The sequence below is a fragment of the Salvelinus fontinalis genome, chromosome 30 (genome assembly GCF_029448725.1).
Source record: "Salvelinus fontinalis isolate EN_2023a chromosome 30, ASM2944872v1, whole genome shotgun sequence".
NCBI lineage: Eukaryota > Metazoa > Chordata > Actinopteri > Salmoniformes > Salmonidae > Salvelinus > Salvelinus fontinalis.
Window position 1 is genome coordinate 7,356,062 of NC_074694.1, and position 72,089 is coordinate 7,428,150.

At 48.9% G+C, this 72,089-nt stretch overlaps 1 protein-coding gene and 1 long non-coding RNA gene across 2 annotated transcripts; one reads left to right on the plus strand and one right to left on the minus strand.

Annotated features, from left to right (window-relative positions):
• The first annotated feature begins 14,318 nt into the window (after nucleotides 1-14,318).
• LOC129828472 (uncharacterized) lies at nucleotides 14,319-16,022 on the plus strand. Its single transcript, XR_008755245.1, has 3 exons — nucleotides 14,319-15,088; nucleotides 15,250-15,328; nucleotides 15,431-16,022. It is a non-coding gene; the product is annotated as an uncharacterized LOC129828472 (long non-coding RNA).
• Nucleotides 16,023-41,688: 25,666 nt separating this feature from the next.
• Nucleotides 41,689-47,592, minus strand: LOC129828584 (interferon regulatory factor 2-binding protein 2-A-like). Its single transcript, XM_055889635.1, has 2 exons — nucleotides 46,378-47,592; nucleotides 41,689-43,048 (listed from the first exon to the last, which is right to left on the minus strand). The coding sequence occupies exons 1-2, from the start codon at nucleotides 47,222-47,224 to the stop codon at nucleotides 42,285-42,287; spliced, it is 1,611 nt and encodes a 536-aa protein (XP_055745610.1). The 5' UTR covers nucleotides 47,225-47,592; the 3' UTR covers nucleotides 41,689-42,284.
• Between the last annotated feature and the right edge of the window lie 24,497 nt (nucleotides 47,593-72,089).

Here is a 72,089-nt window from a genome sequence, read left to right on the forward strand (position 1 = left end):
TGTCGTGGTCTGGTTGAGGACAGTCTCCAGGGGGCAGCCGTGATGCCTGGGGAGGACCTGTCGTGGTGTGGTTGAGGACAGTTTCCAGGGGGGAGCCGTGATGCCTGGGGAGGACCTGTCGTGGTCTGGTTAAGGACATTCTCCAGGGGGAGCCGTGATGCCTGGGGAGGACCTGTCGTGGTCTGGTTAAGGACAGTCTCCAGGGGGGAGCCGTGATGCCTGGGGAGGACCTGTCGTGGTCTGGTAGAGGACAGTCTCCAGGGGGGAGCCGTGATGCCTGGGGAGGACCTGTCGTGGTCTGGTAGAGGACAGTCTCCAGGGGGCAGCCGTGATGCCTGGGGAGGACCTGTCGTGGTCTGGTTGAGGACAGTCTCCAGGGGGGAGCCGTGATGCCTGGGGAGGACCTGTCGTGGTCTGGTAGAGGACAGTCTCCAGGGGGCAGCCGTGATGCCTGGGGAGGACCTGTCGTGGTCTGGTAGAGGACAGTCTCCAGGGGGAGCCGTGATGCCTGGGGAGGACCTGTCGTGGTCTGGTAGAGGACAGTCTCCAGGGGGGAGCCGTGATGCCTGGGGAGGACCTGTCATGGTCTGGTTAAGGACAGTCTCCAGGGGGCAGCCGTGATGCCTGGGGAGGACCTGTCGTGGTCTGGTAGAGGACAGTCTCCAGGGGGCAGCCGTGATGCCTGGGGAGGACCTGTCGTGGTCTGGTTGAGGACAGTCTCCAGGGGGGAGCCGTGATGCCTGGGGAGGACCTGTCGTGGTCTGGTAGAGGACAGTCTCCAGGGGGGAGCCGTGATGCCTGGGGAGGACCTGTCGTGGTCTGGTAGAGGACAGTCTCCAGGGGGCAGCCGTGATGCCTGGGGAGGACCTGTCGTGGTCTGGTTGAGGACAGTCTCCAGGGGTAAGTCGTGATGCCTGGGGAGGACCTGTCGTGGTCTGGTTAAGGACAGTCTCCAGGGGGCAGCCGTGATGCCTGGGGAGGACCTGTCGTGGTCTGGTTGAGGACAGTCTCCAGGGGGCAGCCGTGATGCCTGGGGAGGACCTGTCGTGGTCTGGTAGAGGACAGTCTCCAGGGGGCAGCCGTGATGCCTGGGGAGGACCTGTCGTGGTCTGGTTAAGGACAGTCTCCAGGGGGGAGCCGTGATGCCTGGGGAGGACCTGTCGTGGTCTGGTAGAGGACAGTCTCCAGGGGGCAGCCGTGATGCCTGGGGAGGACCTGTCGTGGTCTGGTTGAGGACAGTCTCCAGGGGGGAGCCGTGATGCCTGGGGAGGACCTGTCGTGGTCTGGTAGAGGACAGTCTCCAGGGGGGAGCCGTGATGCCTGGGGAGGACCTGTCGTGGTCTGGTAGAGGACAGTCTCCAGGGGGCAGCCGTGATGCCTGGGGAGGACCTGTCGTGGTCTGGTTGAGGACAGTCTCCAGGGGTAAGTCGTGATGCCTGGGGAGGACCTGTCGTGGTCTGGTTAAGGACAGTCTCCAGGGGGCAGCCGTGATGCCTGGGGAGGCCCTGTCGTGGTCTGGTTGAGGACAGTCTCCAGGGGGCAACCGTGATGCCTGGGGAGGACCTGTCGTGGTCTGGTAGAGGACAGTCTCCAGGGGGGAGCCGTGATGCCTGGGGAGGACCTATCGTGGTCTGGTTAAGGACAGTCTCCAGGGGGCAGCCGTGATGCCTGTGGAGGACCTGTCGTGGTCTGGTTGAGGACAGTCTCCAGGGGGGAGCCGTGATGCCTGGGGAGGACCTGTCGTGGTCTGGTAGAGGACAGTCTCCAGGGGGCAGCCGTGATGCCTGGGGAGGACCTGTCGTGGTCTGGTTGAGGACAGTCTCCAGGGGGAAGCCATGATGCCTGGGGAGGACCTGTCGTGGTCTGGTAGAGGACAGTCTCCAGGGGGGAGCCGTGATGCCTGGGGAGGACCTGTCGTGGTCTGGTTAAGGACATTCTCCAGGGGGAGCCGTGATGCCTGGGGAGGACCTGTCGTGGTCTGGTTAAGGACAGTCTCCAGGGGGGAGCCGTGATGCCTGGGGAGGACCTGTCGTGGTCTGGTAGAGGACAGTCTCCAGGGGGGAGCCGTGATGCCTGGGGAGGACCTGTCGTGGTCTGGTAGAGGACAGTCTCCAGGGGGCAGCCGTGATGCCTGGGGAGGACCTGTCGTGGTCTGGTTGAGGACAGTCTCCAGGGGGGAGCCGGGAAACTGAGCTGCACTTCCTAACCTCCTACCAAATGTATGACCATATTAGGGACACATATTTCCCTCAGATTACACTTTTCTTACCCAAGATGGCGTAGCAGTCACACGTCTTTGTCCCCGTCTTGTCGTGTCCCGTGTATATATATTTTTATATATTTTTTCTTCGCATATCTTTTTAATATATTTCTAAACCTCAACTTCAAAACACTCTCCTGCAACCCGCCTCACCCAATGTGGTGTGGATCTGCTTTATCTAAAGTTTTTTTCTTTACTTTCGAACCGGAACCACAACAGAAGCTAGCCAGCTAACTAGCTACTAGCTAGTAGTCAGCTAACCACTGCTAGCGGTCATCAGCTAACCTTTAGCTTGGAAAACTCTTGCCAATTTGCACAACGCGATTCAAACCAGAGCATACCGGACTTATTTTCCCTCCATACCCCCAGTAACAGGCCCCTCCATCGCGACCTCCCCTGAATGCCCATCTGCTAGCCTGCTAGCCGCGGCCCGCAAGCTGTCTAGAGCATATTGGACTGTTAGCTGAAGAGATCCATCGGCTAATTTCTTGGGCCACTATATCTATCTTGCCAATTGGACTGAACCCCTTTGCTACATGGAACCCTACTAATCCATCACGACTGGACTACCAACGTAACAGCACGAGGAGGCTAAAACAGACTTCTTCCATCGCGACGTCCCTCTAAGGCCCTTCTGCTAGCCTGCTCTCCCCGGCCCGCTAGCTGTCTGAATCGCCGTGTCTCCAGCCCGCCTAGCTACTCACTAGACCTCTATCACTCGGCTACGCATGCCTCTCCCTAATATCAAGATGCCTTGTTTTGGTTAGTGATTATTGTCTTATTTCACTGTAGAGCCTCCAGCCCTGCTCAATATTCCTTAGCTAAATAAAGGTGAAATAAAAAAATAAAAATAAATACACAAAGAATCTAAAAAGAAATCAAACATTGACAAACTCCCATATCTATTGGGTGAAAACCACAGTGCCATCACAGCAGCAAGACCTGTAACCCGTTGCCATGAAAACAGTGAAGAATAAACAACACAGCCAATAATAAAATATTTCAATAGTAAAACAGTGACTAGACTACCTCTTTTGTATTAAAACAGTGACTAGACAACCTCTTTTGTATTAAAACAGTGACTAGACCACCTCTTTTGTATTAAAACAGTGACTAGACCACCTTTTTTGTATTAAAACAGTGACTAGACCACCTCTTTTATATTAAAACAGTGACTAGACCACCTCTTTTGTATTAAAACAGTGACTAGACAACCTCTTTTGTATTAAAACAGTGACTAGACCACCTTTTTTGTATTAAAACAGTGACTAGACCACCTCTTTTATATTAAAACAGTGACTAGACTACCTCTTTTGTATTAAAACAGTGACTAGACCACCTTTTTGTATTAAAACAGTGACTAGACGACCTTTTTTGTATTAAAACAGTGACTAGACCACCTCTTTTGTATTAAAACAGTGACTAGACTACCTCTTTTGTATTAAAACAGTGACTAGACTATCTCTTTTGTATTAAAACAGTGACTAGACTACCTCTTTTGTATTAAAACAGTGACTAGACCACCTCGTTTATATTAAAACAGTGACTAGACCACCTCGTTTACATTAAAACAGTGACTAGACCGCCTCTTTTGTATTAAAACAGTGACTAGACCACCTCGTTTATATTAAAACAGTGACTAGACCACCTCGTTTATATTAAAACAGTGACTAGACCGCCTCTTTTGTATTAAAACAGTGACTAGACCACCTCGTTTATATTAAAACAGTGACTAGACCACCTCTTTTATATTAAAACAGTGACTAGACCACCTCGTTTATATTAAAACAGTGACTAGACCACCTCGTTTATATTAAAACAGTGACTAGACCACCTCGTTTATATTAAAACAGTGACTAGACCGCCTCTTTTGTATTAAAACAGTGACTAGACCACCTCGTTTATATTAAAACAGTGACTAGACCACCTCGTTTATATTAAAACAGTGACTAGACCGCCTCTTTTGTATTAAAACAGTGACTAGACCACCTCGTTTATATTAAAACAGTGACTAGACCGCCTCTTTTGTATTAAAACAGTGACTAGACCACCTCGTTTATATTAAAACAGTGACTAGATCACCTCGTTTATATTAAAACAGTGACTAGACCACCTCTTTTGTATTAAAACAGTGACTAGACCACCTCTATTATATTAATGCCCTTCAGAATCCAAACACAGTATTTCCACGCAGCAAAAAATATATATAATCGTTCAAGTCAGCCTGATTAAATATTGAACAATTAATGTACAAAGATATCTTGAAATTTGATATTAGGCCTGGATGGCAGTACTACTGTTACTGGATGGCAGTACTACTGTTACTGGATGGCAGTACTGTTACTGGATGGCAGTACTACTGTTACTGGATGGCAGTACTGTTACTGGATGGCAGTACTACTGTTACTGGATGACAGTACTACTGTTACTGGATGGCAGTACTACTGTTACTGGATGGCAGTACTGTTACTGGATGGCAGTACTACTGTTACTGGATGGCAGTACTACTGTTACTGGATGGCAGTACTACTGTTACCGGATGGCAGTACTGTTACTGGATGGCAGTACTACTGTTACTGGATGGCAGTACTACTGTTACTGGATGGCAGTACTACTGTTACTGGATGGCAGTACTACTGTTACTGGATGGCAGTACTACTGTTACTGGATGGCAGTACTACTGTTACTGGATGGCAGTACTACTGTTACTGGATGACAGTACTACTGTTACTGGATGGCAGTACTGTTACTGGATGGCAGTACTACTGTTACTGGATGGCAGTACTACTGTTACTGGATGGCAGTACTACTGTTACTGGATGGCAGTACTACTGTTACTGGATGGCAGTACTACTGTTACTGGATGGCAGTACTGTTACTGGATGGCAGTACTACTGTTACCGGATGACAGTACTACTGTTACTGGATGGCAGTACTACTGTTACTGGATGGCAGTACTACTGTTACCGGATGGCAGTACTACTGTTACTGGATGGCAGTACTACTGTTACCGGATGGCAGTACTACTGTTACCGGATGGCAGTACTACTGTTACTGGATGACAGTACTACTGTTACTGGATGGCAGTACTACTGTTACTGGATGGCAGTACTGTTACTGGATGGCAGTACTACTGTTACTGGATGGCAGTACTACTGTTACTGTATAACAGTACTACTGTTACTGGATGGCAGTACTACTGTTACTGGATGGCAGTACTACTGTTACTGGATGACAGTACTACTGTTACTGGATGGCAGTACTGTTACTGGATGGCAGTACTGTTACCGGATGACAGTACTACTGTTACCGGATGGCAGTACTACTGTTACTGGATGGCAGTACTACTGTTACTGGATGGCAGTACTGTTACTGGATGGCAGTACTACTGTTACTGGATGGCAGTACTACTGTTACTGGATGGCAGTACTACTGTTACTGGATGGCAGTACTACTGTTACTGGATGACAGTACTACTGTTACTGGATGGCAGTACTGTTACTGGATGGCAGTACTGTTACTGGATGGCAGTACTACTGTTACTGGATGGCAGTACTACTGTTACTGGATGACAGTACTACTGTTACTGGATGGCAGTACTGTTACTGGATGGCAGTACTGTTACTGGATGGCAGTACTACTGTTACTGGATGGCAGTACTACTGTTACCGGATGGCAGTAGTACTGTTACCGGATGACAGTACTGTTACCGGATGGCAGTACTACTGTTACTGGATGGCAGTACTACTGTTACTGGATGGCAGTACTACTGTTACTGGATGACAGTACTACTGTTACTGGATGGCAGTACTACTGTTACTGGATGGCAGTACTACTGTTACCGGATGGCAGTACTACTGTTACTGGATGGCAGTACTACTGTTACTGGATGGCAGTACTACTGTTACTGGATGGCAGTACTACTGTTACTGGATGGCAGTACTGTTACTGGATGGCAGTACTGTTACTGGATGGCAGTACTACTGTTACTGGATGGCAGTACTACTGTTACTGGATGGCAGTACTACTGTTACTGGATGACAGTACTGTTACTGGATGGCAGTACTACTGTTACTGGATGGCAGTACTACTGTTACTGGATGACAGTACTACTGTTACTGGATGGCAGTACTACTGTTACTGGATGGCAGTACTACTGTTACTGGATGCAGTACTGTTACTGGATGGCAGTACTACTGTTACTGGATGGCAGTACTACTGTTACTGGATGGCAGTACTACTGTTACTGGATGGCAGTACTACTGTTACCGGATGGCAGTACTACTGTTACCGGATGGCAGTACTACTGTTACTGGATGGCAGTACTACTGTTACTGGATGACAGTACTACTGTTACTGGATGGCAGTACTGTTACTGGATGGCAGTACTACTGTTACTGGATGGCAGTACTACTGTTACTGGATGGCAGTACTACTGTTACTGGATGGCAGTACTACTGTTACTGGATGGCAGTACTACTGTTACTGGATGGCAGTACTGTTACTGGATGGCAGTACTACTGTTACTGGATGGCAGTACTGTTACTGGATGGCAGTACTACTGTTACCGGATGGCAGTACTACTGTTACTGGATGGCAGTACTACTGTTACTGGATGACAGTACTACTGTTACTGGATGGCAGTACTGTTACTGGATGGCAGTACTACTGTTACTGGATGGCAGTACTGTTACTGGATGGCAGTACTACTGTTACTGGATGGCAGTACTGTTACTGGATGGCAGTACTACTGTTACTGGATGGCAGTACTACTGTTACTGGATGGCAGTACTACTGTTACCGGATGGCAGTACTACTGTTACCGGATGGCAGTACTACTGTTACCGGATGGCAGTACTACTGTTACCGGATGGCAGTACTACTGTTACTGGATGACAGTACTACTGTTACTGGATGGCAGTACTACTGTTACTGGATGTCAGTACTACTGTTACTGGATGGCAGTACTACTGTTACTGGATGACAGTACTGTTACTGGATGGCAGTACTACTGTTACTGGATGGCAGTACTACTGTTACTGGATGGCAGTACTACTGTTACCGGATGGCAGTACTGTTACTGGATGGCAGTACTACTGTTACTGGATGTCAGTACTACTGTTACTGGATGACAGTACTACTGTTACTGGATGACAGTACTACTGTTACTGGATGGCAGTACTACTGTTACCGGATGGCAGTACTACTGTTACTGGATGGCAGTACTACTGTTACCGGATGGCAGTACTACTGTTACCGGATGGCAGTACTACTGTTACTGGATGACAGTACTACTGTTACCGGATGGCAGTACTACTGTTACTGGATGGCAGTACTACTGTTACCGGATGGCAGTACTACTGTTACCGGATGGCAGTACTACTGTTACTGGATGACAGTACTACTGTTACCGGATGGCAGTACTACTGTTACCGGATGGCAGTACTACTGTTACTGGATGGCAGTACTACTGTTACCGGATGGCAGTACTACTGTTACTGGATGGCAGTACTACTGTTACCGGATGGCAGTACTACTGTTACCGGATGGCAGTACTACTGTTACTGGATGGCAGTACTACTGTTACTGGATGGCAGTACTACTGTTACCGGATGGCAGTACTACTGTTACTGGATGGCAGTACTACTGTTACCGGATGGCAGTACTACTGTTACCGGATGGCAGTACTACTGTTACTGGATGACAGTACTACTGTTACCGGATGGCAGTACTACTGTTACTGGATGGCAGTACTACTGTTACTGGATGGCAGTACTACTGTTACTGGATGGCAGTACTGTTACTGGATGGCAGTACTACTGTTACTGGATGGCAGTACTACTGTTACTGGATGGCAGTACTACTGTTACCGGATGACAGTACTACTGTTACCGGATGGCAGTACTACTGTTACTGGATGACAGTACTACTGTTACCGGATGGCAGTACTGTTACTGGATGGCAGTACTACTGTTACTGGATGGCAGTACTGTATTGGCTAGTGCTTTCTCCAATATGTTCTTCTATATTGCATTACATTGCATGTCGATGCCATTTATCTTTCTATATTTATTTTTATTTTATATATTTTTTAAATGCTTGTAAGATTCTTTGACACGTTTTCTCTTCCTTTGAAATTCTTATAGGACAGAACATGGAGACAATGCAAGTGGGATCAAGACGAAGGAACGGACATGTTGTAGGACAGTTGCATTTGACATGTACATTTAACTATCGTAACAGTCAATACAACCTGAAATCTATTAGCATACACATGTCATTCAAAGGGCAGTGTCTTTGGTGAGTTGGTGGGTCATTTCATGGGTATTAAGGTAATTGTCTGGTGATTGGGACACACTGACTAGCATCCACATAATACAGCATGTTGGGCAGCTGGTATTTGTGTGGAAAGCTGATGACTCCCTCCAGTTTCAACAGCCATGTACACGTCTAGGTGGTTGAGTACAGTCTCCAGGGGGCAGCCGTGATGCCTGGGGAGGACCTGTCGTGGTCTGGTTAAGGACAGTCTCCAGGGGGGAGCCGTGATGCCTGGGGAGGACCTGTCGTGGTCTGGTAGAGGACAGTCTCCAGGGGGCAGCCGTGATGCCTGGGGAGGACCTGTCGTGGTCTGGTTAAGGACAGTCTCCAGGGGGCAGCCGTGATGCCTGGGGAGGACCTGTCGTGGTCTGGTAGAGGACAGTCTCCAGGGGGAAGCCGTGATGCCTGGGGAGGACCTGTCGTGGTCTGGTTGAGGACAGTCTCCAGGGGGCAGCCGTGATGCCTGGGGAGGACCTGTCGTGGTGTGGTTGAGGACAGTTTCCAGGGGGGAGCCGTGATGCCTGGGGAGGACCTGTCGTGGTCTGGTTAAGGACATTCTCCAGGGGGAGCCGTGATGCCTGGGGAGGACCTGTCGTGGTCTGGTTAAGGACAGTCTCCAGGGGGGAGCCGTGATGCCTGGGGAGGACCTGTCGTGGTCTGGTAGAGGACAGTCTCCAGGGGGGAGCCGTGATGCCTGGGGAGGACCTGTCGTGGTCTGGTAGAGGACAGTCTCCAGGGGGCAGCCGTGATGCCTGGGGAGGACCTGTCGTGGTCTGGTTGAGGACAGTCTCCAGGGGGGAGCCGTGATGCCTGGGGAGGACCTGTCGTGGTCTGGTAGAGGACAGTCTCCAGGGGGCAGCCGTGATGCCTGGGGAGGACCTGTCGTGGTCTGGTAGAGGACAGTCTCCAGGGGGAGCCGTGATGCCTGGGGAGGACCTGTCGTGGTCTGGTAGAGGACAGTCTCCAGGGGGGAGCCGTGATGCCTGGGGAGGACCTGTCATGGTCTGGTTAAGGACAGTCTCCAGGGGGCAGCCGTGATGCCTGGGGAGGACCTGTCGTGGTCTGGTAGAGGACAGTCTCCAGGGGGCAGCCGTGATGCCTGGGGAGGACCTGTCGTGGTCTGGTTGAGGACAGTCTCCAGGGGGGAGCCGTGATAACTGGGGAGGACCTGTCGTGGTCTGGTAGAGGACAGTCTCCAGGGGGGAGCCGTGATGCCTGGGGAGGACCTGTCGTGGTCTGGTAGAGGACAGTCTCCAGGGGGCAGCCGTGATGCCTGGGGAGGACCTGTCGTGGTCTGGTTGATGACAGTCTCCAGGGGTAAGTCGTGATGCCTGGGGAGGACCTGTCGTGGTCTGGTTAAGGACAGTCTCCAGGGGGCAGCCGTGATGCCTGGGGAGGACCTGTCGTGGTCTGGTTGAGGACAGTCTCCAGGGGGCAGCCGTGATGCCTGGGGAGGACCTGTCGTGGTCTGGTAGAGGACAGTCTCCAGGGGGCAGCCGTGATGCCTGGGGAGGACCTGTCGTGGTCTGGTTAAGGACAGTCTCCAGGGGGGAGCCGTGATGCCTGGGGAGGACCTGTCGTGGTCTGGTAGAGGACAGTCTCCAGGGGGCAGCCGTGATGCCTGGGGAGGACCTGTCGTGGTCTGGTTGAGGACAGTCTCCAGGGGGGAGCCGTGATGCCTGGGGAGGACCTGTCGTGGTCTGGTAGAGGACAGTCTCCAGGGGGGAGCCGTGATGCCTGGGGAGGACCTGTCGTGGTCTGGTAGAGGACAGTCTCCAGGGGGCAGCCGTGATGCCTGGGGAGGACCTGTCGTGGTCTGGTTGAGGACAGTCTCCAGGGGTAAGTCGTGATGCCTGGGGAGGACCTGTCGTGGTCTGGTTAAGGACAGTCTCCAGGGGGCAGCCGTGATGCCTGGGGAGGCCCTGTCGTGGTCTGGTTGAGGACAGTCTCCAGGGGGCAACCGTGATGCCTGGGGAGGACCTGTCGTGGTCTGGTAGAGGACAGTCTCCAGGGGGGAGCCGTGATGCCTGGGGAGGACCTATCGTGGTCTGGTTAAGGACAGTCTCCAGGGGGCAGCCGTGATGCCTGTGGAGGACCTGTCGTGGTCTGGTTGAGGACAGTCTCCAGGGGGGAGCCGTGATGCCTGGGGAGGACCTGTCGTGGTCTGGTAGAGGACAGTCTCCAGGGGGCAGCCGTGATGCCTGGGGAGGACCTGTCGTGGTCTGGTTGAGGACAGTCTCCAGGGGGAAGCCATGATGCCTGGGGAGGACCTGTCGTGGTCTGGTAGAGGACAGTCTCCAGGGGGGAGCCGTGATGCCTGGGGAGGACCTGTCGTGGTCTGGTTAAGGACATTCTCCAGGGGGAGCCGTGATGCCTGGGGAGGACCTGTCGTGGTCTGGTTAAGGACAGTCTCCAGGGGGGAGCCGTGATGCCTGGGGAGGACCTGTCGTGGTCTGGTAGAGGACAGTCTCCAGGGGGGAGCCGTGATGCCTGGGGAGGACCTGTCGTGGTCTGGTAGAGGACAGTCTCCAGGGGGCAGCCGTGATGCCTGGGGAGGACCTGTCGTGGTCTGGTTGAGGACAGTCTCCAGGGGGGAGCCGTGATGCCTGGGGAGGACCTGTCGTGGTCTGGTAGAGGACAGTCTCCAGGGGGCAGCCGTGATGCCTGGGGAGGACCTGTCGTGGTCTGGTAGAGGACAGTCTCCAGGGGGAGCCGTGATACCTGGGGAGGACCTGTCGTGGTCTGGTAGAGGACAGTCTCCAGGGGGGAGCCGTGATGCCTGGGGAGGACCTGTCCTGGTCTGGTTAAGGACAGTCTCCAGGGGGCAGCCGTGATGCCTGGGGAGGACCTGTCGTGGTCTGGTAGAGGACAGTCTCCAGGGGGCAGCCGTGATGCCTGGGGAGGACCTGTCGTGGTCTGGTTGAGGACAGTCTCCAGGGGGGAGCCGTGATGCCTGGGGAGGACCTGTCGTGGTCTGGTAGAGGACAGTCTCCAGGGGGGAGCCGTGATGCCTGGGGAGGACCTGTCGTGGTCTGGTAGAGGACAGTCTCCAGGGGGCAGCCGTGATGCCTGGGGAGGACCTGTCGTGGTCTGGTTGAGGACAGTCTCCAGGGGTAAGTCGTGATGCCTGGGGAGGACCTGTCGTGGTCTGGTTAAGGACAGTCTCCAGGGGGCAGCCGTGATGCCTGGGGAGGACCTGTCGTGGTCTGGTTGAGGACAGTCTCCAGGGGGCAGCCGTGATGCCTGGGGAGGACCTGTCGTGGTCTGGTAGAGGACAGTCTCCAGGGGGCAGCCGTGATGCCTGGGGAGGACCTGTCGTGGTCTGGTTAAGGACAGTCTCCAGGGGGGAGCCGTGATGCCTGGGGAGGACCTGTCGTGGTCTGGTAGAGGACAGTCTCCAGGGGGCAGCCGTGATGCCTGGGGAGGACCTGTCGTGGTCTGGTTGAGGACAGTCTCCAGGGGGGAGCCGTGATGCCTGGGGAGGACCTGTCGTGGTCTGGTAGAGGACAGTCTCCAGGGGGGAGCCGTCATGCCTGGGGAGGACCTGTCGTGGTCTGGTAGAGGACAGTCTCCAGGGGGCAGCCGTGATGCCTGGGGAGGACCTGTCGTGGTCTGGTTGAGGACAGTCTCCAGGGGTAAGTCGTGATGCCTGGGGAGGACCTGTCGTGGTCTGGTTAAGGACAGTCTCCAGGGGGCAGCCGTGATGCCTGGGGAGGACCTGTCGTGGTCTGGTTGAGGACAGTCTCCAGGGGGCAGCCGTGATGCCTGGGGAGGACCTGTCGTGGTCTGGTAGAGGACAGTCTCCAGGGGGGAGCCGTGATGCCTGGGGAGGACCTATCGTGGTCTGGTTAAGGACAGTCTCCAGGGGGCAGCCGTGATGCCTGTGGAGGACCTGTCGTGGTCTGGTTGAGGACAGTCTCCAGGGGGGAGCCGTGATGCCTGGGGAGGACCTGTCGTGGTCTGGTAGAGGACAGTCTCCAGGGGGCAGCCGTGATGCCTGGGGAGGACCTGTCGTGGTCTGGTTGAGGACAGTCTCCAGGGGGAAGCCATGATGCCTGGGGAGGACCTGTCGTGGTCTGGTAGAGGACAGTCTCCAGGGGGGAGCCGTGATGCCTGGGGAGGACCTGTCGTGGTCTGGTAGAGGACAGTCTCCAGGGGGGAGCCGTGATGCCTGGGGAGGACCTGTCGTGGTCTGGTAGAGGACAGTCTCCAGGGGGGAGCCGTGATGCCTGGGGAGGACCTGTCGTGGTCTGGTAGAGGACAGTCTCCAGGGGGCAGCCGTGATGCCTGGGGAGGACCTGTCGTGGTCTGGTAGAGGACAGTCTCCAGGGGGAAGCCGTGATGCCTGGGGAGGACCTGTCGTGGTCTGGTTAAGGACAGTCTCCAGGGGGAAGCCGTGATGCCTGGGGAGGACCTGTCGTGGTCTGGTAGAGGACAGTCTCCAGGGGGGAGCCGTGATGCCTGGGGAGGACCTGTCGTGGTCTGGTAGAGGACAGTCTCCAGGGGGTAGCCGTGATGCCTGGGGAGGACCTGTCGTGGTCTGGTAGAGGACAGTCTCCAGGGGGGAGCCGTGATGCCTGGGGAGGACCTGTCGTGGTCTGGTAGAGGACAGTCTCCAGGGGGGAGCCGTGATGCCTGGGGAGGACCTGTCGTGGTCTGGTAGAGGACAGTCTCCAGGGGGAAGCCGTGATGCCTGGGGAGGACCTGTCGTGGTCTGGTAGAGGACAGTCTCCAGGGGGGAGCCGTGATGCCTGGGGAGGACCTGTCGTGGTCTGGTAGAGGACAGTCTCCAGGGGGGAGCCGTGATGCCTGGGGAGGACCTGTCGTGGTCTGGTAGAGGACAGTCTCCAGGGGGGAGCCGTGATGCCTGGGGAGGACCTGTCGTGGTCTGGTTAAGGACAGTCTCCAGGGGGCAGCCGTGATGCCTAGGGAGGACCTGTCGTGGTCTGGTAGAGGACAGTCTCCAGGGGGCAGCCGTGATGCCTGGGGAGGACCTGTCGTGGTCTGGTTAAGGACAGTCTCCAGGGGGAGCCGTGATGCCTGGGGAGGACCTGTCGTGGTCTGGTAGAGGACAGTCTCCAGGGGGCAGCCGTGATGCCTGGGGAGGACCTGTCGTGGTCTGGTTAAGGACAGTCTCCAGGGGGAGCCGTGATGCCTGGGGAGGACCTGTCGTGGTCTGGTTAAGGACAGTCTCCAGGGGGGAGCCGTGATGCCTGGGGAGGACCTGTCGTGGTCTGGTAGAGGACAGTCTCCAGGGGGGAGCCGTGATGCCTGGGGAGGACCTGTCGTGGTCTGGTTGAGGACAGTCTCCAGGGGGCAGCCGTGATGCCTGGGGAGGACCTGTCGTGGTCTGGTTGAGGACAGTCTCCAGGGGGCAGCCGTGATGCCTGGGGAGGACCTGTCGTGGTCTGGTAGAGGACAGTCTCCAGGGGGCAGCCGTGATGCCTGGGGAGGACCTGTCGTGGTCTGGTAGAGGACAGTCTCCAGGGGGCAGCCGTGATGCCTGGGGAGGACCTGTTGTGGTCTGGTAGAGGACAGTATCCAGGGGGCAGCCATGATGCCTGGGGAGGACCTGTCGTGGTCTGGTTAAGGACAGTCTCCAGGGGGGAGCCGTGATGCCTGGGGAGGACCTGTCGTGGTCTGGTAGAGGACAGTCTCCAGGGGGGAGCCGTGATGCCTGGGGAGGACCTGTCGTGGTCTGGTAGAGGACAGTCTCCAGGGGGGAGCCGTGATGCCTGGGGAGGACCTGTCGTGGTCTGGTAGAGGACAGTCTCCAGGGGGCAGCCGTGATGCCTGGGGAGGACCTGTCGTGGTCTGGTAGAGGACAGTCTCCAGGGGGCAGCCGTGATGCCTGGGGAGGACCTGTCGTGGTCTGGTAGAGGACAGTCTCCAGGGGGGAGCCGTGATGCCTGGGGAGGACCTGTCGTGGTCTGGTAGAGGACAGTCTCCAGGGGGGAGCCGTGATGCCTGGGGAGGACCTGTCGTGGTCTGGTTAAGGACAGTCTCCAGGGGGAAGCCGTGATGCCTGGGGAGGACCTGTCGTGGTCTGGTTGAGGACAGTCTCCAGGGGGCAGCCGTGATGCCTGGGGAGGACCTGTCGTGGTCTGGTAGAGGACAGTCTCCAGGGGGGAGCCGTGATGCCTGGGGAGGACCTGCCGTGGTCTGGTTAAGGACAGTCTCCAGGGGGGAGCCGTGATGCCTGGGGAGAACCTGTCGTGGTCTGGTAGAGGACAGTCTCCAGGGGGGAGCCGTGATGCCTGGGGAGGACCTGCCGTGGTCTGGTTAAGGACAGTCTCCAGGGGGGAGCCGTGATGCCTGGGGAGGACCTGTCGTGGTCTGGTAGAGGACAGTCTCCAGGGGGCAGCCGTGATGCCTGGGGAGGACCTGTCGTGGTCTGGTTGAGGACAGTCTCCAGGGGGGAGCCGTGATGCCTGGGGAGGATCTGTCGTGGTCTGGACAGCTCGGTCCTGGGGGGACACTCACAATTCCTCTCCGGCGTTGGATTTGCAGGTGAATTTGTCTAAAATATGACTAAATTTGAGATGGAGTATTACGTCTTGTGTTTCAGAATTTAATGGCTACATTTCTCTAATATAGTCGATACATAGTACATAAAATATATATATTTTGTAATAAAATTAGCAAGTTTAGTAAGATCATTGCTTTACTAGGACTGGAGACCACAGCAGCGATCCACCTCTTGCCCAACCTCTTCAATGAGGACGGAGTGGCCTTTATGTCCGTGACAAGGTAAGCCTATGCACCAATCATCTGTTTCTTCATAAACATAAGTGTCATATAAAACTACAGCTGCAGCTGTGTATTAATCTTTTCTTACTTTTGTTGACACAGATTTCACCGCTCCCCATTTCTTTCCTGCGGAAATCCATTTCACCGTGAGAGTGAAATCACGCTGTTTTTTGAAGGGGAGAACATCCACACCCTAGAGGACGTCCCCATGAGACTTGGGGCTCTGCTAGGGCTGTATTTTTGTATTTTCAGTTACATTTCCCAAAAATGTCAGAAAAACACTTCTGTTGTTAAGTTACTGTGTTCTGGGGATAAGAGAAGTTGGGATGAAGTTACCAGGGCTGGTCGTAAAGATGGCAAACTTCCTAACATAACTAATTGGTTGTGGGCAAGTGGTTGTTGAACACACACACACTAAAGCAACAAAAAAAATGCATTCTGTATTTAGCATCAAGTCTACAATATTGTTAGTTTAATGATTTATTTTTTATGTCGTTTTTATTGTACATCATTATTTTATTCCCTAAAAAATTGTAATGAAAGCACTACACAAAGTAAATGTATTATTTATTATGGTCTGACATGTCTGCAAAAATGATGCAATTTTGTTATGTGTTTTGTTTGGTAAATTGTTTTGTAAACATTAATTCACATTTGTGGTGTCACTAAATAAACAATGCATTATTTAAATCAATATTATCAATATTATTATTATAATGGAGGGAGGGTGGACAGGGAGTTTAATAAATTAACCCCAAAAGGTTCTTTGAGGAACAATTGTAAGGGGTTCTTCTAAGAACATATAGGGGTTCTTCTAAGAACATATAGGGGTTCTTCTAAGAACATATAGGGGTTCTTCTAAGAACATATAGGGGTTCTTCTAAGAACATATAGGGGTTCTTCTAAGAACATATAGGGGTTCTTCTAAGAACATATAGGGGTTCTTCTAAGAACGTATAGGGGTTCTTCTAAGAACGTATAGGGGTTCTTCTAAGAACGTATAGGGGTTCTTCTAAGAACGTATAGGGGTTCTTCTAAGAACGTATAGGGGTTCTTCTAAGAACGTATAGGGGTTCTTCTAAGAACATATAGGGGTTCTTCTAAGAACATATAGGGGTTCTTCTAAGAACGTATAGGGGTTCTTCTAAGAACATATAGGGGTTCTTCTAAGAACATATAGGGGTTCTTCTAAGAACATATAGGGGTTCTTCTAAGAACATATAGGGGTTCTTCTAAGAACGTATAGGGGTTCTTCTAAGAACATATAGGGGTTCTTCTAAGAACATATAGGGGTTCTTCTAAGAACATATAGGGGTTCTTCTAAGAACATATAGGGGTTCTTCTAAGAACGTATAGGGGTTCTTCTAAGAACGTATAGGGGTTCTTCTAAGAACGTATAGGGGTTCTTCTAAGAACTAATAGGGGTTCTTCTAAGAACGTATAGGGGTTCTTCTAAGAACTTATAGGGGTTCTTCTAAGAACGTATAGGGGTTCTTCTAAGAACTAATAGGGGTTCTTCTAAGAACGTATAGGGGTTCTTCTAAGAACGTATAGGGGTTCTTCTAAGAACGTATAGGGGTTCTTCTAAGAACGTATAGGGGTTCTTCTAAGAACGTATAGGGGTTCTTCTAAGAACGTATAGGGGTTCTTCTAAGAACATATAGGGGTTCTTCTAAGAACTTATAGGGGTTCTTCTAAGAACGTATAGGGGTTCTTCTAAGAACTTATAGGGGTTCTTCTAAGAACGTATACGGGTTCTTCTAAGAACGTATAGGGGTTCTTCTAAGAACGTATAGGGGTTCTTCTAAGAACATATAGGGGTTCTTCTAAGAACATATAGGGGTTCTTCTAAGAACGTATAGGGGTTCTTCTAAGAACATATAGGGGTTCTTCTAAGAACATATAGGGGTTCTTCTAAGAACGTATAGGGGTTCTTCTAAGAACATATAGGGGTTCTTCTAAGAACATATAGGGGTTCTTCTAAGAACATATAGGGGTTCTTCTAAGAACATATAGGGGTTCTTCTAAGAACGTATAGGGGTTCTTCTAAGAACATATAGGGGTTCTTCTAAGAACATATAGGGGTTCTTCTAAGAAAATATAGGGGTTCTTCTAAGAACATATAGGGGTTCTTCTAAGAACGTATAGGGGTTCTTCTAAGAACGTATAGGGGTTCTTCTAAGAACTTATAGGGGTTCTTCTAAGAACGTATAGGGGTTCTTCTAAGAACTAATAGGGGTTCTTCTAAGAACGTATAGGGGTTCTTCTAAGAACGTATAGGGGTTCTTCTAAGAACGTATAGGGGTTCTTCTAAGAACGTATAGGGGTTCTTCTAAGAACGTATAGGGGTTCTTCTAAGAACGTATAGGGGTTCTTCTAAGAACATATAGGGGTTCTTCTAAGAACTTATAGGGGTTCTTCTAAGAACGTATAGGGGTTCTTCTAAGAACTTATAGGGGTTCTTCTAAGAACGTATACGGGTTCTTCTAAGAACGTATAGGGGTTCTTCTAAGAACTTATAGGGGTTCTTCTAAGAACTTATAGGGGTTCTTCTAAGAACTTATAGAGGTTCCCCCACAGTTTAAATTTGAAGAACCCATAAAGGATGCTCCAGGTACCTTTACTGTTTAGAGTGTAGGTGAACACATGATCTCTGCATGTGTAGTTCCCACCGTGAAGCAAGGAGGAGGAGGTGTGATGGTGTGGGGGTGCTTTGCTGGTGACACTGTCAGCGATGTATTTAGAATTCAAGGCACACTTACCAGCATGGCTACCACAGCATTATGCAGTGATACACCATCCCATCTGGTTGGCACTTAGTGGGACTATCATTTGGTTTTCAGCAGGACAATGACCCAATATACCTCCAGGCTTTGTAAGGGCTATTTGATCACGAAGGAGAGTGATGAAGTGCTGCATCAGATGACATGGCCGCCACAATGACCCGACCTCAACCCAATTTAGATGGTTTGGGGTGAGTTGGACCGCATGGTGAAGTAAATGCAGCCTACAAGTGGTCAGCATATGTGAGAACTCCTTCAAAGACTGTTGGAAAAGCATTCCAGGTGAAGCTGGTTGAGAGAATGCCAAGAGTGTGCAAAGTTGCCATCAAGGCAAAGGGTGGCTACTTTGAAGAATCTAAAATATAAAATTTATTTTGATTTGTTTAACACTTTTTTGATTCTACATGATTCCATATGATGAAATTTCATAGTGTTGATGTCTTCACTATTATTCTACAATGTAGAAAATAGTAAAACAATAAAGAAAAACACTTGAATGAGTAGGTGTGTCCAAACTTTTGACTGGTACTGTAACTCCCATCATTCCTCCCTGTGTGCATGTGCGTGTACAGCCGCTTACCGTCCGTACACTACAATATGCAGAAAGTCAACACGGCCTGTTCACCCCGCTGTACAGGTGCATCAAAACTGTCTGTGCAAAGCTGCTGGATATTGGCGAGAACTGGAACACGCTGTCGTAGACGTCAATCCAGAGCATCCCAAACATGATCAATGGGTGACATGTCTGGTGACTATTAAAACCTACCCAAAACCAGAATCTGTGGATAGATGGCAGCATTCACGCAAAGCTGAAAGAACGAACCGCTGCATTTAACCACGGGTGACTGGTTATATGGTCGAATACAGTCTAGCTGTTCCCTCCCTAACGCAATCAAACAGGCAAAACATCAGTACAGAGACAACGTGGAGTTGCAATTCAACGGCTCAGACACAAGATGTATGTGGCAGGGTCTACAGACAATCACGGACTACAAAGGGAAAACCTCTATCTGACGAGCTGATCACAACAGTGACCTCTATCTGACCAGCTGATTATAACAGTGACCTCTATGTGACCAGCTGGTAATAACTGTGACCTCTATCTGACCAGCTGGTAATAACTGTGACCTCTATCTGACCAGCTGATCATAACAGTGACCTCTGTATTATGTGCTATATTAAGATCCTACTGGTCATAGTTAAGACCTCATTATAACCTGGTAATGACCACCTGACTACAGCTTATAAGCAATATATATATATTAGTAAAAAGTATTGAGGAGGAAAAGTTGGATAATGAAAACATTGTTCATTACATGTGTATTTGTTTCCATAGGTACTAAATTAATATACATTTAAAAAAAGATCAAGCGATGGCAAAAACAAATGTACATCACACATTTCTGCACATCTGCATCGGCTAATTGTTTTATAATTCACAGAAATGAGATGCATAGAAAGACTGGGACACAGTGCATTTGGAAAGTATTCAGACTCCTTGACTTTTTCCGCATTTTGTACGTTACAGCTTTTCCCTCATCAATCTACACATATTACCCCATAATGACAAACCAAAAACTGTTTTTTTAGGAATTTTTGCTAATTATTTAAAAATAAAAAACTGAAATATCACATTTTCGGATGAATTCAGACCCTTTACTCAGTACTTTGTTGAAGCACCTTTGGCAGCGATTACAGCCTCAAGTCTTCTTGGGTTTGACGCTACAAGCTTGGCACACCTGTATTTGGGGAGTTTGTCCCATTCTTCTCTGCAGATCCTCTCAAGCTCTGTCAGGTTGGATGGGGAGCGTCGCTGCACAGCTATTTTCAGATCTCTCCAGAGATGTTCGATCGGGTTCAAGTCTGGGCTCTGGCAGGGCCACTCAAGGACATTCAGAGACTGGTCCCGAAGCCACTCTGCCTTGTATTGGCTGTGTGCTTAGGGTCGTTGTCCTGTTGGAAGGTGAACCTTCGCCCCAGTCTGAGGTCCTGAGCGCTCTGGAGCAGGTTTTCATCAAGGATCTCTCTGTACTTTGCTCCGTTCATCTTTCCCTCGATCCTGACTAGTCTCCCAGTCCCTGCCGCTGAAAAACATCCCCACAGCATGATGCTGCCACCACCATGCTTCACCGTAGGGATGGTGCCAGGTTTCCTCCAGATGTGACACTTGGTATTCAGGCCAAAGAGTTCAATCTTGGTTTCATCAGACCGGAGAATCTTGTTTCTCATGGTCTGAGAGTCTTTAGGTGCCTTTTGGCAAACTCCAAGCGGGCTGTCATTTTCCTTTTCCCTGAGGAATGGCTTCCGTCTGGCCACTCTACCATAAAGTCCTGATTGGTGGAGCGCTGCAGAGATGGTTGTCCTTCTGAAAGGTTCTCCCATCTCCACAGAGGAACTCTGAAGCTCTGTCAGAGTTACCATCAGGTTCTTGGTCAACTCCCTGACCAAGTCACTTCTTCCCTGATTGCTCAGTTTGGTCGGGCGGCCAGCTCTAGGAAGAGTCTTGGTGTTTCCAAACTTCTTCCATTATATGATGTGTACTTGTGGACCTTCAATGCTGCAGACATGTTTTGGTTCTCTTCCCCAACACATTCCAGCCTCGGAACTCACCGGACAAATCCTTTCACCTCATATGGTTTGGTTTTTGCTCTGACAAGCACTGTCAACTGTGGCCCTATTAAAGGGTCTGAATACTTATGTAAAAAAGGTATTTCTGTTTTTATTTTGTATAACTTTACAAAAACTTGTTTCGCTTTGTTATAATGGGCATTGTGTGTATATTGATGATGATTTTTATTTTATTTAATCCACTTCAGAATAGTAATATCTGGAGTGTAGTGGTGTGATGGGTCATATCTGGAGTGTAGTGGTGTGATGGGTCATATCTGTAGTGGAGTGATGGGTCATATCTGGAGTGTAGTGATGTGATGGGTCATTTGCTTTCACCCAGTTCAATGTAACAGTAATAGGTTTAGGTTACTGTCATTCATATTCACCCAGTTCAATGTAACAGTGATAGGTTTAGGTTACTGTCATTCATATTCACCCAGTTCAATGTAACAGTAATAGGTTTAGGTTACTGTCATTCATATTCACCCAGTTCAATGTAACAGTGATAGGTTTAGGTTACTGTCATTCATATTCACCCAGCTCAATGTAACAGTGATAGGTTTAGGTTACTGTCATTCATATTCACCCAGTTCAATGTAACAGTGACAGGTTTAGGTTACTGTCATTCATATTCACCCAGTTCAATGTAACAGTGATAGGTTTAGGTTACTGTCATTCATATTCACCCAGTTCAATGTAACAGTGATAGGTTTAGGTTACTGTCATTCCACACCCTTGCCTGCATCTGGCTGATATATATTTCAACAGTATCGGCGGAATGAATACACCCCTGACCACGCGTAAAGAGAGTTCATGACATATCCGTCTCTTGTGGACTTCAACGCTCAACAATTCAGCTGTATGAGACCAGGACAAACAACCTTTTCATGTCAACCCGCTACATACAGCCCACATCGTTGTCAACATATTAGCTAAAGTAACATCCTAGTCAACATAGCTAATAGAACTAATGGGTTAGTAAACCTCCTGACAGGCTGACTGACCCCCTGCAACAAACACTATTCTAAAGCCTTGAGGAAACATGTCTTTACCTCCTGACAGGCTGACTGACCCCCTGCAACAAACACTATTCTAAAGCCTTGAGGAAACATGTCTTTACCTCCTGATAGGCTGACTGACCCCCTGCAACAAACACTATTCTAAAGCCTTGAGGAAACATGCCTTTACCTCCTGATAGGCTGACTGACCCCCTGCAACAAACACTATTCTAAAGCCTTGAGGAAACATGTCTTTACCTCCTGATAGGCTGGCTGGCTGACCCCTTGCAACAAACACTATTCTAAAGCCTTGAGGAAACATGTCTTTACCTCCTGATAGGCTGACTGACCCCCTGCAACAAACACTATTATAAAGCCTTGAGGAAACATGCCTTTACCTCCTGATAGGCTGGCTGGCTGACTGACCCCCTGCAACAAACTCTATTCTAAAGCCTTCAGGCAACGTGGGCTATCATCATCATCGTTATTCCAATGTAGGCTGTCATCGTCTTCATCATCAATGATACAATGTATGGATTAAGAATGTAACCACCATAGGTAACCACCATAGGTAACCAGTAACCACCATAGGTAACCAGTAACCACCATAGGTAACCAGTAACCACCATAGGTAACCACCATAGGTAACCAGTAACCACCATAGGTAACCAGTAACCACCATAGGTAACCAGTAACCACCATAGGTAACCACCATAGGTAACCAGTAAACACCGTAGGTAACCACCATAGGTAACCAGTAACCACCGTAGGTAACCAGTAACCCCCGTAGGTAACCACCATAGGTAACCAGTAACCACCATAGGTAACCAGTAACCACCATAGGTAACCAGTAACCACCATAGGTAACCAGTAACCACCGTAGGTAACCACCATAGGTAACCAGTAACCACCATAGGTAACCAGTAACCACCGTAGGTAACCAGTAACCACCATAGGTAACCACCATAGGTAACCAGTTACCAACATAGGTAACCAGTAACCACCGTAGGTAAGCAGTAACCACCATAGTTAACCACCATAGGTAACCAGTAACCACCGTAGGTAACCAGTAACCACCATAGGTAACCACCATAGGTAACCAGTAACCACCATAGGTAACCAGTAACCACCGTAGGTAACCAGTAACCACCATAGGTAACCAGTAACCACCATAGGTAACCAGTAACCACCATAGGTAACCAGTAACCACCGTAGGTAACCACCATAGGTAACCAGTAACCAACATAGGTAACCAGTAACCTCCGTAGGTAACCAGTAACCACCGTAGGTAACCAGAAACCACCATAGTTAACCACCATAGGTAACCAGTAACCACCGTAGGTAACCAGTAACCACCATAGGTAACCACCATAGGTAACCAGTAACCACCATAGGTAACCAGTAACCACCGTAGGTAACCAGTAACCACCATAGGTAACCAGTAACCACCATAGGTAACCAGTAACCACCGTAGGTAACCAGTAACCACCATAGTTAACCACCATAGGTAACCAGTAACCACCGTAGGTAACCAGTAACCACCATAGGTAACCACCATAGGTAACCAGTAACCACCATAGGTAACCAGTAACCACCGTAGGTAACCAGTAACCACCATAGGTAACCAGTAACCACCATAGGTAACCAGTAACCACCATAGGTAACCAGTAACCACCATAGGTAACCACCATAGGTAACCAGTAAACACCGTAGGTAACCAGTAACCACCATAGGTAACCAGTAACCACCGTAGGTAACCACCGTAGGTAACCAGTAACCACCATAGGTAACCAGTAACCACCATAGGTAACCAGTAACCACCATAGTTAACCACCATAGGTAACCAGTAACCACCATAGGTAACCAGTAACCACCGTAGGTAACCAGTAACCACCATAGGTAACCAGTAACCACCGTAGGTAACCAGTAACCACCGTAGGTAACCAGTAACCACCGTAGGTAACCAGTAACCACCATAGGTAACCAGTAACCACCATAGGTAACCAGTAACCACCATAGGTAACCAGTAACCACCATAGGTAACCAGTAACCACCTTAGGTAACCAGTAACCACCGTAGGTAACCAGTAACCACCGTAGGTAACCAGTAACCACCGTAGGTAACCAGTAACCACCATAGGTAACCAGTAACCACCATAGGTAACCAGTAACCACCGTAGGTAACCAGTAACCACCGTAGGTAACCACCATAGGTAACCAGTAACCACCATAGGTAACCAGTAACCACCATAGGTAACCAGTAACCACCATAGGTAACCACCATAGGTAACCAGTAACCACCATAGGTAACCACCATAGGTAACCAGTAACCACCATAGGTAACCAGTAACCACCATAGGTAACCAGTAACCACCATAGGTAACCACCATAGGTAACCAGTAACCACCATAGGAAACCACCATAGGTAACCAGTAACCACCATAGGTAACCAGTAACCAACGTAGGTAACCAGTAACCACCGTAGGTAACCAGTAACCACCATAGGTAACCAGTAACCACCATAGGTAACCAGTAACCACCGTAGGTAACCACCATAGGTAACCAGTAACGACCATAGGTAACCAGTAACCACCATAGTTAACCACCATAGGTAACCAGTAACCACCATAGGTAACCACCATAGGTAACCACCATAGGTAACCACCATAGGTAACCAGTAACCACCATAGGTAACCAGTAACCACCGTAGGTAACCAGTAACCACCGTAGGTAACCAGTAACCACCGTAGGTAACCACCATAGGTAACCAGTAACCACCATAGGTAACCAGTAACCACCATAGGTAACCAGTAACCACCATAGGTAACCAGTAACCACCATAGGTAACCAGTAACCACCGTAGGTAACCACCATAGGTAACCAGTAACCACCGTAGGTAACCACCATAGGTAACCAGTAACCACCGTAGGTAACCAGTAACCACCGTAGGTAACCAGTAACCACCGTAGGTAACCAGTAACCACCGTAGGTAACCAGCAACCACCGTAGGTAACCAGTAACCACCATAGGTAACCAGTAACCACCATAGGTAACCAGTAACCACCATAGGTAACCACCATAGGTAACCAGTAACCACCATAGGTAACCACCATAGGTAACCAGTAACCACCATAGGTAACCACCATAGGTAACCACCATAGGTAACCAGTAACCACCATAGGTAACCACCATAGGTAACCAGTAACCACCATAGGTAACCACCATAGGTAACCAGTAACCACCATAGGTAACCACCATAGGTAACCACCATAGGTAACCAGTAACCACCATAGGTAACCAGTAACCACCATAGGTAACCAGTAACCACCATAGGTAACCAGTAACCACCATAGGTAACTAGTAACCACCATAGATAACCACCATAGGTAACCAGTAACCACCATAGGTAACCAGTAACCACCGTAGGTAACCAGTAACCACCATAGGTAACCAGTAACCACCATAGGTAACCAGTAACCACCATAGGTAACCAGTAACCACCGTAGGTAACCAGTAACCACCATAGGTAACCACCATAGGTAACCAGTAACCACCATAGGTAACCAGTAACCACCGTAGGTAACCAGTAACCACCATAGGTAACCACCATAGGTAACCAGTAACCACCGTAGGTAACCAGTAACCACCATAGGTAACCAGTAACCACCGTAGGTAACCACCATAGGTAACCAGTAACCACCATAGGTAACCACCATAGGTAACCAGTAACCACCATAGGTAACCAGTAACCACCATAGGTAACCAGTAACCACCATAGGTAACCAGTAACCACCATAGGTAACCAGTAACCACCGTAGGTAACCAGTAACCACCATAGGTAACCAGTAACCACGGTAGGTAACCAGTAACCACCATAGGTAACCAGTAACCACCATAGGTAACCACCATAGGTAACCAGTAACCACCATAGGTAACCACCGTAGGTAACCAGTAACCACCATAGGTAACCAGTAACCACCATAGGTAACCAGTAACCACCATAGGTAACCAGTAACCACCATAGGTAACCACCGTAGGTAACCAGTAACCACCATAGGTAACCAGTAACCACCATAGGTAACCAGCAACCACCATAGGTAACCAGTAACCCCCATAGGTAACCACCATAGGTAATCAGTAACCACCATAGGTAACCACCATAGGTAACCAGTAACCACCATAGGTAACCAGTAACCACCATAGGTAACCAGTAACCACCATAGGTAACCACCATAGGTAACCAGTAACCACCATAGGTAACCACCATAGGTAACCAGTAACCACCATAGGTAACCAGTAACCACCATAGGTAACCAGTAACCACCATAGGAAACCAGTAACCACCATAGGTAACCAGTAACCACCATAGGTAACCACCATAGGTAACCAGTAACCACCATAGGTAACCACCATAGGTAACCAGTAACCACCATAGGTAACCACCATAGGTAACCAGTAACCACCATAGGTAACCAGTAACCACCATAGGTAACCAGTAACCACCGTAGGTAACCAGTAACCACCATATGTAACCACCATAGGTAACCACCATAGGTAACCAGTAACCACCATAGGTAACCAGTAACCACCATAGGTAACCAGTAACCACCATATGGAACCAGTAACCACCATAGGTAACCAGTAACCACCGTAGGTAACCAGTAACCACCGTAGGTAACCAGTAACCACCATAGGTAACCAGTAACCACCATAGGTAACCAGTAACCACCATAGGTAACCAGTAACCACCGTAGGTAACCAGTAACCACCATAGGTAACCACCATAGGTAACCAGTAACCACCATAGGTAACCAGTAACCACCGTAGGTAACCAGTAACCACCATAGGTAACCACCATAGGTAACCAGTAACCACCATAGGCAACCAGTAACCACCATAGGTAACCAGTAACCACCGTAGGTAACCAGTAACCACCATAGGTAACCACCATAGGTAACCAGTAACCACCATAGGTAACCAGTAACCACCATATGTAACCAGTAACCACCATAGGTAACCACCATGGGTAACCAGTAACCACCATATGTAACCAGTAACCACCATAGGTAACCAGTAACCACCATAGGTAACCAGTAACCACCATAGGTAACCACCATAGGTAACCAGTAACCACCATAGGTAACCACCGTAGGTAACCAGTAACCACCATAGGTAACCAGTAACCACCGTAGGTAACCAGTAACCACCGTAGGTAACCAGTAACCACCGTAGGTAACCAGTAACCACCATAGGTAACCAGTAACCACCATAGGTAACCAGTAACCACCGTAGGTAACCACCATAGGTAACCAGTAACCACCATAGGTAACCACCGTAGGTAACCAGTAACCACCATAGGTAACCAGTAACCACCGTAGGTAACCAGTAACCACCGTAGGTAACCAGTAACCACCATAGGTAACCAGTAACCACCATAGGTAACCAGTAACCACCATAGGTAACCAGTAACCACCATAGGTAACCACCATAGGTAACCAGTAACCACCATAGGTAACCAGTAACCACCATAGGTAACCACCATAGGTAACCAGTAACCACCATAGGTAACCACCGTTAGTAACCAGTAACCACCATAGGTAACCACCGTTGGTAACCAGTAACCACCGTAGGTAACCAGTAACCACCGTAGGTAACCACCATAGGTAACCAGTAACCCCCATAGGTAACCAGTAACGACCATAGGTAACCAGTAACCACCATAGGTAACCACCATAGGTAACCAGTAACCACCATAGGTAACCAGTAACCACCATAGGTAACCACCATAGGTAACCAGTAACCACCATAGGTAACCAGTAACCACCATAGGTAACCACCATAGGTAAACACCGTAGGTAACCAATAACCACCATAGGTAACCACCATAGGTAACCACCATAGGTAACCAGTAACCACCATAGGTAACCACCATAGGTAACCACCATAGGTAACCACCATAGGTAACCAGTAACCACCATAGGTAACCAGTAACCACCATAGGTAACCAGTAACCACCGTAGGTAACCAGTAACCACCATAGGTAACCAGTAACCACCATAGGTAACCACCATAGGTAACCAGTAACCACCATAGGTAACCAGTAACCACCATAGGTAACCAGTAACCACCATAGGAAACCAGTAACCACCATAGGTAACCAGTAACCACCATAGGTAACCACCATAGGTAACCAGTAACCACCATAGGTAACCACCATAGGTAACCAGTAACCACCATAGGTAACCACCATAGGTAACCAGTAACCACCATAGGTAACCAGTAACCACCATAGGTAACCAGTAACCACCGTAGGTAACCAGTAACCACCATATGTAACCACCATAGGTAACCACCATAGGTAACCAGTAACCACCATAGGTAACCAGTAACCACCATAGGTAACCAGTAACCACCATATGGAACCAGTAACCACCATAGGTAACCAGTAACCACCGTAGGTAACCAGTAACCACCGTATGTAACCAGTAACCACCATAGGTAACCAGTAACCACCATAGGTAACCAGTAACCACCATAGGTAACCAGTAACCACCGTAGGTAACCAGTAACCACCATAGGTAACCACCATAGGTAACCAGTAACCACCATAGGTAACCAGTAACCACCGTAGGTAACCAGTAACCACCATAGGTAACCACCATAGGTAACCAGTAACCACCATAGGCAACCAGTAACCACCATAGGTAACCAGTAACCACCGTAGGTAACCAGTAACCACCATAGGTAACCACCATAGGTAACCAGTAACCACCATAGGTAACCAGTAACCACCATATGTAACCAGTAACCACCATAGGTAACCACCATGGGTAACCAGTTACCACCATATGTAACCAGTAACCACCATAGGTAACCAGTAACCACCATAGGTAACCAGTAACCACCATAGGTAACCACCATAGGTAACCAGTAACCACCATAGGTAACCACCGTAGGTAACCAGTAACCACCATAGGTAACCAGTAACCACCGTAGGTAACCAGTAACCACCGTAGGTAACCAGTAACCACCGTAGGTAACCAGTAACCACCATAGGTAACCAGTAACCACCATAGGTAACCAGTAACCACCGTAGGTAACCACCATAGGTAACCAGTAACCACCATAGGTAACCACCGTAGGTAACCAGTAACCACCATAGGTAACCAGTAACCACCGTAGGTAACCAGTAACCACCGTAGGTAACCAGTAACCACCATAGGTAACCAGTAACCACCATAGGTAACCAGTAACCACCATAGGTAACCAGTAACCACCATAGGTAACCACCATAGGTAACCAGTAACCACCATAGGTAACCAGTAACCACCATAGGTAACCACCATAGGTAACCAGTAACCACCATAGGTAACCACCGTTAGTAACCAGTAACCACCATAGGTAACCACCGTTGGTAACCAGTAACCACCGTAGGTAACCAGTAACCACCGTAGGTAACCACCATAGGTAACCAGTAACCCCCATAGGTAACCAGTAACGACCATAGGTAACCAGTAACCACCATAGGTAACCACCATAGGTAACCAGTAACCACCATAGGTAACCAGTAACCACCATAGGTAACCACCATAGGTAACCAGTAACCACCATAGGTAACCAGTAACCACCATAGGTAACCACCATAGGTAAACACCGTAGGTAACCAATAACCACCATAGGTAACCACCATAGGTAACCACCATAGGTAACCAGTAACCACCATAGGTAACCACCATAGGTAACCACCATAGGTAACCACCATAGGTAACCAGTAACCACCATAGGTAACCAGTAACCACCATAGGTAACCAGTAACCACCGTAGGTAACCAGTAACCACCATAGGTAACCAGTAACCACCATAGGTAACCAGTAACCACCATAGGTAACCACCATAGGTAACCAGTAACCACCATAGGTAACCAGTAACCACCATAGGTAACCAGTAACCACCGTAGGTAACCAGTAACCACCATAGGTAACCAGTAACCACCGTAGGTAACCAGTAACCACCATAGGTAACCAGTAACCACCGTAGGTAACCACCATAGGTAACCAGTAACCACCGTAGGTAACCAGTAACCACCATAGGTAACAAGTAACCACCATAGGTAACCAGTAACCACCATAGGTAACCAGTAACCACCGTAGGTAACCACCGTAGGTAACCAGTAACCACCATAGGTAACCAGTAACCACCATAGGTAACCAGTAACCACGGTAGGTAACCACCATAGGTAACCAGTAACCACCGTAGGTAACCAGTAACCACCATAGGTAACCAGTAACCACCATAGGTAACCAGTAACCACCGTAGGTAACCAGTAACCACCGTAGGTAACCAGTAACCACCATAGGTAACCAGTAACCACCATAGGTAACCAGTAACCACTGTAGGTAACCACCATAGGTAACCAGTAACCACCATAGGTAACCAGTAACCACCATAGGTAACCAGTAACCACCGTAGGTAACCAGTAACCACCATAGGTAACCAGTAACCACCGTAGGTAACCAGTAACCACCATAGGTAACCAGTAACCACCATAGGTAACCAGTAACCACCATAGGTAACCAGTAACCACCATAGGTAACCAGTAACCACCATAGGTAACCAGTAACCACCGTAGGTAACCAGTAACCACCGTAGGTAACCAGTAACCACCGTAGGTAACCAGTAACCACCATAGGTAACCAGTAACCACCATAGGTAACCAGTAACCACCATAGGTAACCAGTAACCACCATAGGTAACCAGTAACCACCATAGGTAACCACCATAAGTAACCAGTAACCACCATAGGTAACCAGTAACCACCGTAGGTAACCAGTAACCACCATAGGTAACCACCATAGGTAACCAGTAACCACCATAGGTAACCACCATAGGCAACCACCGTAGGTAACCAGTAACCACCATAGGTAACCAGTAACCACCATAGGTAACCACCATAGGTAACCAGTAACCACCATAGGTAACCACCATAGGTAACCACCATAGGTAACCAGTAACCACCATAGGTAACCAGTAACCACCATAGGTAACCAGTAACCACCATAGGTAACCACCATAGGTAACCAGTAACCACCGTAGGTAACCAGTAACCACCATAGGTAACCACCATAGGTAACCACCATAGGTAACCAGTAACCACCATAGGTAACCAGTAACCACCATAGGTAACCAGTAACCACCATAGGTAACCAGTAACCACCATAGGTAACCACCATAGGTAACCAGTAACCACCATAGGTAACCAGTAACCACCATAGGTAACCAGTAACCACCATAGGTAACCACTATAGGTAACCAGTAACCACAATAGGAAACCAGTAACCACCATTGGTAACCACCGTCGGTAACCAGTAACCACCATAGGTAACCACCGTTGGTAACCAGTAACCACCGTAGGTAACCAGTAACCACCGTAGGTAACCACCGTAGGTAACCAGTAACCCCCATAGGTAACCAGTAACCACCATAGGTAACCAGTAACCACCATGGGTAACCACCATAGGTAACCAGTAACCACCGTAGGTAACCAGTAACCACCATAGGTAACCAGTAACCACCGTAGGTAACCAGTAACCACCATAGGTAACCACCATAGGTAACCAGTAAACACCATAGGTAACCAGTAACCACCATAGGTAACCAGTAACCACCATAGGTAACCACCATAGGTAACCAGTAACCACCATAGGTAACCAGTAACCACCATAGGTAACCAGTAACCACCATAGGTAACCAGTAACCACCGTAGGTAACCAGTAACCACCATAGGTAACCACCATAGGTAACCAGTAACCACCATAGGTAACCACCATAGGTAACCAGTAACCACCATAGGTAACCAGTAACCACCGTAGGTAACCAGTAACCACCGTAGGTAACCAGTAACCACCATAGGTAACCAGTAACCACCGTAGGTAACCAGTAACCACCATAGGTAACCACCATAGGTAACCAGTAACCACCATAGGTAACCAGTAACCACCATAGGTTACCAGTAACCACCATAGGTAACCACCATAGGTAACCAGTAACCACCGTAGGTAACCAGTAACCACCGTAGGTAACCAGTAACCACCATAGGTAACCAGTAACCACCATAGGTAAAGAGTAACCACCATAGGTAAAGAGTAACCACCATAGGTAACCAGTAACCACCATAGGTAACCACCATAGGTAACCAGTAACCACCATAGGTAACCAGTAACCACCATAGGTAACCACCATAGGTAACCAGTAACCACCATAGGTAACCACCGTTAGTAACCAGTAACCACCATAGGTAACCACCGTTGGTAACCAGTAACCACCGTAGGTAACCAGTAACCACCGTAGGTAACCACCGTAGGTAACCAGTAACCCCCAGAGGTAACCAGTAACGACCATAGGTAACCAGTAACCACCATAGGTAACCACCATAGGTAACCAGTAACCACCATAGGTAACCAGTAACCACCATAGGTAACCACCATAGGTAAACACCGTAGGTAACCAATAACCACCATAGGTAACCACCGTAGGTAACCACCATAGGTAACCAGTAACCACCGTAGGTAACCACCATAGGTAACCAGTAACCACCGTAGGTAACCAGTAACCACCATAGGTAACAAGTAACCACCATAGGTAACCAGTAACCACCATAGGTAACCAGTAACCACCATAGGTAACCAGTAACCACCGTAGGTAACCACCATAGGTAACCAGTAACCACCATAGGTAACCAGTAACCACCATAGGTAACCAGTAACCACCGTAGGTAACCACCGTAGGTAACCAGTAACCACCATAGGTAACCAGTAACCACCATAGGTAACCAGTAACCACCATAGGTAACCAGTAACCACCATAGGTAACCACCATAGGTAACCACCATAGGTAACCAGTAACCACCATAGGTAACCAGTAACCACCATAGGTAACCAGTAACCACCGTAGGTAACCAGTAACCACCATAGGTAACCAGTAACCACCATAGGTAACCACCATAGGTAACCAGTAACCACCATAGGTATCCAGTAACCACCATAGGTAACCAGTAACCACCGTAGGTAACCAGTAACCACCATAGGTAACGAGTAACCACCGTAGGTAACCAGTTACCACCATAGGTAACCAGTATCCACCGTAGGTAACCACCATAGTTAACCAGTAACCACCGTAGGTAACCAGTAACCACCATAGGTAACCAGTAACCACCATAGGTAACCAGTAACCACCATAGGTAACCAGTAACCACCGTAGGTAACCACCATAGGTAACCAGTAACCACCATAGGTAACCAGTAACCACCATAGGTAACCAGTAACCACCGTAGGTAACCACCGTAGGTAACCAGTAACCACCATAGGTAACCAGTAACCACCATAGGTAACCAGTAACCACGGTAGGTAACCACCATAGGTAACCAGTAACCACCGTAGGTAACAAGTAACCACCATAGGTAACCAGTAACCACCATAAGTAACCAGTAACCACCATAGGTAACCAGTAACCACCGTAGGTAACCAGTAACCACCGTAGGTAACCAGTAACCACCATAGGTAACCAGTAACCACCATAGGTAACCAGTAACCACCATAGGTAACCAGTAACCACTGTAGGTAACCACCATAGGTAACCAGTAACCACCATAGGTAACCAGTAACCACCGTAGGTAACCAGTAACCACCGTAGGTAACCAGTAACCACCGTAGGTAACCAGTAACCACCATAGGTAACCAGTAACCACCATAGGTAACCAGTAACCACCATAGGTAACCAGTAACCACCGTAGGTAACCAGTAACCACCGTAGGTAACCAGTAACCACCATAGGTAACCAGTAACCACCATAGGTAACCAGTAACCACCATAGGTAACCAGTAACCACCATAGGTAACCAGTAACCACCATAGGTAACCACCATAGGTAACCAGTAACCACCGTAGGTAACCAGTAACCACCATAGGTAACCACCATAGGTAACCACCATAGGTAACCAGTAACCACCATAGGTAACCAGTAACCACCATAGGTAACCAGTAACCACCATAGGTAACCAGTAACCACCATAGGTAACCAGTAACCACCATAGGTAACCACCATAAGTAACCAGTAACCACCATAGGTAACCAGTAACCACCGTAGGTAACCAGTAACCACCATGGGTAACCACCATAGGTAACCAGTAACCACCATAGGTAACCACCATAGGCAACCACCGTAGGTAACCAGTAACCACCATAGGTAACCAGTAACCACCATAGGTAACCACCATAGGTAACCAGTAACCACCATAGGTAACCACCATAGGTAACCACCATAGGTAACCAGTAACCACCATAGGTAACCAGTAACCACCATAGGTAACCAGTAACCACCATAGGTAACCACCATAGGTAACCAGTAACCACCGTAGGTAACCAGTAACCACCATAGGTAACCACCATAGGTAACCACCATAGGTAACCAGTAACCACCATAGGTAACCAGTAACCACCATAGGTAACCAGTAACCACCATAGGTAACCAGTAACCACCATAGGTAACCACCATAGGTAACCAGTAACCACCATAGGTAACCAGTAACCACCATAGGTAACCAGTAACCACCATAGGTAACCACTATAGGTAACCAGTAACCACAATAGGAAACCAGTAACCACCATTGGTAACCACCGTCGGTAACCAGTAACCACCATAGGTAACCACCGTTGGTAACCAGTAACCACCGTAGGTAACCAGTAACCACCGTAGGTAACCACCGTAGGTAACCAGTAACCCCCATAGGTAACCAGTAACCACCATAGGTAACCAGTAACCACCATGGGTAACCACCATAGGTAACCAGTAACCACCGTAGGTAACCAGTAACCACCATAGGTAACCAGTAACCACCGTAGGTAACCAGTAACCACCATAGGTAACCACCATAGGTAACCAGTAACCACCATAGGTAACCAGTAACCACCATAGGTAACCAGTAACCACCATAGGTAACCACCATAGGTAACCAGTAACCACCATAGGTAACCAGTAACCACCATAGGTAACCAGTAACCACCATAGGTAACCAGTAACCACCGTAGGTAACCAGTAACCACCATAGGTAACCACCATAGGTAACCAGTAACCACCATAGGTAACCACCATAGGTAACCAGTAACCACCATAGGTAACCAGTAACCACCGTAGGTAACCAGTAACCACCGTAGGTAACCAGTAACCACCATAGGTAACCAGTAACCACCGTAGGTAACCAGTAACCACCATAGGTAACCACCATAGGTAACCAGTAACCACCATAGGTAACCAGTAACCACCATAGGTTACCAGTAACCACCATAGGTAACCACCATAGGTAACCAGTAACCACCGTAGGTAACCAGTAACCACCGTAGGTAACCAGTAACCACCATAGGTAACCAGTAACCACCATAGGTAAAGAGTAACCACCATAGGTAAAGAGTAACCACCATAGGTAACCAGTAACCACCATAGGTAACCACCATAGGTAACCAGTAACCACCATAGGTAACCAGTAACCACCATAGGTAACCACCATAGGTAACCAGTAACCACCATAGGTAACCACCGTTAGTAACCAGTAACCACCATAGGTAACCACCGTTGGTAACCAGTAACCACCGTAGGTAACCAGTAACCACCGTAGGTAACCACCGTAGGTAACCAGTAACCCCCAGAGGTAACCAGTAACGACCATAGGTAACCAGTAACCACCATAGGTAACCACCATAGGTAACCAGTAACCACCATAGGTAACCAGTAACCACCATAGGTAACCACCATAGGTAAACACCGTAGGTAACCAATAACCACCATAGGTAACCACCGTAGGTAACCACCATAGGTAACCAGTAACCACCGTAGGTAACCACCATAGGTAACCAGTAACCACCGTAGGTAACCAGTAACCACCATAGGTAACAAGTAACCACCATAGGTAACCAGTAACCACCATAGGTAACCAGTAACCACCATAGGTAACCAGTAACCACCGTAGGTAACCACCATAGGTAACCAGTAACCACCATAGGTAACCAGTAACCACCATAGGTAACCAGTAACCACCGTAGGTAACCACCGTAGGTAACCAGTAACCACCATAGGTAACCAGTAACCACCATAGGTAACCAGTAACCACCATAGGTAACCAGTAACCACCATAGGTAACCACCATAGGTAACCACCATAGGTAACCAGTAACCACCATAGGTAACCAGTAACCACCATAGGTAACCAGTAACCACCGTAGGTAACCAGTAACCACCATAGGTAACCAGTAACCACCATAGGTAACCACCATAGGTAACCAGTAACCACCATAGGTATCCAGTAACCACCATAGGTAACCAGTAACCACCGTAGGTAACCAGTAACCACCATAGGTAACCAGTAACCACCGTAGGTAACCAGTTACCACCATAGGTAACCAGTATCCACCGTAGGTAACCACCATAGTTAACCAGTAACCACCGTAGGTAACCAGTAACCACCATAGGTAACCAGTAACCACCATAGGTAACCAGTAACCACCATAGGTAACCAGTAACCACCGTAGGTAACCACCATAGGTAACCAGTAACCACCATAGGTAACCAGTAACCACCATAGGTAACCAGTAACCACCGTAGGTAACCACCGTAGGTAACCAGTAACCACCATAGGTAACCAGTAACCACCATAGGTAACCAGTAACCACGGTAGGTAACCACCATAGGTAACCAGTAACCACCGTAGGTAACAAGTAACCACCATAGGTAACCAGTAACCACCATAAGTAACCAGTAACCACCATAGGTAACCAGTAACCACCGTAGGTAACCAGTAACCACCGTAGGTAACCAGTAACCACCATAGGTAACCAGTAACCACCATAGGTAACCAGTAACCACCATAGGTAACCAGTAACCACTGTAGGTAACCACCATAGGTAACCAGTAACCACCATAGGTAACCAGTAACCACCGTAGGTAACCAGTAACCACCGTAGGTAACCAGTAACCACCGTAGGTAACCAGTAACCACCATAGGTAACCAGTAACCACCATAGGTAACCAGTAACCACCATAGGTAACCAGTAACCACCGTAGGTAACCAGTAACCACCGTAGGTAACCAGTAACCACCATAGGTAACCAGTAACCACCATAGGTAACCAGTAACCACCATAGGTAACCAGTAACCACCATAGGTAACCAGTAACCACCATAGGTAACCACCATAGGTAACCAGTAACCACCGTAGGTAACCAGTAACCACCATAGGTAACCACCATAGGTAACCACCATAGGTAACCAGTAACCACCATAGGTAACCAGTAACCACCATAGGTAACCAGTAACCACCATAGGTAACCAGTAACCACCATAGGTAACCACCATAGGTAACCACCGTAGGTAACCACCGTAGGTAACCAGTAACCACCATAGGTAACCACCGTAGGTAACCACCAAAGGTAACCAGTAACCACCATAGGTAACCACCATAGGAAACCACCATAGGTAACCACCATAGGTAACCAGTAACCACCATAGGTAACCAGTAACCACCATAGGTAACCAGTAACCACCGTAGGTAACCAGTAACCACCATAGGTAACCAGTAACCACCATAGGTAACCAGTAACCACCATAGGTAACCAGTAACCACCATAGGTAACCAGTAACCACCGTAGGTAACCACCATAGGTAACCAGTAACCACCGTAGGTAACCAGTAACCACCATAGTTAACCAGTAACCACCATAGGTAACCAGTAACCACCGTAGATAACCACCATAGGTAACCAGTAACCACCATAGGTAACCAGTAACCACCGTAGGTAACCAGTAAACACCGTAGGTAACCAGTAACCACCATAGGTAACCAGTAACCACCGTAGGTAACCACCGTAGGTAACCAGTAACCACCATAGGTAACCAGTAACCACCATAGGTAACCAGTAACCACCATAGGTAACCACCATAGGTAACCACCATAGGTAACCACCATAGGTAACCAGTAACCACCATAGGTAACCAGTAACCACCATAGGTAACCAGTAACCACCGTAGGTAACCAGTAACCACCATAGGTAACCAGTAACCACCATAGGTAACCACCATAGGTAACCAGTAACCACCATAGGTAACCAGTAACCACCATAGGTAACCAGTAACCACCGTAGGTAACCAGTAACCACAATAGGTAACCAGTAACCACCGTAGGTAACCAGTTACCACCATAGGTAACCAGTAACCACCGTGGGTAACCACCATAGGTAACCAGTAACCACCGTAGGTAACCAGTAACCACCATAGGTAACCAGTAACCACCATAGGTAACCAGTAACCACCATAGGTAACCACTAACCACCGTAGGTAACCACCATAGGTAACCAGTAACCACCATAGGTAACCAGTAACCACCATAGGTAACCAGTAACCACCGTAGGTAACCACCGTAGGTAACCAGTAACCACCATAGGTAACCAGTAACCACCGTAGGTAACCAGTAACCACCATAGGTAACCAGTAACCACCATAGGTAACCAGTAACCACCATAGGTAACCAGTAACCACCATAGGTAACCAGTAACCACCGTAGGTAACCAGTAACCACCGTAGGTAACCAGTAACCACCATAGGTAACCAGTAACCACCATAGGTAACCAGTAACCACCATAGGTAACCAGTAACCACTGTAGGTAACCACCATAGGTAACCAGTAACCACCATAGGTAACCAGTAACCACCGTAGGTAACCAGTAACCACCGTAGGTAACCAGTAACCACCGTAGGTAACCAGTAACCACCATAGGTAACCAGTAACCACCATAGGTAACCAGTAACCACCATAGGTAACCAGTAACCACCGTAGGTAACCAGTAACCACCGTAGGTAACCAGTAACCACCGTAGGTAACCAGTAACGACCATAGGTAACCAGTAACCACCATAGGTAACCAGTAACCACCATAGGTAACCAGTAACCACCATAGGTAACCACCATAGGTAACCAGTAACCACCGTAGGTAACCAGTAACCACCATAGGTAACCACCATAGGTAACCACCATAGGTAACCAGTAACCACCATAGGTAACCAGTAACCACCATAGGTAACCAGTAACCACCATAGGTAACCAGTAACCACCATAGGTAACCACCATAGGTAACCACCGTAGGTAACCATCGTAGGTAACCAGTAACCACCATAGGTAACCACCATAGGTAACCACCATAGGTAACCACCATAGGTAACCAGTAACCACCATAGGTAACCAGTAACCACCATAGGTAACCAGTAACCACCATAGGTAACCAGTAACCACCATAGGTAACCAGTAACCACCATAGGTAACCAGTAACCACCATAGGTAACCAGTAACCACCGTAGGTAACCACCATAGGTAACCAGTAACCACCGTAGGTAACCAGTAACCACCATAGGTAACCAGTAACCACCATAGGTAACCAGTAACCACCGTAGGTAACCACCATAGGTAACCAGTAACCACCATAGGTAACCAGTAACCATCGTAGGTAACCAGTAAACACCGTAGGTAACCAGTAACCACCATAGGTAACCAGTAACCACCGTAGGTAACCACCGTAGGTAACCAGTAACCACCATAGGTAACCAGTAACCACCATAGGTAACCAGTAACCACCATAGGTAACCAGTAACCACCATAGGTAACCAGTAACCACAGTAGGTAACCACCATAGGTAACCAGTAACCACCGTAGGTAACCAGTAACCACCATAGGTAACCAGTAACCACCGTAGGTAACCAGTAACCACCGTAGGTAACCAGTAACCACCATAGGTAACCAGTAACCACCATAGGTAACCAGTAACCACCGTAGGTAACCAGTAACCACCGTAGGTAACCACCATAGGTAACCAGTAACCACCATAGGTAACCAGTAACCACCATAGGTAACCAGTAACCACCGTAGGTAACCAGTAACCACCGTAGGTAACCAGTAACCACCGTAGGTAACCAGTAACCACCATAGGTAACCAGTAACTACCATAGGTAACCAGTAACCACCATAGGTAACCAGTATCCACCATAGGTAACCAGTAACCACCGTAGGTAACCAGTAACCACCGTAGGTAACCAGTAACCACCATAGGTAACCAGTAACCACCATAGGTAACCAGTAACCACCATAGGTAACCAGTAACCACCATAGGTAACCAGTAACCACCATAGGTAACCACCATAGGTAACCAGTAACCACCATAGGTAACCAGTAACCACCATAGGTAACCAGTAACCACCGTAGGTAACCAGTAACCACCATAGGTAACCACCATAGGTAACCAGTAACCACCATAGGTAACCAGTAACCACCATAGGAAACCACCATAGGTAACCAGTAACCACCATAGGTAACCAGTAACCACCATAGGTAACCAGTAACCACCATAGGTAACCAGTAACCACCATAGGTAACCACCATAGGTAACCAGTAACCACCATAGGTAACCAGTAACCACCATAGGTAACCAGTAACCACCATAGGTAACCAGTACCCACCATAGGTAACCAGTAACCACCATAGGTAACCACCATAGGTAACCAGTAACCACCATAGGTAACCAGTAACCACCATAGGTAACCACCATAGGTAACCAGTAACCACCATAGGTAACCATTAACCACCATAGGTAACCAGTAACCACCATAGGTAACCAGTAACCACCATAGGTAACCACCATAGGTAACCAGTAACCCCCGTTGGTAAATCATGATAAACAAGTTAATCATTCAGTTGTCAGAAAATAGATCTGGTGAATATACACTACCGTTCAAATGTTTGGGGTCACTTAGAAATGTCCTTGTTTTGGAAAGAAAAGCACATTTTTTTGTCCATTAATTTACATCAAAATCATCATAAATACAGTGTAGACATTGTTAATGTTGTAGATGACTATTGTAGCTGGAAACGGCTGATTTTTTATGGAATATCTACAGAGGCCCATTATCAGCAACCATCACTCCTGTGTTCTAATGACACGTTGTGTTAACTAATCCAAGTTTATAATTTTAAAAGGCTAATTGATCATTAGAAAACCCTTTTGCAATTATGTTAGCACAGCTGAAAACTGTTGTTCTGATTAAAGAAGCAATAAAACTGGCCTTTAGACTGGTTGAGTATCTGGAGCATCAGCATTTGTGGGTTCGATTACAGGCTCAAAATGGCCAGAAACAAAGAACTTTCTTCTGAAACTCGTCAGTCTATTCTTGTTCTGAGAAAGGAAGGCTATTCCGTGCGAGAAATTGCCAAGAAACTGAAGATCTTGTACAACGCTGTGTACTACTCCCTTCACAGAACAGAGCAAACTGGCTCTAACCAGAATAGAAAGAGGAGTGGGAGGCCCCGGTGCACAACTGAGCAAAAAAGACAAGTACATTATAGTGTCTAGTTTGAGAAACAGACGCCTCACAAGTCCTCAACTGGCAGCTTCATTAAATAGTACCCGCAAAACACCAGTCTCAACGTCAACAGTGAAGAGGCAACTCCGAGATGCTGGCCTTCTAGGCAGAGTTGCAAAGAAAAAGACATATCTCAGACTGGCCAATAAATAGAAAAGAATAAGATGGGCTAAAGAACACAGACACTGGACAGAGGAACTCTGCCTAGAAGGCCAGCATCCCGGAGTCGCCTCTTCACTAACCCTGCATTATCAACGAGTACCTTCTGAGAGGATAAGTGTAGTTGGTACAGGATGTCAGACAGAGACAGAGACAGACACAGAGAGACAGAGAGAGACAGAGAGAGACAGAGAGAGACAGAGAGAGAGAGACAGAGAGAGAGAGAGAGAGAGAGAGAGACAGAGACAGAGACAGACACAGAGAGAGACAGAGAGAGAGAGAGACAGAGAGAGAGAGACAGAGAGAGAGAGACAGAGAGACAGAGAGAGAGTTGTCATTTAAAGAAAGACCTCAGACACTCACTACCTCATACAAGATGACACATTGTATTTGTCAATTCTTTTGAAACAAGTGCATACAAGTTACAGATAAAAGCATTTCAGTTGGTTGTCAAGTGCTCGTGGAGAACGGCGTCATCATCATTCTAGGTTTTGAACAGGAAAAGCCACCAGATAGAGCTTGCGTCCCTAAAAGCACCCTGTTAGCTAAATAGGGCACTACTTTTGACCAGAGCCCTGTGGGTGTTCCTGTGGGGGGCCTTGCTCAAAAGTAGTGTCCTATTTAGGGAACTGAGTGCCTTTTTGGAAGCACGACTAGAAGTAGGCCTACATCAACAGTGTTAAACAGCAGCAAATAGGGGCCGAGAGAGCCCAGTTCTATTATAATGACATACCTTTATCTTCAAAAATATAGAAACTGAACGTATTAAAACAAATCTGTTTTACAAAGTATAGCCTAAACTAGTTCGTTTTACCTCGGTTTGGGTAAAATATGTACAAAATCGGTTGGTTAGTTTGTTTATGTGGTATTTCATTATAATATTTATATTATATTTATACACTTGTATTTGGTCTTTTCCCCCCAAAACAATCTTTCTCCCCAAAATATTTAGAAAATATAATCATCTCAAGTGTCCATTTCGTTTTTTACTTTGACGTCCCCTGCAAGGATGGTGCCGATTTCTCCCTGCATGAAAGCCCACGCGACGTTAGAGCCGACCAACGGGCACTTCTCCCCGCTGGGACAGTACACCTCCCCGGTGGACCCTTGCTGTTTGATGCTGTCCCGCGAGCACGGGAAGCAGAACTTGTGCGAGGGTACCGACGGACACTGAACGAAGTGCGTGTCCTCTAACCTCTGGTTACAGAGCGTGCAGCAGAGGGGTACGCTCCCGGGTACTGACGAGTCTGGAATGCTCTGATGCCCTTGGTCCATCATTCCTCCCCCTGGCGCGTGAAGTGTCCCCACACTACCGGATGCCTCCTTACCCTGTGCGGGCCGGCGGTTCTGGTTCATGGAGGAGGGCGAGAGCGGGCTACTGCTGTTGCGGCGCGTGGTGGAGTGGACCTGATTACCGTCTTTGGGCGAGCTGTTCCCGGCACCACCACCGGCGTTGTCTGCCGCCAGGATCAGCGCTGCCATGGGAGACTGGCCGTTCTGCGAAGCTTCCGGTGGGGTGGTGCGTGAGTGGGGGGATATGGTGGTGGGGGGAATGGAGGGGAAACTTGGTGGCGGACCCGGGGGCATTTTCTGTCCGTCACGGTCAGATGGTGGACCCGGTAACCACTGCTGTCTGTCCTCTCCGTTATGCTTGGAGGCGGTTCCCTCTCTCTCCCCATCAGGTTCTGGTGATGCTTTCCTCTTCATAGTCCGCAGGTGTTTTCCCCTGTCTGAAGGAAGGAAAGGGTTAAACATGGAGAAGGCTGAGTCACAACATGGACAGATGGTCATGAAGAAGGCTGAGTCAGACACAACACGGACAGATGGTCATGAAGAAGGCTGAGTTAGACAACATGGACAGATGGTCATGAAGAAGGCTGAGTCAGACACAACATGGACAGATGGTCATGAAGAAGGCTGAGTTAGACAACATGGACAGATGGTCATGAAGAAGGCTGAGTCAGACACAACATGGACAGATGGTGATGAAGAAGGCTGAGTCAGACAACACGGACAGATGGTCATGAAGAAGGCTGAGTTAGACAACATGGACAGATGGTCATGAAGAAGGCTGAGTCAGACACAACATGGACAGATGGTCATGAAGAAGGCTGAGTTAGACAACATGGACAGATGGTCATGAAGAAGGCTGAGTCAGACAACATGGACAGATGGTCATGAAGAAGGATGAGTCAGAGACACAACATGGACAGATGGTCATGAATAAGGCTGAGTTAGAGACACAACATGGACAGATGGTCATGGAGAAGGCTGAGTTAGACAACATGGACAGATGGTCATGGAGAAGGCTGAGTCAGACAACATGGACAGATGGTCATGCAGAAGGCTGAGTCAGACAACATGGACAGATGGTCATGAAGAAGGCTGAGTCAGACAACATGGACAGATGGTCATGCAGAAGGCTGAGTCAGACAACATGGACAGATGGTCATGAAGAAGGCTGAGTCAGACAACATGGACAGATGGTCATGGAGAAGGCTGAGTCAGAGACACAACATGGACAGATGGTCATGATGAAGGCTGAGTCAGAGACACAACATGGACAGATGGTCATGAAGAAGGCTGAGTCAGACACAACATGGACAGATGGTCATGAAGAAGGATGAGTCAGAGACACAACATGGACAGATGGTCATGAATAAGGCTGAGTTAGAGACACAACATGGACAGATGGTCATGAAGAAGGCTGAGTCAGACAACATGGACAGATGGTCATGAAGAAGGCTGAGTCAGACAACATGGACAGATGGTCATGCAGAAGGCTGAGTCAGACAACATGGACAGATGGTCATGCAGAAGGCTGAGTCAGAGACACAACATGGACAGATGGTCATGAAGAAGGCTGAGTCAGAGACACAACATGGACAGATGGTCATGAAGAAAGCTGAGTCAGACAACATGGACAGATGGTCATGGAGAAGGCTGAGTTAGAGACACAACATGAACAGATGGTCATGGAGAAGGCTGAGTCAGACAACATGGACAGATGGTCATGGAGAAGGCTGAGTTAGAGACACAACATGGACAGATGGTCATGGAGAAGGCTGAGTCAGACAACATGGACAGATGGTCATGATGAAGGCTGAGTCAGAGAACATGAACAGATGGTCATGAAGAAGGCTGAGTTAGAGAACATGGACAGATGGTCATGGAGAAGGCTGAGTTAAACAACATGGACAGATGGTCATGCAGAAGGCTGAGTTAGAGACACAACATGGACAGATGGTCATGCAGAAGGCTGAGTTAGAGACACAACATGGACAGATGGTCATGAAGAAGGCTGAGTCAGAGACACAACATGAACAGATGGTCATGGAGAAGGCTGAGTTAGACAACATGGACAGATGGTCATGGAGAAGGCTGAGTCAGAGACACAACATGGACAGATGGTCATGGAGAAGGCTGAGTTAGACAACATGGACAGATGGTCATGGAGAAGGCTGAGTCAGAGACACAACATGAACAGATGGTCATGGAGAAGGCTGAGTTAGACAACATGGACAGATGGTCATGGAGAAGGCTGAGTTAGACAACATGGACAGATGGTCATGGAGAAGGCTGAGTTAGAGACACAACATGGACAGATGATGATTAATACTAAGAAGAAAAAAGGCATGATGCATAATAATAACAGCAAACGATATTCTAATAAATATACAATCCCAGAAGGCACTATTTAAGCATGACTTGTGGGAGTGTTTGTGTCATTACAAAACTGCTAATCTGGTGTAAATATATTTGGTTTGAAGTGTGCTAGTACGTAAGACAGGGTTTAACCTGTGAAATACTCAACATATGCACTTTATTCAGCATATGTACCCTTTGATACATAGTCTAGACTACATGCTTACAGTTCAATAAAAATACATTTTCTCATGACTCAGGCAAGTCATGCATACTATGCATATGGAGATAATTTTACATCAGCTCTTTGCTAGGCGGTAGAGCAGGGTTAGTGGTTAGAGCGTTAGACCAGTAACCGAAAGGTTGCAAGTTCAAATCCCCGAGCTGACAAGGTACAAATCTGTCGTTCTGCCCCTGAACAAGGCAGTTAACCCACTGTTCCCCGGTAGGCCGTCATTGAAAATAAGAATTCGTTAACTGATTTGCCTAGTTAAATAAAAGGTTTTAAATAATTAGGCATACCATTCAAATGAAATAGATTTGCTTTTTTTTCTCATGACAAACAAACCCGCAACAAGTCCTGATTAGACGTGGAGATAACGTCACAGGTTAAACCCTGTGTTAAATACTTGCACACTTCAAACTAAATATATTTACACCAGATTAGCAGTTTTTTGTAATGACACAAACACAAGTCATGCATTTAAAAAGTGCCTTTTGGGATTATGTATTTATTAGTATGTCATTTGCTGTTGATTAAAAAAAAATGCATATCTGATAAATGCATTTAATTTGAATGGTATGCTGAGTAAAGAGTTGACCGTTTCTCCATATTATGACTTGTCTGTTGGAGTCATGAGAAAATGCAACATTTACTTTTATTGAACATGTCCTCTAGACTATGTAGCAAAGGGAAAATATGCTGGGTAATCTACTGTACTGCTCCATTCAGATGTCAGCCAGCCAGTCAGCCAGCCAGTCAGTCAGCCAGCCAGTCAGCCAGCCAGCCAGTCAGTCAGCCAGTCAGCCAGCCAGTCAGCCAGCCAGTCAGCCAGCCAGTCAGCCAGTCAGTCAGCCAGCCAGTCAGCCAGCCAGCCAGCCAGTCAGCCAGCCAGTCAGTCAGCCAGCCAGTCAGTCAGCCAGTCAGTCAGCCAGCCTGCCAGTCAGCCAATCAGCCAGCCAGTCAGCCAGTCAGTCAGTCAGCCAGTCAGCCAGTCAGCCAGCCAACCAGTCAGTCAGCCAATCAGTCAGCCAATCAGTCAGCCAGCCAGCCAGTCAGCCAGCCAGTCAGCCAGTCAGCCAGTCAGCCAGCCAGCCAGTCAGCCAGCCAGTCAGCCAGTCAGCCAGTCAGCCAGCCAGCCAGTCAGCCAGTCAGCCAGTCAGCCAGTCAGTCAGCCAGCCAGTCAGTACCAACCTGATTTAGAAGCAGCTCCGTTCTGTTGTTGCTCATAGCCCATCGCCCTCTGTTGCATGGCTGCAGGATCCTTCTTGAACCGGTTGTCGAAGGTATGGAGAGCCATCAAGTCCCTGACCGTTTTCCCCTTGTTCATCCACTCATCCGCCCGGGCTTTGTGATTCTCTATCTCCGGTGTCAGGCTGTCCGGTCTGTGCTGCTTATCCTTCTCGTGCTGGTCACTGCAGGAGACCGAGATTAACCGTTTACCGCCGCAGTGCTCGTTGGGGCTACCTGCCATCAAACCTGACCCCGGGTGCCCCATCGCCATCGGACACACGGTTCTGCCGTTAACTACGTGTAACAAGGACATGTTCCCGTTCACCAGAGGAACTAGATTAGGAGGAACAGTGTTATTCCTTCGCGGGTTGGGGCTCTGCCGGTTGAGCTCGGGTGGGTCGTCAGGTTTAGGAAATCCATTAGGTACCGGAATGCCGTTAGCCTGTCTCCCAGACTGGTACTCCGGTCCCATCCGCAGCGGACGGTCCAAGGTGGAGACGGGGTAACGGTCCGGGGGCTGTGAAGACCGGGATCCGGGGTCTCCTCCAGACCCGTGGTGGTTAGACTGGATCTCTTTCCCCGATAGCTGCTGCTGTTTCCCCGGGGATCTCCCCTCCTGGAAGCCGTGAGCCCGCTTCAGCTGCCGGGCTGTCTCAATCACAAACTCGATCCGGTCCGCTCCTTCGTAGTTGACACATCCCCTGCAGATTGGTTCGGTAAAATCCCAGATCATAGCCCAAGGCATGCGGGGCAGGTCGCATAAATAACAGGACTGCCTACGAGAGGCAGCTACCACCGCAGACGACATAGTTTCCCTTTCACCGAAAAACCGACCTTAAATCTCTCTCTCAAACCAGGTCGCTGTGTTAGAATCTATCCAATACGTTTTCAGAAAATATACACGGTTAGTTCCTTCCGTTTCTCTAAAGAGAAAACATGTGTCCGCTCCTCTCTCCGTTTGTCTCCGGACTACAGCACCAAACAGTAGTTCAGCAGTGTAGAATGTTCTTTACTAGGTCGTATGTGTCTCACTCTCTGTCATTGCCTACTACCGCCTCCGCTCCGCTCAGCCCAGTCCGGATGTCTCTGTAACCCTCTACTCCCTCCTCTTCTGGCGCATGCTCTGAAGACAGCTTCTCTATTTAATCACTTCCTTTTCCAAAAGGCTAACAGCAGCAAAACACACTGGGGTGGGAGAGAAGAGAACGTGTTATATTGGCTTCTGCTGCAAGCCGTGGGAAGTAGGATGCTGAGAGTGCGGCAGCACCCCCTGCTAAAACGAAATAAAAATTAATTAATTAAAAAAATAACATTCAAATACCCCCCCCACCACATCTTACATTTTTTATTTTAAGATTGAAACAGAAAATACATCCACATAAGTATCCTCTTTTATAAGGGATGGTTGTAACACACAATTTTTGTCAATTTCTCAGAGATTGTACATTTAAAATGTGATACGAACAACTAAATCTGTCTGTTACAATTTGTTATTATCTCTCTAAATCACACTTTGTCTCAAATACAAGAAGTAAAATGTTAGTTGTAACAGGGCTTGAACAGGGCTTGAGCAAGGCTTGAGCAGGGCTTGAACAGGGCTTGAACAGGGCTTGAATGGGGCTTTAACAGGGCTTGAGAAGGGCTTGAGCAGGGCTTGAATGGGGCTTTAACGGGGCTTGAACGGGGCTTTAACAGGGCTTGAGAAGGGCTTGAACAGGGCTTGAGCAGGGCTTGAATGGGGGTTGAACGGGGCTTTAACAGGGCTTGAGAAGGGCTTGAATTGGTCTTTAACAGGGCTTGGAGTGAACTGCAGCAGTCTGAAGAAAAGGCATGAGAACAGGAGAATAACATTGCCATATTTAACATAAAATGTTTATTGCTTTTACTCTCCATTAACCCCCTAGAGTTGATGATCTGGATAATCTAGTTAGCAGAATAATAACAAATCCCATCTGAATCCTTCTGTTTAAGATAGAGATATCTGTATCCGCCAATGGCGGCCCTCCCCATCTGCAGTGGAAGGTGGCCGAGCTACAGAGGTGTTTGTCAGACCAGGAGACATCCCGATAATCGTCTTCTCACGAACACGTCTGTAGCATCCTAACGGTTTGGCCTACAAACTAGTATGACCCCTCTATGGTAAGGTGAGACTCTCACGAACACGTCTGTAGCATCCTAACGGTTTGGCCTACAAACTACTATGACCCCTCTATGGTAAGGTGAGACTCTCACGAACACGTCTTGGCCTACAAGACTCATCTGAATGTAGCCCAAGTTGAAAAAATGAATGGAAGTATAGATGGAAGTAGTTTAGTGCCCCCCATTTTTTTTAAATTGTGGGTCAATTTAAAAATGTCAAAATATCTCTCAAATATAGGACAGGTACTCTAAATCAAACTTCCTTTTGGTTTATTTTGTGTTTTTCCGTGTTTGAATCTGTAATTCACTGTGTTTCTATGGGCTAAGTGAGGCCACTGATCAGTGTTTCATTTTCTATACCTAAATGGGTTCAAAACCAAATTGCTGTGCGTGTGTGTGCGTGTGCGTGTGCGTGTGTGTGTGTGTGTGTGTGTGTGTGTGTGTGTGTGTGTGTGTGTGTGTGTGTGTGTGTGTGTGTGTGTGTGTGTGTGTGTGTGTGTGTGTGTGTGTGTGTGTGTGGGTGTGTGTGTGTGTGAGTGAAACCTAGCTGCTGCAGACACCAAGCAGGATATGTTTGTGCAAGCTGCCCTCGTTACGTTCCATAGAGGAAGTAAGATGGAAAGTCATGTAATGCCGCCAACCATCCTCCCCGCGCCTCTCTCCTACCCAACCATCCTCCCCGCGCCTCTCTCCTACCCAACCGTCCTCCCCACGCCTCTCTCCTACCCAACCATCCTCCCCGCGCCTCTCTCCTACCCAACCGTCCTCCCCACGCCTCTCTCCTACCCAACCGTCCTCCCCACGCCTCTCTCCTACCCAACCGTCCACCCCACGCCTCTCTCCTACCCAACCGTCCTCCCCACGCCTCTCTCCTACCCAACCGTCCACCCCACGCCTCTCTCCTACCCAACCGTCCTCCCCGCGCCTCTCTCCTACCCAACCATCCACCCCGCTTCGCCCCTAGCCCCCAACCATCCACCCCACGCCTCTCTCCTACCCAACAATCCACCCCACGCCTCTCTCCTACCCAAACATCCTCCCCGCGCCTCTCTCCTACCCAACCATCCACCCCGCGCCTCTCTCCTACCCAACCATCCACCCCACGCCTCTCTCCTACCCAACCATCCACCCCACGCCTCTCTCCTACCCAACCATCCACCCCGCGCCTCTCTCCTACCCAACCATCCACCCCACGCCTCTCTCCTACCCAACAATCCACCCCACGCCTCTCTCCTACCCAACCATCCACCCCACGCCTCTCTCCTACCCAACCATCCACCCCACGCCTCTCTCCTACCCAACCATCCACCCCGCGCCTCTCTCCTACCCAAACATCCACCCCACGCCTCTCTCCTACCCAACCATCCACCCCGCGCCTCTCTCCTACCCAAACATCCACCCCGCGCCTCTCTCCTACCCAAACATCCACCCCGCGCCTCTCTCCTACCCAACAATCCACCCCACGCCTCTCTCCTACCCAACCATCCACCCCACGCCTCTCTCCTACCCAACCATCCACCCCGCGCCTCTCTCCTACCCAAACATCCACCCCGCGCCTCTCTCCTACCCAAACGTCCTCCCCGCGCCTCTCTCCTACCCTCCTCTCCTCCTACCTTTTATAATCCTGTTTCTATGATCTGATTCCACTACCATGTAGCCAGGTCGCTCCGAATAAAGACATCTGCTAAATGGAATATATTATTAAAGTCTACTAGCTGCCCAGTGTAGTTACCAATCCTGTCCACTAGATGGCAGCCACATCTAGTTGAAGTCCCTACTCCAGCAACAGGGACATGGATTAGTGCACGTTGAAAGTAGTTTAATCTTCAAAGCAAGTGAATCTGGTTACGCTTTAACCTGTTGTTATAGTGGACAAGCTGACGAATACTATTTTTACATAAGGTGCACGCATTAGGCATGTCTTGAAAAAGATTACAGCAGGCTAGATACTGAACTGGTTTTAATTCAAACTCAAAGCCTATGTAAAAGCCACTTGTTTCTGGGCAGGGGCGCCGCAAGGGATTTTGGGCCCCATGAAACGATTGGGCCCCACCACCACAGGACCCACCAACCTGTAACCACACACCTCCAGAACCCAATGGACCCATTCAAAGCTTTAAATACCTCGATCTTTGGTCATCCATATCAACAGGTTTCTTCCACTTGGGGTCTTGATTGTAAACAAGAAATTGTATGGCAATCCAGCCATTACTTAGAGCTATATCTTGTTCTCAGTCTGTTCTCAGTCTTGTTCTCAGTCTTGTTCTCAGTCTTGTTCTCAGTCTTGTTCTCAGTCTTGTTCTCAGTCTTGTTCTCAGCCTGTGTGCATCATGTGTGTAGTGATCCAATATCCGTAGCCATTTAACAGTTATCACTGGCCCTTGCTCAGCCGTACTCACTAAAAGCCCAGCGCTGAGCCTTCTTGCTAGCAAAGTCACTAATTCTCCTCCACCTCTCTCTCTCTGGAGACAGCCACAATGCTGCTCCCTGCTGCACCTCTCTCTCTCTCTAGATATATCCCCCATGCTGGTCCATTCTCCACCTCTCTCTCTCTCTAGATATATCCCCCATGCTGGTCCATTCTCCACCTCTCTCTCTAGATATATCCCCCATGTTGGTCCATTCTCCACCTCTCTCTCTCTCTCTAGATATATCCCCCATGCTGGTCCATTCTCCACCTCTCTCTCTCTCTCTAGATATATCCCCCATGCTGGTCCATTCTCCACCTCTCTCTCTCTCTAGATATATCCCCCATGCTGGTCCATTCTCCACCTCTCTCTCTCTCTCTAGATATATCCCCCATGCTGGTCCATTCTCCACCTCTCTCTCTCTCTCTAGATATATCCCCCATGCTGGTCCATTCTCCACCTCTCTCTCTCTAGATATATCCCCCATGCTGGTCCATTCTCCACCTCTCTCTCTCTAGATATATCCCCCATGCTGGTCCATTCTCCACCTCTCTCTCTCTCTCTAGATATATCCCCCATGCTGGTCCATTCTCCACCTCTCTCTCTCTAGATATATCCCCCATGCTGGTCCATTCTCCACCTCTCTCTCTCTAGATATATCCCCCATGCTGGTCCATTCTCCACCTCTCTCTCTCTCTAGATATATCCCCCATGCTGGTCCATTCTCCACCTCTCTCTCTCTAGATATATCCCCCATCCTGGTCCATTCTCCACCTCTTTCTCTCTCTAGATATATCCCACATGCTGGTCCATTCTCCACCTCTCTCTCTCTAGATATATCCCCCATGCTGGTCCATTCTCCACCTCTCTCTCTCTAGATATATCCCCCATGCTGGTCCATTCTCCACCTCTCTCTCTCTAGATATATCCCCCATGCTGGTCCATTCTCCACCTCTCTCTCTCTCTAGATATATCCCCCATGCTGGTCCACTCTCCACCTCTCTCTCTCTCTAGATATATCCCCCATGCTGGTCCATTCTCCACCTCTCTCTCTCTAGATATATCCCCCATGCTGGTCCATTCTCCACCTCTCTCTCTCTCTAGATATATCCCCCATGCTGGTCCATTCTCCACCTCTCTCTCTCTCTCTAGATATATCCCCCATGCTGGTCCATTCTCCACCTCTCTCTCTCTCTAGATATATCCCCCATGCTGGTCCATTCTCCACCTCTCTCTCTCTAGATATATCCCCCATGCTGGTCCATTCTCCACCTCTCTCTCTCTAGATATATCCCCCATGCTGGTCCATTCTCCACCTCTCTCTCTCTCTAGATATATCCCCCATGCTGATCCATTCTCCACCTCTCTCTCTCTAGATATATCCCCCATGCTGGTCCATTCTCCACCTCTCTCTCTCTCTAGATATATCCCACATGCTGGTCCATTCTCCACCTCTCTCTCTCTCTAGATATATCCCCCATGCTGGTCCATTCTCCACCTCTCTCTCTCTCTCTAGATATATCCCCCATGCTGGTCCATTCTCCACCTCTCTCTCTCTAGATATATCCCCCATGCTGGTCCATTCTCCACCTCTCTCTCTAGATATATCCCCCATGCTGGTCCATTCTCCACCTCTCTCTCTCTCTCTCTCTAGATATACCCCCCATGCTGGTCCATTCTCCACCTCTCTCTAGATATATCCCCCATGCTGGTCCATTCTCCACCTCTCTCTCTCTCTAGATATATCCCCCATGCTGGTCCATTCTCCACCGCTCTCTCTCTAGATATATCCCCCATGCTGGTCTATTCTCCACCGCTCTCTCTCTAGATATATCCCCCATGCTGGTCCATTCTCCACCGCTCTCTCTCTAGATATATCCCCCATGCTGGTCCATTCTCCACCTCTCTCTCTCTAGATATATCCCCCATGCTGGTCCATTCTCCACCTCTCTCTCTCTCTAGATATATCCCCCATGCTGATCCATTCTCCACCTCTCTCTCTCTCTAGATATATCCCCCATGCTGGTCCATTCTCCACCTCTCTCTCTCTAGATATATCCCCCATGCTGGTCCATTCTCCACCTCTCTCTCTCTCTAGATATATCCCCCATGCTGGTCCATTCTCCACCTCTCTCTCTCTCTAGATATATCCCCCATGCTGGTCCATTCTCCACCTCTCTCTCTAGATATATCCCCCATGCTGGTCCATTCTCCACCTCTCTCTCTCTCTAGATATATCCCCCATGCTGGTCCATTCTCCACCGCTCTCTCTCTAGATATATCCCCCATGCTGGTCCATTCTCCACCTCTCTCTCTCTAGATATATCCCCCATGCTGGTCCATTCTCCACCTCTCTCTCTAGATATATCCCCCATGCTGGTCCATTCTCCACCTCTCTCTCTAGATATATCCCCCATGCTGGTCCATTCTCCACCTCTCTCTCTAGATATATCCCCCATGCTGGTCCATTCTCCACCTCTCTCTCTAGATATATCCCCCATGCTGGTCCATTCTCCACCTCTCTCTAGATATATCCCACATGCTGGTCCATTCTCCACCACTCTCTCTCTCTAGATATATCCCCCATGCTGGTCCATTCTCCACCTCTCTCTCTCTAGATATATCCCCCATGCTGGTCCATTCTCCACCTCTCTCTCTAGATATATCCCCCATGCTGGTCCATTCTCCACCTCTCTCTCTCTAGATATATCCCCCATGCTGGTCCATTCTCCACCTCTCTCTCTCTAGATATATCCCCCATGCTGGTCCATTCTCCACCTCTCTCTCTCTAGATATATCCCCCATGCTGGTCCATTCTCCACCTCTCTCTCTTTCTAGATATATCCCCCATGCTGGTCCATTCTCCACCTCTCTCTCTCTAGATATATCCCCCATGCTGGTCCATTCTCCACCTCTCTCTCTCTAGATATATCCCCCATGCTGGTCCATTCTCCACCTCTCTCTCTCTAGATATATCCCCCATGCTGGTCCATTCTCCACCTCTCTCTCTCTAGATATATCCCCCATGCTGGTCCATTCTCCACCTCTCTCTCTCTCTAGATATATCCCCCATGCTGGTCCATTCTCCACCTCTCTCTCTCTCTAGATATATCCCCCATGCTGGTCCATTCTCCACCTCTCTCTCTCTCTAGATATATCCCCCATGCTGGTCCATTCTCCACCTCTCTCTCTCTCTAGATATATCCCCCATGCTGGTCCATTCTCCACCTCTCTCTCTCTCTAGATATATCCCCCACGCTGGTCCATTCTCCACCTCTCTCTCTCTCTAGATATATCCCCCATGCTGGTCCATTCTCCACCTCTCTCTCTCTAGATATATCCCCCATGCTGGTCCATTCTCCACCTCTCTCTCTCTCGCTAGATATATCCCCCATGCTGGTCCATTCTCCACCTCTCTCTCTCTCTAGATATATCCCCCATGCTGGTCCATTCTCCACCTCTCTCTCTCTCTAGATATATCCCCCATGCTGGTCCATTCTCCAATTCTCTCTCTCTCTAGATATATCCCCCATGCTGGTCCATTCTCCACCTCTCTCTCTCTCTAGATATATCCCCCATGCTGGTCCATTCTCCACCTCTCTCTCTCTCTAGATATATCCCCCATGCTGGTCCATTCTCCACCTCTCTCTCTCTAGATATATCCCCCATGCTGGTCCATTCTCCACCTCTCTCTCTAGATATATCCCCCATGCTGGTCCATTCTCCACCTCTCTCTCTCTCTCTCTAGATATATCCCCCATGCTGGTCCATTCTCCACCTCTCTCTAGATATATCCCCCATGCTGGTCCATTCTCCACCTCTCTCTCTCTCTAGATATATCCCCCATGCTGGTCCATTCTCCACCGCTCTCTCTCTAGATATATCCCCCATGCTGGTCCATTCTCCACCTCTCTCTCTCTAGATATATCCCCCATGCTGGTCCATTCTCCACCTCTCTCTCTCTCTAGATATATCCCCCATGCTGGTCCATTCTCCACCTCTCTCTCTCTCTAGATATATCCCCCATGCTGCTCCATTCTCCACCTCTCTCTCTAGATATATCCCCCATGCTGGTCCATTCTCCACCTCTCTCTCTCTAGATATATCCCCCATGCTGGTCCATTCTCCACCTCTCTCTCTCTAGATATATCCCCCATGCTGGTCCATTCTCCACCTCTCTCTCTCTAGATATATCCCCCATGCTGGTCCATTCTCCACCTCTCTCTCTCTAGATATATCCCCCATGCTGGTCCATTCTCCACCTCTCTCTCTGTCTAGATATATCCCCCATGCTGGTCCATTCTCCACGTCTCTCTCTCTCTAGATATATCCCACCTGCTGGTCCATTCTCCACCTCTCTCTCTAGATATATCCCCCATGCTGGTCCATTCTCCACCTCTCTCTCTAGATATATCCCCCATGCTGGTCCATTCTCCACCTCTCTCTCTAGATATATCCCCCATGCTGGTCCATTCTCCAGCTCTCTCTAGATATATCCCACATGCTGGTCCATTCTCCACCTCTCTCTCTCTCTAGATATATCCCCCATGCTGGTCCATTCTCCACCACTCTCTCTCTAGATATATCCCCCATGCTGGTCCATTCTCCACCTCTCTCTCTCTCTAGATATATCCCCCATGCTGGTCCATTCTCCACCTCTCTCTCTCTAGATATATCCCCCATGCTGGTCCATTCTCCACCTCTCTCTCTCTAGATATATCCCCCATGCTGGTCCATTCTCCACCTCTCTCTCTCTAGATATATCCCCCATGCTGGTCCATTCTCCACCTCTCTCTCTTTCTAGATATATCCCCCATGCTGGTCCATTCTCCACCTCTCTCTCTCTAGATATATCCCCCATGCTGGTCCATTCTCCACCTCTCTCTCTCTAGATATATCCCCCATGCTGGTCCATTCTCCACCTCTCTCTCTCTAGATATATCCCCCATGCTGGTCCATTCTCCACCTCTCTCTCTCTCTAGATATATCCCCCATGCTGCTCCATTCTCCACCTCTCTCTCTCTCTAGATATATCCCCCATGCTGGTCCATTCTCCACCTCTCTCTCTCTAGATATATCCCCCATGCTGGTCCATTCTCCACCTCTCTCTCTCTAGATATATCCCCCATGCTGGTCCATTCTCCACCTCTCTCTCTCTCTAGATATATCCCCCATGCTGGTCCATTCTCCACCTCTCTCTCTCTAGATATATCCCCCATGCTGGTCCATTCTCCACCTCTCTCTCTCTCTAGATATATCCCCCATGCTGGTCCATTCTCCACCTCTCTCTCTCTCTAGATATATCCCCCATGCTGGTCCATTCTCCACCTCTCTCTCTCTCTAGATATATCCCCCATGCTGGTCCATTCTCCACCTCTCTCTCTCTCTAGATATATCCCCCATGCTGGTCCATTCTCCACCTCTCTCTCTAGATATATCCCCCATGCTGGTCCATTCTCCACCTCTCTATCTCTCTCTAGATATATACCCCATGCTGGTTCATTCTCCACCTCTCTCTCTCTAGATATATCCCCCATGCTGGTCCATTCTCCACCTCTCTCTCTAGATATATCCCCCATGCTGGTCCATTCTCCACCTCTCTATCTCTCTCTAGATATATCCCCCATGCTGGTCCATTCTCCACCTCTTCTCTCTCTAGATATATCCCCCATGCTGGTCCATTCTCCACCTCTCTCTCTCTCTAGATATATCCCCCATGCTGGTCCATTCTCCACCTCTCTCTCTCTCTAGATATATCCCCCATGCTGGTCCATTCTCCACCTCTCTCTCTCTCTAGATATATCCCCCATGCTGGTCCATTCTCCACCTCTCTCTCTCTAGATATATCCCCCATGCTGGTCCATTCTCCACCTCTCTCTCTCTCTCTAGATATATCCCCCATGCTGGTCCATTCTCCACCTCTCTCTCTCTCTAGATATATCCCCCATGCTGGTCCATTCTCCACCTCTCTCTCTCTCTAGATATATCCCCCATGCTGGTCCATTCTCCAACTCTCTCTCTCTCTAGATATATCCCCCATGCTGGTCCATTCTCCACCTCTCTCTCTCTCTAGATATATCCCCCATGCTGGTCCATTCTCCACCTCTCTCTCTCTCTAGATATATCCCCCATGCTGGTCCATTCTCCACCTCTCTCTCTCTAGATATATCCCCCATGCTGGTCCATTCTCCACCTCTCTCTCTAGATATATCCCCCATGCTGGTCCATTCTCCACCTCTCTCTCTCTCTCTCTAGATATATCCCCCATGCTGGTCCATTCTCCACCTCTCTCTAGATATATCCCCCATGCTGGTCCATTCTCCACCTCTCTCTCTCTCTAGATATATCCCCCATGCTGGTCCATTCTCCACCGCTCTCTCTCTAGATATATCCCCCATGCTGGTCCATTCTCCACCTCTCTCTCTCTCTAGATATATCCCCCATGCTGGTCCATTCTCCACCTCTCTCTCTCTCTAGATATATCCCCCATGCTGCTCCATTCTCCACCTCTCTCTCTAGATATATCCCCCATGCTGGTCCATTCTCCACCTCTCTCTCTCTAGATATATCCCCCATGCTGGTCCATTCTCCACCTCTCTCTCTCTAGATATATCCCCCATGCTGGTCCATTCTCCACCTCTCTCTCTCTAGATATATCCCCCATGCTGGTCCATTCTCCACCTCTCTCTCTCTAGATATATCCCCCATGCTGGTCCATTCTCCACCTCTCTCTCTGTCTAGATATATCCCCCATGCTGGTCCATTCTCCACCTCTCTCTCTCTCTAGATATATCCCCCATGCTGGTCCATTCTCCACCTCTCTCTCTAGATATATCCCCCATGCTGGTCCATTCTCCACCTCTCTCTCTAGATATATCCCCCATGCTGGTCCATTCTCCACCTCTCTCTCTAGATATATCCCCCATGCTGGTCCATTCTCCACCCTCTCTCTAGATATATCCCCCATGCTGGTCCATTCTCCACCTCTCTCTCTCTCTAGATATATCCCCCATGCTGGTCCATTCTCCACCTCTCTCTCTCTAGATATATCCCCCATGCTGGTCCATTCTCCACCTCTCTCTCTCTCTAGATATATCCCCCATGCTGGTCCATTCTCCACCTCTCTCTCTCTAGATATATCCCCCATGCTGGTCCATTCTCCACCTCTCTCTCTCTAGATATATCCCCCATGCTGGTCCATTCTCCACCTCTCTCTCTCTAGATATATCCCCCATGCTGGTCCATTCTCCACCTCTCTCTCTTCTAGATATATCCCCCATGCTGGTCCATTCTCCACCTCTCTCTCTCTAGATATATCCCCCATGCTGGTCCATTCTCCACCTCTCTCTCTCTAGATATATCCCCCATGCTGGTCCATTCTCCACCTCTCTCTCTCTAGATATATCCCCCATGCTGGTCCATTCTCCACCTCTCTCTCTCTCTAGATATATCCCCCATGCTGGTCCATTCTCCACCTCTCTCTCTCTAGATATATCCCCCATGCTGGTCCATTCTCCACCTCTCTCTCTCTCTAGATATATCCCCCATGCTGGTCCATTCTCCACCTCTCTCTCTCTCTAGATATATCCCCCATGCTGGTCCATTCTCCACCTCTCTCTCTCTCTAGATATATCCCCCATGCTGGTCCATTCTCCACCTCTCTCTCTCTCTAGATATATCCCCCATGCTGGTCCATTCTCCACCTCTCTCTCTCTAGATATATCCCCCATGCTGGTCCATTCTCCACCTCTCTCTCTCTCTAGATATATCCCCCATGCTGGTCCATTCTCCACCTCTCTCTCTCTAGATATATCCCCCATGCTGGTCCATTCTCCACCTCTCTCTCTCTAGATATATCCCCCATGCTGGTCCATTCTCCACCTCTCTCTCTCTCTAGATATATCCCCCATGCTGGTCCATTCTCCACCTCTTCTCTCTCTAGATATATCCCCCATGCTGGTCCATTCTCCACCTCTCTCTCTCTCTAGATATATCCCCCATGCTGGTCCATTCTCCACCTCTCTCTCTCTCTAGATATATCCCCCATGCTGGTCCATTCTCCACCTCTCTCTCTCTCTAGATATATCCCCCATGCTGGTCCATTCTCCACCTCTCTCTCTCTAGATATATCCCCCATGCTGGTCCATTCTCCACCTCTCTCTCTCTCTAGATATATCCCCCATGCTGGTCCATTCTCCACCTCTCTCTCTCTCTAGATATATCCCCCATGCTGGTCCATTCTCCACCTCTCTCTCTCTCTAGATATATCCCCCATGCTGGTCCATTCTCCACTCTCTCTCTCTCTAGATATATCCCCCATGCTGGTCCATTCTCCACCTCTCTCTCTCTCTAGATATATCCCCCATGCTGGTCCATTCTCCACCTCTCTCTCTCTCTAGATATATCCCCCATGCTGGTCCATTCTCCACCTCTCTCTCTCTAGATATATCCCCCATGCTGGTCCATTCTCCACCTCTCTCTCTAGATATATCCCCCATGCTGGTCCATTCTCCACCCTCTCTCTCTCTCTCTAGATATATCCCCCATGCTGGTCCATTCTCCACCTCTCTCTAGATATATCCCCCATGCTGGTCCATTCTCCACCTCTCTCTCTCTCTAGATATATCCCCCATGCTGGTCCATTCTCCACCGCTCTCTCTCTAGATATATCCCCCATGCTGGTCCATTCTCCACCTCTCTCTCTCTAGATATATCCCCCATGCTGGTCCATTCTCCACCTCTCTCTCTCTCTAGATATATCCCCCATGCTGGTCCATTCTCCACCTCTCTCTCTCTCTAGATATATCCCCCATGCTGGTCCATTCTCCACCTCTCTCTCTAGATATATCCCCCATGCTGGTCCATTCTCCACCTCTCTCTCTCTAGATATATCCCCCATGCTGGTCCATTCTCCACCTCTCTCTCTCTAGATATATCCCCCATGCTGGTCCATTCTCCACCTCTCTCTCTCTAGATATATCCCCCATGCTGGTCCATTCTCCACCTCTCTCTCTCTAGATATATCCCCCATGCTGGTCCATTCTCCACCTCTCTCTCTCTCTAGATATATCCCCCATGCTGGTCCATTCTCCACCTCTCTCTCTCTAGATATATCCCCCATGCTGGTCCATTCTCCACCTCTCTCTCTCTCTAGATATATCCCCCATGCTGGTCCATTCTCCACCTCTCTCTCTCTCTAGATATATCCCCCATGCTGGTCCATTCTCCACCTCTCTCTCTCTAGATATATCCCCCATGCTGGTCCATTCTCCACCTCTCTCTCTCTAGATATATCCCCCATGCTGGTCCATTCTCCACCTCTCTCTCTCTCTAGATATATCCCCCATGCTGGTCCATTCTCCACCTCTCTCTCTCTAGATATATCCCCCATGCTGGTCCATTCTCCACCTCTCTCTCTCTCTAGATATATCCCCCATGCTGGTCCATTCTCCACCTCTCTCTCTCTCTAGATATATCCCCCATGCTGGTCCATTCTCCACCTCTCTCTCTCTAGATATATCCCCCATGCTGGTCCATTCTCCACCTCTCTCTCTCTAGATATATCCCCCATGCTGGTCCATTCTCCACCTCTCTCTCTAGATATATCCCCCATGCTGGTCCATTCTCCACCTCTCTCTCTCTCTAGATATATCCCCCATGCTGGTCCATTCTCCACCTCTCTCTCTCTAGATATATCCCCCATGCTGGTCCATTCTCCACCCTCTCTCTCTAGATATATCCCCCATGCTGGTCCATTCTCCACCTCTCTCTCTCTCTAGATATATCCCCCATGCTGGTCCATTCTCCACCTCTCTCTCTCTCTAGATATATCCCCCATGCTGGTCCATTCTCCACCTCTCTCTCTCTCTAGATATATCCCCCATGCTGGTCCATTCTCCACCTCTCTCTCTCTAGATATATCCCCCATGCTGGTCCATTCTCCACCTCTCTCTCTCTAGATATATCCCCCATGCTGGTCCATTCTCCACCTCTCTCTCTCTAGATATATCCCCCATGCTGGTCCATTCTCCACCTCTCTCTCTCTAGATATATCCCCCATGCTGGTCCATTCTCCACCTCTCTCTCTCTAGATATATCCCCCATGCTGGTCCATTCTCCACCTCTCTCTCTCTCTAGATATATCCCCCATGCTGGTCCATTCTCCACCTCTCTCTCTCTAGATATATCCCCCATGCTGGTCCATTCTCCACCTCTCTCTCTCTAGATATATCCCCCATGCTGGTCCATTCTCCACCTCTCTCTCTCTCTAGATATATCCCCCATGCTGGTCCATTCTCCACTCTCTCTCTCTCTAGATATATCCCCCATGCTGGTCCATTCTCCACCTCTCTCTCTCTCTAGATATATCCCCCATGCTGGTCCATTCTCCACCTCTCTCTCTCTAGATATATCCCCCATGCTGGTCCATTCTCCACCTCTCTCTCTCTCTAGATATATCCCCCATGCTGGTCCATTCTCCACCTCTCTCTCTCTAGATATATCCCCCATGCTGGTCCATTCTCCACCTCTCTCTCTAGATATATCCCCCATGCTGGTCCATTCTCCACCTCTCTATCTCTCTCTAGATATATCCCCCATGCTGGTCCATTCTCCACCTCTCTCTCTCTAGATATATCCCCCATGCTGGTCCATTCTCCACCTCTCTCTCTCTCTAGATATATCCCCCATGCTGGTCCATTCTCCACCTCTCTCTCTCTCTAGATATATCCCCCATGCTGGTCCATTCTCCACCTCTCTCTCTCTCTAGATATATCCCCCATGCTGGTCCATTCTCCACCTCTCTCTCTCTAGATATATCCCCCATGCTGGTCCATTCTCCACCTCTCTCTCTCTCTAGATATATCCCCCATGCTGGTCCATTCTCCACCTCTCTCTCTCTCTAGATATATCCCCCATGCTGGTCCATTCTCCACCTCTCTCTCTCTCTAGATATATCCCCCATGCTGGTCCATTCTCCACCTCTCTCTCTCTCTAGATATATCCCCCATGCTGGTCCATTCTCCACCTCTCTCTCTCTCTAGATATATCCCCCATGCTGGTCCATTCTCCACCTCTCTCTCTCTCTAGATATATCCCCCATGCTGGTCCATTCTCCACCTCTCTCTCTCTAGATATATCCCCCATGCTGGTCCATTCTCCACCTCTCTCTCTAGATATATCCCCCATGCTGGTCCATTCTCCACCTCTCTCTCTCTCTAGATATATCCCCCATGCTGGTCCATTCTCCACCCTCTCTCTAGATATATCCCCCATGCTGGTCCATTCTCCACCTCTCTCTCTCTCTAGATATATCCCCCATGCTGGTCCATTCTCCACCTCTCTCTCTCTAGATATATCCCCCATGCTGGTCCATTCTCCACCTCTCTCTCTCTAGATATATCCCCCATGCTGGTCCATTCTCCACCTCTCTCTCTCTCTAGATATATCCCCCATGCTGGTCCATTCTCCACCTCTCTCTCTCTCTAGATATATCCCCCATGCTGGTCCATTCTCCACCTCTCTCTCTAGATATATCCCCCATGCTGGTCCATTCTCCACCTCTCTCTCTCTAGATATATCCCCCATGCTGGTCCATTCTCCACCTCTCTCTCTCTAGATATATCCCCCATGCTGGTCCATTCTCCACCTCTCTCTCTCTAGATATATCCCCCATGCTGGTCCATTCTCCACCTCTCTCTCTCTAGATATATCCCCCATGCTGGTCCATTCTCCACCTCTCTCTCTCTAGATATATCCCCCATGCTGGTCCATTCTCCACCTCTCTCTCTCTAGATATATCCCCCATGCTGGTCCATTCTCCACCTCTCTCTCTCTCTAGATATATCCCCCATGCTGGTCCATTCTCCACCTCTCTCTCTCTAGATATATCCCCCATGCTGGTCCATTCTCCACCTCTCTCTCTCTCTAGATATATCCCCCATGCTGGTCCATTCTCCACCTCTCTCTCTCTCTAGATATATCCCCCATGCTGGTCCATTCTCCACCTCTCTCTCTCTAGATATATCCCCCATGCTGGTCCATTCTCCACCTCTCTCTCTCTAGATATATCCCCCATGCTGGTCCATTCTCCACCTCTCTCTCTCTCTAGATATATCCCCCATGCTGGTCCATTCTCCACCTCTCTCTCTCTCTAGATATATCCCCCATGCTGGTCCATTCTCCACCTCTCTCTCTCTCTAGATATATCCCCCATGCTGGTCCATTCTCCACCTCTCTCTCTCTCTAGATATATCCCCCATGCTGGTCCATTCTCCACCTCTCTCTCTCTAGATATATCCCCCATGCTGGTCCATTCTCCACCTCTCTCTCTCTAGATATATCCCCCATGCTGGTCCATTCTCCACCTCTCTCTCTCTAGATATATCCCCCATGCTGGTCCATTCTCCACCTCTCTCTCTCTCTAGATATATCCCCCATGCTGGTCCATTCTCCACCTCTCTCTCTCTAGATATATCCCCCATGCTGGTCCATTCTCCACCTCTCTCTCTAGATATATCCCCCATGCTGGTCCATTCTCCACCTCTCTCTCTCTCTAGATATATCCCCCATGCTGGTCCATTCTCCACCTCTTCTCTCTCTAGATATATCCCCCATGCTGGTCCATTCTCCACCTCTCTCTCTCTCTAGATATATCCCCCATGCTGGTCCATTCTCCACCTCTCTCTCTCTCTAGATATATCCCCCATGCTGGTCCATTCTCCACCTCTCTCTCTCTCTAGATATATCCCCCATGCTGGTCCATTCTCCACCTCTCTCTCTCTAGATATATCCCCCATGCTGGTCCATTCTCCACCTCTCTCTCTCTCTAGATATATCCCCCATGCTGGTCCATTCTCCACCTCTCTCTCTCTCTAGATATATCCCCCATGCTGGTCCATTCTCCACCTCTCTCTCTCTCTAGATATATCCCCCATGCTGGTCCATTCTCCACTCTCTCTCTCTCTAGATATATCCCCCATGCTGGTCCATTCTCCACCTCTCTCTCTCTCTAGATATATCCCCCATGCTGGTCCATTCTCCACCTCTCTCTCTCTCTAGATATATCCCCCATGCTGGTCCATTCTCCACCCTCTCTCTCTAGATATATCCCCCATGCTGGTCCATTCTCCACCTCTCTCTCTCTCTAGATATATCCCCCATGCTGGTCCATTCTCCACCCTCTCTCTCTAGATATATCCCCCATGCTGGTCCATTCTCCACCTCTCTCTCTCTCTAGATATATCCCCCATGCTGGTCCATTCTCCACCTCTCTCTCTCTAGATATATCCCCCATGCTGGTCCATTCTCCACCTCTCTCTCTCTAGATATATCCCCCATGCTGGTCCATTCTCCACCTCTCTCTCTCTCTAGATATATCCCCCATGCTGGTCCATTCTCCACCTCTCTCTCTCTCTAGATATATCCCCCATGCTGGTCCATTCTCCACCTCTCTCTCTAGATATATCCCCCATGCTGGTCCATTCTCCACCTCTCTCTCTCTAGATATATCCCCCATGCTGGTCCATTCTCCACCTCTCTCTCTCTAGATATATCCCCCATGCTGGTCCATTCTCCACCTCTCTCTCTCTAGATATATCCCCCATGCTGGTCCATTCTCCACCTCTCTCTCTCTAGATATATCCCCCATGCTGGTCCATTCTCCACCTCTCTCTCTCTAGATATATCCCCCATGCTGGTCCATTCTCCACCTCTCTCTCTCTAGATATATCCCCCATGCTGGTCCATTCTCCACCTCTCTCTCTCTCTAGATATATCCCCCATGCTGGTCCATTCTCCACCTCTCTCTCTCTAGATATATCCCCCATGCTGGTCCATTCTCCACCTCTCTCTCTCTCTAGATATATCCCCCATGCTGGTCCATTCTCCACCTCTCTCTCTCTAGATATATCCCCCATGCTGGTCCATTCTCCACCTCTCTCTCTCTAGATATATCCCCCATGCTGGTCCATTCTCCACCTCTCTCTCTCTAGATATATCCCCCATGCTGGTCCATTCTCCACCTCTCTCTCTCTCTAGATATATCCCCCATGCTGGTCCATTCTCCACCTCTCTCTCTCTCTAGATATATCCCCCATGCTGGTCCATTCTCCACCTCTCTCTCTCTCTAGATATATCCCCCATGCTGGTCCATTCTCCACCTCTCTCTCTCTCTAGATATATCCCCCATGCTGGTCCATTCTCCACCTCTCTCTCTCTAGATATATCCCCCATGCTGGTCCATTCTCCACCTCTCTCTCTCTAGATATATCCCCCATGCTGGTCCATTCTCCACCTCTCTCTCTAGATATATCCCCCATGCTGGTCCATTCTCCACCTCTCTCTCTCTAGATATATCCCCCATGCTGGTCCATTCTCCACCTCTCTCTCTCTAGATATATCCCCCATGCTGGTCCATTCTCCACCTCTCTCTCTAGATATATCCCCCATGCTGGTCCATTCTCCACCTCTCTCTCTCTCTAGATATATCCCCCATGCTGGTCCATTCTCCACCTCTCTCTCTCTAGATATATCCCCCATGCTGGTCCATTCTCCACCTCTCTCTCTCTCTAGATATATCCCCCATGCTGGTCCATTCTCCACCTCTCTCTCTCTCTAGATATATCCCCCATGCTGGTCCATTCTCCACCTCTCTCTCTCTCTAGATATATCCCCCATGCTGGTCCATTCTCCACCTCTCTCTCTCTAGATATATCCCCCATGCTGGTCCATTCTCCACCTCTCTCTCTCTCTAGATATATCCCCCATGCTGGTCCATTCTCCACCTCTCTCTCTCTCTAGATATATCCCCCATGCTGGTCCATTCTCCACCTCTCTCTCTCTCTAGATATATCCCCCATGCTGGTCCATTCTCCACTCTCTCTCTCTCTAGATATATCCCCCATGCTGGTCCATTCTCCACCTCTCTCTCTCTCTAGATATATCCCCCATGCTGGTCCATTCTCCACCTCTCTCTCTCTCTAGATATATCCCCCATGCTGGTCCATTCTCCACCTCTCTCTCTCTAGATATATCCCCCATGCTGGTCCATTCTCCACCTCTCTCTCTAGATATATCCCCCATGCTGGTCCATTCTCCACCTCTCTCTCTCTCTAGATATATCCCCCATGCTGGTCCATTCTCCACCTCTCTCTAGATATATCCCCCATGCTGGTCCATTCTCCACCTCTCTCTCTCTCTAGATATATCCCCCATGCTGGTCCATTCTCCACCTCTCTCTCTCTCTAGATATATCCCCCATGCTGGTCCATTCTCCACCTCTCTCTCTCTCTAGATATATCCCCCATGCTGGTCCATTCTCCACCTCTCTCTCTCTAGATATATCCCCCATGCTGGTCCATTCTCCACCTCTCTCTCTAGATATATCCCCCATGCTGGTCCATTCTCCACCTCTCCTCTCTCTCTCTAGATATATCCCCCATGCTGGTCCATTCTCCACCCTCTCTCTAGATATATCCCCCATGCTGGTCCATTCTCCACCTCTCTCTCTCTCTAGATATATCCCCCATGCTGGTCCATTCTCCACCGCTCTCTCTCTAGATATATCCCCCATGCTGGTCCATTCTCCACCTCTCTCTCTCTAGATATATCCCCCATGCTGGTCCATTCTCCACCTCTCTCTCTCTCTAGATATATCCCCCATGCTGGTCCATTCTCCACCTCTCTCTCTCTCTAGATATATCCCCCATGCTGGTCCATTCTCCACCTCTCTCTCTAGATATATCCCCCATGCTGGTCCATTCTCCACCTCTCTCTCTCTAGATATATCCCCCATGCTGGTCCATTCTCCACCTCTCTCTCTCTAGATATATCCCCCATGCTGGTCCATTCTCCACCTCTCTCTCTCTAGATATATCCCCCATGCTGGTCCATTCTCCACCTCTCTCTCTCTAGATATATCCCCCATGCTGGTCCATTCTCCACCTCTCTCTCTCTCTAGATATATCCCCCATGCTGGTCCATTCTCCACGTCTCTCTCTCTAGATATATCCCACCTGCTGGTCCATTCTCCACCTCTCTCTCTAGATATATCCCCCATGCTGGTCCATTCTCCACCTCTCTCTCTAGATATATCCCCCATGCTGGTCCATTCTCCACCTCTCTCTCTAGATATATCCCCCATGCTGGTCCATTCTCCAGCTCTCTCTAGATATATCCCCCATGCTGGTCCATTCTCCACTCTCTCTCTCTCTAGATATATCCCCCATGCTGGTCCATTCTCCACCTCTCTCTCTCTAGATATATCCCCCATGCTGGTCCATTCTCCACCTCTCTCTCTCTCTAGATATATCCCCCATGCTGGTCCATTCTCCACCTCTCTCTCTCTAGATATATCCCCCATGCTGGTCCATTCTCCACCTCTCTCTCTCTAGATATATCCCCCATGCTGGTCCATTCTCCACCTCTCTCTCTCTAGATATATCCCCCATGCTGGTCCATTCTCCACCTCTCTCTCTCTCTAGATATATCCCCCATGCTGGTCCATTCTCCACCTCTCTCTCTCTAGATATATCCCCCATGCTGGTCCATTCTCCACCTCTCTCTCTCTAGATATATCCCCCATGCTGGTCCATTCTCCACCTCTCTCTCTCTAGATATATCCCCCATGCTGGTCCATTCTCCACCTCTCTCTCTCTCTAGATATATCCCCCATGCTGGTCCATTCTCCACCTCTCTCTCTCTCTAGATATATCCCCCATGCTGGTCCATTCTCCACCTCTCTCTCTCTCTAGATATATCCCCCATGCTGGTCCATTCTCCACCTCTCTCTCTCTAGATATATCCCCCATGCTGGTCCATTCTCCACCTCTCTCTCTCTCTAGATATATCCCCCATGCTGGTCCATTCTCCACCTCTCTCTCTCTAGATATATCCCCCATGCTGGTCCATTCTCCACCTCTCTCTCTCTAGATATATCCCCCATGCTGGTCCATTCTCCACCTCTCTCTCTCTCTAGATATATCCCCCATGCTGGTCCATTCTCCACCTCTCTCTCTCTAGATATATCCCCCATGCTGGTCCATTCTCCACCTCTCTCTCTCTCTAGATATATCCCCCATGCTGGTCCATTCTCCACCTCTCTCTCTCTCTAGATATATCCCCCATGCTGGTCCATTCTCCACCTCTCTCTCTCTAGATATATCCCCCATGCTGGTCCATTCTCCACCTCTCTCTCTCTAGATATATCCCCCATGCTGGTCCATTCTCCACCTCTCTCTCTCTCTAGATATATCCCCCATGCTGGTCCATTCTCCACCTCTCTCTCTCTCTAGATATATCCCCCATGCTGGTCCATTCTCCACCTCTCTCTCTCTCTAGATATATCCCCCATGCTGGTCCATTCTCCCCCCTCTCTCTCTCTAGATATATCCCCCATGCTGGTCCATTCTCCACCTCTCTCTCTCTAGATATATCCCCCATGCTGGTCCATTCTCCACCTCTCTCTCTCTAGATATATCCCCCATGCTGGTCCATTCTCCACCTCTCTCTCTAGATATATCCCCCATGCTGGTCCATTCTCCACCTCTCTCTCTCTCTAGATATATCCCCCATGCTGGTCCATTCTCCACCTCTCTCTCTCTAGATATATCCCCCATGCTGGTCCATTCTCCACCTCTCTCTCTCTAGATATATCCCCCATGCTGGTCCATTCTCCACCTCTCTCTCTAGATATATCCCCCATGCTGGTCCATTCTCCACCTCTCTCTCTCTCTAGATATATCCCCCATGCTGGTCCATTCTCCACCTCTCTCTCTCTAGATATATCCCCCATGCTGGTCCATTCTCCACCTCTCTCTCTAGATATATCCCCCATGCTGGTCCATTCTCCACCTCTCTCTCTCTCTAGATATATCCCCCATGCTGGTCCATTCTCCACCTCTCTCTCTCTCTAGATATATCCCCCATGCTGGTCCATTCTCCACCTCTCTCTCTCTCTAGATATATCCCCCATGCTGGTCCATTCTCCACCTCTCTCTCTCTCTAGATATATCCCCCATGCTGGTCCATTCTCCACCTCTCTCTCTCTCTAGATATATCCCCCATGCTGGTCCATTCTCCACCTCTCTCTCTCTAGATATATCCCCCATGCTGGTCCATTCTCCACCTCTCTCTCTCTCTAGATATATCCCCCATGCTGGTCCATTCTCCACCTCTCTCTCTCTCTAGATATATCCCCCATGCTGGTCCATTCTCCACCTCTCTCTCTCTCTAGATATATCCCCCATGCTGGTCCATTCTCCACCTCTCTCTCTCTAGATATATCCCCCATGCTGGTCCATTCTCCACCTCTCTCTCTCTCTAGATATATCCCCCATGCTGGTCCATTCTCCACCTCTCTCTCTCTCTAGATATATCCCCCATGCTGGTCCATTCTCCACCTCTCTCTCTAGATATATCCCCCATGCTGGTCCATTCTCCACCTCTCTCTCTCTCTAGATATATCCCCCATGCTGGTCCATTCTCCACCCTCTCTCTCTAGATATATCCCCCATGCTGGTCCATTCTCCACCTCTCTCTCTCTCTAGATATATCCCCCATGCTGGTCCATTCTCCACCGCTCTCTCTCTAGATATATCCCCCATGCTGGTCCATTCTCCACCTCTCTCTCTCTAGATATATCCCCCATGCTGGTCCATTCTCCACCTCTCTCTCTCTCTAGATATATCCCCCATGCTGGTCCATTCTCCACCTCTCTCTCTCTCTAGATATATCCCCCATGCTGGTCCATTCTCCACCTCTCTCTCTAGATATATCCCCCATGCTGGTCCATTCTCCACCTCTCTCTCTCTAGATATATCCCCCATGCTGGTCCATTCTCCACCTCTCTCTCTCTAGATATATCCCCCATGCTGGTCCATTCTCCACCTCTCTCTCTCTAGATATATCCCCCATGCTGGTCCATTCTCCACCTCTCTCTCTCTAGATATATCCCCCATGCTGGTCCATTCTCCACCTCTCTCTCTCTAGATATATCCCCCATGCTGGTCCATTCTCCACCTCTCTCTCTCTAGATATATCCCCCATGCTGGTCCATTCTCCACCTCTCTCTCTCTCTAGATATATCCCCCATGCTGGTCCATTCTCCACCTCTCTCTCTCTAGATATATCCCCCATGCTGGTCCATTCTCCACCTCTCTCTCTCTCTAGATATATCCCCCATGCTGGTCCATTCTCCACCTCTCTCTCTCTCTAGATATATCCCCCATGCTGGTCCATTCTCCACCTCTCTCTCTCTAGATATATCCCCCATGCTGGTCCATTCTCCACCTCTCTCTCTCTAGATATATCCCCCATGCTGGTCCATTCTCCACCTCTCTCTCTCTCTAGATATATCCCCCATGCTGGTCCATTCTCCACCTCTCTCTCTCTCTAGATATATCCCCCATGCTGGTCCATTCTCCACCTCTCTCTCTCTCTAGATATATCCCCCATGCTGGTCCATTCTCCACCTCTCTCTCTCTCTAGATATATCCCCCATGCTGGTCCATTCTCCACCTCTCTCTCTCTAGATATATCCCCCATGCTGGTCCATTCTCCACCTCTCTCTCTCTAGATATATCCCCCATGCTGGTCCATTCTCCACCCTCTCTCTCTAGATATATCCCCCATGCTGGTCCATTCTCCACCTCTCTTCTCTCTCTAGATATATCCCCCATGCTGGTCCATTCTCCACCTCTCTCTCTCTAGATATATCCCCCATGCTGGTCCATTCTCCACCTCTCTCTCTAGATATATCCCCCATGCTGGTCCATTCTCCACCTCTCTCTCTCTCTAGATATATCCCCCATGCTGGTCCATTCTCCACCTCTTCTCTCTCTAGATATATCCCCCATGCTGGTCCATTCTCCACCTCTCTCTCTCTCTAGATATATCCCCCATGCTGGTCCATTCTCCACCTCTCTCTCTCTCTAGATATATCCCCCATGCTGGTCCATTCTCCACCTCTCTCTCTCTCTAGATATATCCCCCATGCTGGTCCATTCTCCACCTCTCTCTCTCTAGATATATCCCCCATGCTGGTCCATTCTCCACCTCTCTCTCTCTCTAGATATATCCCCCATGCTGGTCCATTCTCCACCTCTCTCTCTCTCTAGATATATCCCCCATGCTGGTCCATTCTCCACCTCTCTCTCTCTCTAGATATATCCCCCATGCTGGTCCATTCTCCACTCTCTCTCTCTCTAGATATATCCCCCATGCTGGTCCATTCTCCACCTCTCTCTCTCTCTAGATATATCCCCCATGCTGGTCCATTCTCCACCTCTCTCTCTCTCTAGATATATCCCCCATGCTGGTCCATTCTCCACCTCTCTCTCTCTAGATATATCCCCCATGCTGGTCCATTCTCCACCTCTCTCTCTAGATATATCCCCCATGCTGGTCCATTCTCCACCTCTCTCTCTCTAGATATATCCCCCATGCTGGTCCATTCTCCACCTCTAGATATATCCCCCATGCTGGTCCATTCTCCACCTCTCTCTCTCTAGATATATCCCCCATGCTGGTCCATTCTCCACCTCTCTCTCTCTCTAGATATATCCCCCATGCTGGTCCATTCTCCACTCTCTCTCTCTCTAGATATATCCCCCATGCTGGTCCATTCTCCACCTCTCTCTCTCTAGATATATCCCCCATGCTGGTCCATTCTCCACCTCTCTCTCTAGATATATCCCCCATGCTGGTCCATTCTCCACCTCTCTCTCTCTAGATATATCCCCCATGCTGGTCCATTCTCCACCTCTCTCTAGATATATCCCCCATGCTGGTCCATTCTCCACCTCTCTCTCTCTCTAGATATATCCCCCATGCTGGTCCATTCTCCACCTCTCTCTCTCTAGATATATCCCCCATGCTGGTCCATTCTCCACCTCTCTCTCTCTAGATATATCCCCCATGCTGGTCCATTCTCCACCTCTCTCTCTCTCTAGATATATCCCCCATGCTGGTCCATTCTCCACCTCTCTCTCTCTCTAGATATATCCCCCATGCTGGTCCATTCTCCACCTCTCTCTCTAGATATATCCCCCATGCTGGTCCATTCTCCACCTCTCTCTCTCTAGATATATCCCCCATGCTGGTCCATTCTCCACCTCTCTCTCTCTAGAT

Excerpts from the sequence above, each read along its gene's own strand:
- LOC129828584 (XM_055889635.1), bottom strand. The coding sequence starts at position 47,224 with ATGTCGTCTGCGGTGGTAGCTGCCTCTCGTAGGCAGTCCTGTTATTTA. Across the intron at positions 43,049-46,377 it reads CGGAGCTGCTTCTAAATCAG|ACAGGGGAAAACACCTGCGG; the intron begins GTTGGTACTGAC and ends TCCTTCCTTCAG.